Raw genomic sequence first — 60948 nt, forward strand, 5'->3', positions numbered from 1 at the left:
TCCCAGCCTCTCAACACCCACCTCCCTGTCCATTCACTGCCCAAGACACCCAGGATAAAGCGACAGGGACTGCTGGCCACACGTGATCACATTCACACAAAAACTCCCCTCCAGGAAGATGGTGACATTCTCACAAGTGGGGTCCAAAGTGGGGTGAGGGTCTGAGACAGGCTCCTGAGGGCCAGGGTTGGGAGGAGGGAGATGGAGGGGCAGGGTGGGTGGGCAGAATATCTGCAGAAACGGAAAAATCGAGGCCAGGTTTCTCCATTACAGCAGCTGGAACTATTGGAAACGTGGTTCCACGTGTCCACGAAAGTCACCTGAGCGATCGATGTGGAGTCTTAGCGTATTGATTGATGAGAACATTTCTGCTGCCCCCGGGAGGACTGCACAGACCCAACTGTCCCTTCTCCCTTGTTCCTCACCACCCCCAGTGCTCATCACACAGCTATGCTAGGACGTGGCCTGCCTGTGCCCTCAGAGCCTGCAATGCCCGTGAGCCCAGTGGGATCCTCCTGCTCCTGTCTAGGCTCTGTGTGCCCCCAGCATACCCACTCTGATGGGAAGGCAAGCCTGAGGTCAGTCCAGCTTGGGCAGGGACTACCCCCCACCACCCCGCCAATCCACCGTAGCCTGAAATCGCATTACAGGTGATCAGGGTTAAAGTTCTTTGGTGCTGGCCTCTTTCAAGAAGGGGTTGCAACTCCAAGAGGGGATCCACCCCCTCACAATGCAGCCCCTGTCCTGGAGGGCAGGGCTGGGACTGAGAGGGGGGCAGCACATACAGGGGTAGTGGAAACAGTCCCACTGTGGTCACTTGGTGTCCAGGCCAGAGCTGGGCAAAGGGTGGCTACAGGACCCAGGGGTCCTGGAGGTGCTGGGGCAAAGCCTGGGATGGGCAGGCGGGGGCCTGTCTCTGAGCCAGAAGGAGAAGCTTCCAGACATGACTGCATCTAACCTTCTTCTCCTGTCTCCTCTCTGGCATGGGGCCCAAGGTGAGCTCAGCTCCTTCATACTCCTGGATGTCAGCGTGGGGAACTTCGTATGGTTTCCAATCCACTGAAAATTGCCAACTTCTGGAGGCCTCAGGAAGACCCACATCCTCCACACGGAGCCCTTCTCCTTCCTGAGGACCAACCATCCAGGCTCCTCCAGGGTGAGGTGGGGAGACCCGGGCGGGGAGGGGGAACTGCTCTGAATGAGGAGGGTACTCCTAAGCTTCTCAATCAGTTTCCCAAGAGACCCCTTCCCATCCCCCATGCCCACTGGAGTACTGGAGTACTCCCTGGAGTACTGAGGTCTTCAGAACCTTCCTGAACATCCTCAGTTGAGCAATCCCAGCCCAGGGCAAATCCCCAGGGAACCTGGAAAAGGAGAATGCTCCCCTGGCTGAGGATCCTTGCATCCTTAAGTTTAAACGGCCAAAGGGAAAAGAAGGTTTCTGAGCTTTTTAAGAGGAAGTCTCTCAACAAAACTCTTCCTGATGCTTGTCTGACACTAAAAACCTATTAAAGTCATAAACTTCTCCTACGGAACACTTCTCAAAAATGTATTTATCTAAAGGGCATCTGTGTTTGGTCTCAAACTCAAACGCTCCAAATGTCAGGCCCCAAATGATTTATTTGGGGCGCCTTGTTCTCTCCCTGCAAGTTGTTTTGCAGCTCAAGTCCATGGTCATGTAGCTCCTACAGCCCGATTTTTACAGATTGGCTTCTATTCACACCAAGGAAGGCAGCCCAGAAGAAGGGGCACAAGGGACATGGGGGTGCACAGCAGGAATGATGTGGTCTCAGCCTACAGCCTCAGCTCCCCCACCTACCTGCCTAAGCGTATCTCCTTGCCTTTGCTCAGGCTGTCCCTGCCACCTGGAGGATTGTTTCTCACAGCGGGACCTTTAACCAGCACTTTGAATCATCACTGGGTCCCCAGCCAAGGGTCCAGAGATAAACCCAGCACAGTTAGACCAGGAGGCACACTGGGTCTCCTTCAGAGTATCTCTGTGGCTTGGGAAGAACGATGCCTTGGAGCTAAGACTTCTGAGTGACAAATAGGAGTTGAACAACAGAAGGGGCCGGGAGGAGGCAGGAAGAGTGTTCCAGGCAGAAGGAACAGCCAGTGGAGGCCGGTGACCTGGGAACATGCAGGGAATCAGAGACTGTCGTGGGGCTGGGGGCTGCTCACCAGCAGAGGGATGAGGGCCAAGGAGAGGGGCCAGGTGCTGAGCTCCCAGTGGCAGCGAGCAGGCCCTCGGGTCTCTGGCTGCCGCACAGAGTCCCATGACAGCCCTTCATCACTGCATCTTAATATGCACGAGCTCATCAGCCCCTCTCGGAAGAGGCCCCTGAGAGCTGGGCATTGCTGCAGTGGGGCTGTGCTCGCTCTGGGCTTCACGAGGCAAGGTCAGTCCTGGGGCTGGGCCTGATGGGGAACAGAAGTTCCCCAAGGCAAGAGGTGCCCAGGGTGTGCCCCAGCAATGCTGCCCCTCTCCTTGGGACTGTGGCCTCTTCAAACCACTAGGAAATCAGAAAACAGAAAGCCACTGGCTCAAAGAGCCCACTGGGACCACACTGGGCACCCACATGGCCTCAGGCTGAGCGGCTCAGCCTGCTCTGGTTTCTCTGCCCTCACTCCTGTAGAAGTGGTTAGTGCCAGGAGGTCTAGGGAGGGGCTGGGGGCTGTTTCTTAAAACTTCACTGCCTGGTAAGTATACCGATCACATGTGCCTATTTCATTTCTCAGTATTATGAATTCAATAAAATTAAAAATTCAGTCCTCAGTCCCACTAGCCAAGTTTCAAGTGCCCAATAGCCTTACCAGGACAGCAGAGAGGAGAATGTTTCTACCATCACGGAATGTTCCATCGGACAGCACTGTTCTAGGGGAAGAAGGCCAGACTGGCCAACTTCTCAGCAAGCAGAGAGGGGACCCCATCTGGTCTGTGTGAGGGGTCCACAGCAAGGGTGGGAGCTCCGGGCAGGCCTAGGCTCGGGAAGCAACCTCGGGAGGTGTGGGAGTGGAAGCAGTGATCTACCAGAGACAAGCCTGGGGTTTCCGAAATAGCCGGGTGAGTTCTTGTGGCTTCAGGCTGGGGGCTAGTTGGTGCCATGCTCCTGGGCCCGCCTGCTACACTCCCCAAGCTCTGCACACACCACAGGTAGGTTGCCAACCTCCCCCTCCAGCCCTTCCAGCTCACAGCATACGGCCTCAGCACCCACACCCAGGCCTGAGATGGCCCTAGAAGCTGCACACCATCCCTCGAATGGCAACCCACGCCATCCTGGGCACGGATGCCTGTAATGCCCCGAATGGTGGAGGCCATTACAGCGCATTAAGTCAATGGACTTCCTGTTTGTCAGCATTCCAACCACACGGCAGGGTTTTCTCAGCTCCAAGAGACTGCCTGGGCCAGAGTATGTGCTCTGCAAATTCTGCACGCTTTAACCGTCTCAGAGGAGAGCTGCAGCTTCCAGAAGGCAAGGGTGAGGCGGCTGAGGAGGCGCTCTTCTAAGAAGACCCAACGAAGGCATCTCATTTCTGCAGGGACGGTGTGGGCTCCCTCCAAGGCCCCTTCCCACCTCCAGCACCATCTCCAGGGAGAGCAGTGCTGTCCCCGATAGCTTGCCCCACATGGGCTCCCTGGAGCAGATGTCCCACCCCACATCCTTCCCCGTGGGGGGTCACTTTAAGACGCACTGCCTGTGTTGGTCATTGTTTGCAAGAAGCACCGGGAAGGTCTTTGTTTTGTTCACTGTAGGGTCTCCAGGGCTTAAAATAGCACCTAGAATAGAGTATGTGCCCAGGAAATGTTGGTTAAATAAACGAACTCTTCGAGAAGGAGGGTAAAGGGGAACTATGCAGACCGGGTCTAGAGTCGCATAGGAGTTTTTAAGCAAAAACACATCTCAGTGTTACACTCAGTTGATCATTTTAGGTTCTGTGTCTGGGGAGAGAAAACAATAACCCTGGGGACGTGAGGGGCTCAGGCAGCACCTCTCCCTGCAGACCCTGGGACCCTTGGACCCTTGAAGGCTTCCTGGTTTGCTTCTTCCCTCTGCCTCAGCATCCTTCCCATGGAGCAGGCTTCCCTGCTGGGCCCTGGGGTTCCGAGGACCTCCTCCTCCTCCTCCTCCTTGGCTTTGTGATTCTGCCCTCCTGCCACCTTGCCACCAGTTCTGTTTTGTTTATTTTCCATTTTTTTTCATCTGATTCATAGAGGCATCACCCATCCTACCTGAAGGTTTTGCTATTTTAGTCTTGAAACCAAAAGGGAAGTCATAAATAAGTTTTGTTATGGTAAAGATAAGCTTAATTTTTCATTCGCCTCCAGCTAATAACTGATGGGGAGCCTCCCTCGCTTTCAAAGCAAGAGGGAAAAGAAAAGGCTTCCTAGTGACAGGATAATTTGTCAGAAAGTTATGAGTGAGTACAAGCAGGCCTGTATAGGAAGTGTGTATTGAATAATATGACACACTGCCTTCTAATTGCTGCTGCCTTTCTGATCAATAATACATGTTTTCAAAAAGCCTTCTGTTTGCATTTACACAATGGACTGTAACTACTGCAAAGGATCCATTAAGACCTATTTTAAAAAGTGCATTCGTAAAAACTTGTCTAAATCTGCATTACAAGGCAGATTATGAAACTGCCTTGGGAGATGTTTTTTTTCTAAAAAGCATTCAGGCCACATTTGCTGGACTTGCCAATTTGAGGCCCCTCGCATCTCTATGGCTCGCCTGTGAGCCAGGATGGCCCTTCTCCTTGGCGTCCACGTGACTGACGCGAGAGGCGGGCACTGCCGAGGTCCCATCAGGCTCTAGCCGCCTGCGGTGCCCTGGAGCTGCGGACTCGGTTGAGGTGGAGAAGGCATTAATCAACACAGCACTCCAGAATGTGTAATTACATAGCCAGATAAGTGCGCCTGCAGCAAGAGGGCTCTGGGGTTCTAGGGCTTTCTCTCCTGGCGCTGAGAAGGTGGTGTGTCCTGAGGGTGGGTGAGTGACAGGGCCCACACTCCCGTTTGACTACCGTCCCCATGTGGGCATGATCCGTTCCTTATGCAAGTGGGGAGTCAGGGCACAGAGAGGCAGACGGCTCGGGTTTAGGGAGCACCCTTGCCTTTCTGTGCTACCTAAGCCATGTCCGCTGACCTCTTTGGCCTCTCAAGCCCCAGTTTCTAGAGCAGATCAGAACCCATCGTACAATGACAGCTCATACTGATCGTGTGGGGACTCACTTGTCCTCAGACACCTCGGGGAGAAGGAACTCTGCTCTCCCACTTGGGCCCAGAGATGCTGGCTACATGCTGCTGGGAACATGCCAAGGTCGTACAGACAAGGACACAACTCAGAGCCCACCTGCAACCTTCACATCACGCCAGCGCCCCTGGCCAACCACCTGGACGGCTTCCCAGGCTTCGGAGGAGCCCTGGAAGAATAGCGGGGGGTGGGGGGGGGACTGTCCATTTCCTGCTAAGCCAGGAGCTGGGCTGACACTGTCAATGCTTAGTGTGGGTTTAACTTCGCCGCACTGCAAGAAGTTACCATGTTATTATTATCTTCCTTACACAGGTGAAGAACCTCGGGCCCCACTGATGCAGCCAGCCTGGTTCAGTGGTGCCAGGTGAAAGGAATTTCCAGAGGATTTGCTTTGGGAGGATGGGGTGGGGAGGGGCGGCGAAGGGGAAGGGGAAGAGAGAAGGGAAGAGAATGGGAGAGGAAATTCAGAGGAAAAAAATAAAGCTGTGGAGGGGGCCCATGATAGGGTGAGCTGGGGTCAGGGCCTCTGGGTGGGGATGAGCTACAAAGGGTCTGCGTCTGTACACGGCTCCTGCCCCAGAGCCCTGGGGTCAGGCCTCAGGCACCTGCTCCTTGTCGGTCCAAGGGAGGGTCCTCTCACCAGCCAGGCTGAGGCCCTTCTGCAACACCAGCTCTGGGGATAAGGCAGGCGAGTGGGCCTGCACAGAATAAGGTGAGGAGTGTCCCTGTACCGTGTCCTACGAGTCAAGTCGTGGTGTGTTGTGAGTGCGATGTGGCAATAGCATGTTTGATATCCGGGTGGGTGAGTGGGGAGCCCTGCTGTGGGGCCCCTCAGAGCCCACTGCTGGGCACTGGCTCTTCTTGCAGCTGTGCCAAGAGAAGGGCAAACCATGGCACGATAGCAGACCTGCCTCCATCTTGACACTCCACTGGGGTTGCAGAATGTGGTGGTAGGTACTATTATGACCCCAATTTACAGACGGGAAACTGAGGCTCCGAGAAGTTAGCTAAAAATACACACAGTCAGGCCTGGTCTACACTTCCAGCCACTGCAACACGTGCCTGCAGGAGGGGCTGAGACCCCCTCCCATGCTCATTCTGACCACATCTGGCCCCCAGGCAGAACCTGAGAGGCCTCTGTCAGTAGTTGCAGGAACTGCTGCCTGGTCTTTCAGTGACCCCAGGACTGAGCAGTACTCCCGTCTTTGTTTCCCCTTCTAGACAAGGCCCCCGGGGGGCAGGGTTTCCTGTCCCTATACTCAGCCTCCACTCCTAAGACCTGGCCTTCTCAGCTTCCCTGGACATCCCTGAGTCTCCACAGTCACCTGGGTCATGATCACAGAGCCTCCTGCCCTCCTTTGGTAGCAGTTCCTCCTTAATTTGGGCTGGGATCTGTCTCTTTGCTGGGCTTGACCTCCACCCTCCCTTCCCTGTGCTGTGTTTCAGAGCAGATCCAAGGGGCTCCAGGTAGGTCTCACCTGCTCAGAAGCCAAGCATGCAGCTGGGATAACAGGCGAGCAGCCTGCGCACCAAGCACCTTATCCCGTGCTGGGGGTAGGGCCTTGCAGACACTACTCATGCCTCACAGACATGGGCATGCAGGGGACACTACTACAGCCCCCATTTTACACATGACAAAACTGAGGTTCAGAGGGGTAGGGTGATTTGTGCAGTATGACATGGCTGTAAGTGGCAAAATACAAACTCAGGTCTGACTCACTTCAAAGCAGAATCTCATGTCTGAATCTCTTGGGGCACTTGGGGAGCTATGTTTTTCGTTTGTTTGTTTGTTTTTAAAGATTTTATTTATTTATTTATTTGACAGAGAGAAATACAGAGAGAGAGGGAACACAAGCAGGGGGAGGAGGAGAGGGAGAAGCAGGCTTCCCGCTGAGCAGGGAGCCCGAGCAGGCTCCATCCCAGGACCCCGGGATCATGACCCGAGCCAAAGGCAGCCCCTAACAACTGAGCCACCCAGGTGCCCAGATCTGTGTATTGATGGAAGGTGCTCTGGTGATACTCCAAGGGGGTCTGTGGGCAGCAGTGGGGAGCACTGATGACACTGTAATGCACCTGCTCCCCACATCCCAGAGAGCCTCTCAGTGCCTGTGGGAGCGCACATCCATCAACACTGTGGTCTGTCAGGGCAAGGATACTAAGAACAACTCCTAAACCTGGGCAAGATGATGGCCATGATTTATTGAGCACCTACTGTGTGTGTGGAACTGAGTTTCTATCCTCATATGTACTCCTCATATGTACTCACTCTTCCTTCTGAGAGGGGGATGCTTACAGTTAGGAAAACTGAGGCTGACAGAGAGATGACTAGGAGAAGCCAAGACAGGGAGCAGGAACCTCCAGCAGACTCTTCCAGGCAAATGTCCCAGGGCTGCCCTGGGACAGAGAAGTGAGAAGAACTTCCTGAGGATAGCAACCTGACATATTTGAATTCTACCCTAGCTTGGCCTCTGACCTCCTCTTGTGGGAACTCAGGGAGGCCATATCTATTTCCTCTCTGCGGAGTGAGGAAGATCCTTCCTGCTGCTCTGATGTTAGCGAGCGTGAGCCAATGCCCAAGCCCCCACAGGACTGAGTCACTCCCCTCCCTGCAGTTCTCAGGCATGCAAGGCCAAGTCTTCACCTCTGCCCTCTACTGGATGCCACTTTGGTCAGGTCCCTGGGCATGCAGTGGAAGAGGTAGGAATGTCCATGTCTGTGAACGTAGGCACATACCCACATGTACATGTGTGCATGTGCACATGTGTCAGAGGTATACATGTGAAGCATCCCAGAACTTTTCTTCTAAGAAGAGGGCAACGCCCCTACCATGATGTCAGGTGTCCACTCAAAACCCTCAAAGGTGGTGCTGGAAAGAGGGTGTAAGGGCCTGAGGGGGTCTAGGCAGGACCACAGCCTCAGTTCTCGAGATGGCCACACAGAGCACATCCAGCCTGTCCAGTGTCAGCCACAGCCTGGCCAGGGTGGTCCCTGAGAGGTGTGGGGATGAGGCTGGTCGGAAGAATGGGCCAGGCCACCCCTCTTCCTTTTGTCCTGCCATGGGAGATTTGCAGTGAAGAAGTCCCCCTCAGCCCCTTCCTTCCCACTCAAGTCTGTTCCCTGGGCAGAGGCCCGAGGATACAGCCTTATTAGCACCAGAAAGTAGAGCTTGTCTGCACCCAAGGAAGCCCTCCAATGGCAAACTCCAGCCTCATAAATCCAAGGGCCGGGGCCCTGGTGGTGTCTGGCAAGCAGCACGAGGTCTGGTGGCCGCAGGGTGGCTCTCCTGAGCTGGCAGCGCTGTGCCCTGGCCTCCTGCCAGCAGGCCTACTCTGGACATCTCCGCTGGCAGAACCCCCAGCCAGCTTCTGTCTTGGCAGCTTCTCCTGCCTACCAGGGTGACTTCACTTTGACTTCATATCTGCAGAGGGATGTGCTCATCTCTTATTCAGCCCTGAAGAGGGCGGGGCTCTGCACGGCCGGAAAAAGAGACGCTGAAGGAGGGGCACCCCAGGCCTCCTATGCTGGACCCTCCCACCCCAGGGCTCCATGGGCTTCTATTCCTCCTCACCTAAGTGGAAGCCAGACCTCAAAAGACAGCTAGGGATGGGAGAGAACGTTTGCCTCTTCTCACAGAGACCTAGACTCCAACTCCAACTCCAACCTCACCCCAGGTTCCCCTATGTTAGGGGCCCGGAGTCTCAGTTTCCCCCTTTATTGGGTTGGATGTGTTTATTGGCATCACTTATTTGGGCAAAAAATTACATTATTTGGAGTTCCAGCTAGTTGCTCTCCTACTCAGTCCACCTACTAAGAGATTTCCTTTTGGGAATGGAGGACGCTCACCATCCAAGCACCCCATTAGGTTGCCAGTGCCAGGCCGACTTGAAGGCCTGAGCCAGTGTCCTGCTCCCCATCGGCTGGGCGGGTCCTAAAGTGAGGGGGATCACAAACTGGCCTCAGGAGATGTCACTCTGTCTCTCAGCGCGGCCGCGGACATTGCCAGCCACACGCCAGGCTCGCTCCTGGAGTGCGCAGGAAGCGCTCAGACTCCCCTTCCCTTGCCCAGGCTCTTCCCTCCTCCCGCCTTGGGCCCCAGGAGAGGCCACGCTCCCACCGCGTCTCCCCTCCTCTGAGAAATGGCGGAAGATGCAACCCGCGCCGAGAGCCTGGAGGCGGGGCGCCCGCCTAGCCTCCCAGTCCGCTGGGGCGCACCCCTCCCCTGTCGGCCCAGACCCCGCAGCCCTGCGTGGTTTCCCAGCCCTCACGGGGCAGACGGAAAGGGCGACGCGCCGGGACCGAGAGCGGACGCACAGGCTGAGGAAGAGTGGCTGGGCGAGCCAGGGGTGAGCGAACTGGGGCTGCGGGTGGCAGCCCCGCACCCCGCGTCCTGCACCTCGCTGCTACTCGCACGCGGCCCCACCGGCGTCCCGCGTCCAGCACCAGTCTCCTCTCTGAGCGAGGCGGGATCCGCACCAGCACCCCCAAACCAAGGCGGGTACCCCGAGCCCCGCCCGCACCCCCGCACCCCGCCCGCACCCTGGCCCCGCCCGGCACGCCCCCGGCACGCCCCCCTTACCGCCCCGCCCCGCCCCTGCCCGCTCCGGCGGCGCAGCCCGCGCGCGCCCCGCCTCAGTCCCGCGACCAGAGCCAGGCGCGCAGCAGTGGAGAGCAGCCGGAGTCGGCGCCCCGACGCTCTGCGCCCCCAGTGTCCCCCGCGTCCCCCGCGTCCTGGGCGGGCATGGGGCGGCCAGGCTAAGCACCGCATCCCGCCGCCGAGACCCGGGCCCCAGCCAGCAGCCCTCTTGCCGCGGCCCCGGCGCGCACGGGCCATGGCGACGGCGACGGCCGGCGCTGCGGGGCTGCGGTTGCTGCTGCTGCTGCCGCTGTTCGGCGAAGGTGAGTCCTGCTGGGGGCCGGTGCCCGTAGAGACCGGGGCGAAGTTGGCGCCTGGCGCCGGGCGGCGGAGCGGACGCGCTCGGAAACGCCTTTCTCTTGGCTGCGGACAGCCGGCTGCGCAGTTGCCCGCTGCCCGGGCTGAGCCGGGAGCGAGGTGGGGCGGCAGACCCGGCGCTTCGAGGCCCGGACTGGGCGGGTCTCTCGCCGGAACGGGTCGTGGGCCGAGCGGCCGGGGTCGGTGCCCAGGGCCTGAGTCGCAGCGGTGCGTCCCAGCCTGGTCGCGCCTCGCGCCCGCGTCCTGGAGCGAACCGGACGGACCTTGCTGCCGTTTCGGCGCAGGTCGGGGAGGCCGGGTGGTGTAGCCCGAGAAAGCCCGCGACTTGAGCGGGCAGCTCTGTCTCTGCAGATTGTTCCAACTTGGTTTCCTTTCCTCTTTCCACGTCGGTGTATTCCTCCTCCAGCTCGGATTCCCTGGCCCGCCCAGGGGTGCGAAGGGCACCTGCTGTTTTATAAAAGGTTGCTTTTCCCTCGTGCGCTTTTACCACCCTAGGCTTTAAAAAGGCGAAAAGCCCGTGGTTTCTGGGAGGCTGCCCTCGAGGGCCCGTTCAGACTGGTCCAGCGCAGCCGGGGGAGGGCCCGCCGCGGCCAGAGTTCCAACAGGGAGCTTTCGAGTCGTGCGCCAGTCTACCCGAGGCCTTTGCGACCAGGAAACCGCTCTTGGCCAAGCGCTTTTGACTGTCCCTCGGTGGGGCAGGGCTATGTGCCGCCTTTCAGCCAGCGTCGGTGCTGGGAAGATTGGCTGTGGCCTTGCAAAGGCTGGTCACCACCCCCGCCCCAAACTCGGACAGAATGAAGCCTAAGGCCACAGAATCTTTGACCTGTTGGCCATGCCTTTTAGTTTTCCTTGAACCCGCCCTGACTTGATCTCCTACTTCAGCATGCACCAAGTTTCTCTCCGACAGGGAAAGCTGCCCTCTCCCACTGCTTACAAAGGGCCTTCTCTCCCTGTGGCCTTTGGGAACAGGAGAAGCAGTGGTCCCCTGCCTCTAGCCTCTGGTCTTGCAGATTCTGGGTTCACAGACTGGCCCCAAAGGCTTCATTTGTGTGGCTGAATCCTGGGTTTCCCTGGAAAGATACTGAAGCCAGAATGGGTTTTCAGCGCATCATGGGGAAGGCAGGGGAGAAGTCCTTCCCTTGCCCTGAGGAGGAATGAGGGGGAGGGAGTCTGTTTCCGGTAGGAGAACTCTGGGGTCACTGGACTGCATGGGGGAAGACCCCAAGGAGGCTGCAGTCAGGACAGAGGTAAACACAAGTGGAATGTTCTGAAGATCTCTTATAACTCTGAGTTGTAACTTTGTAGTTGTGGGTGTGTAGTTAGGTGTGAGCCGGAAGCTAGTGCTGCCTGGGCAGCGTGTGCCAGCCCCGCTACCTGCAGAGGCTTTCCCCATACTCTCCCACAGCCACTAGCCAAGTTGGGGTGCCTGCGAGGCTTTAAAGGCTAGACTTTGGAGCACAGGCTGCAAGGGTCAGCCTGTGGCACTTGGCCTGAATGCAGGTGGCTTTTTCACAGCCCGGGCCCACAGAATTTGGTGGCCAAAGACAGGCTCTCGGAGCAGGGAAGGTGGGCATCCCACCCCGCCCACCCTTCCCTTGGGATAACCAAGAAACCATGATTGGTGGGTGCTGAGAGTGGGGAAATGGCCCTGCAGCCCCCAGGAGGACACAGCTGGGGCCCTGGGAGAGGCACAGGGGCATCCTTCGCTTGGAGCAGCAGCGGAGGAGCGGCTGAGCCTGGCTCTCCTTGAGCCGAACCAGGCCATCACTGGTGAGCCCGGCAGCGGCTCCAGGACCCACCCAGGCCGAGAGCAGCTCAGCCTCTGGGCGCCCTCTTGTGGATGCAGCGCTCCGGTGGCCAGGCCTGTTGCCCTGAGGATGCTCTGAGTCTCTAGAGGATGAGACTGTCCCCTGATTGGCCAGACAATTCCCCCAAGGCAGGACAGGAGGCTCTCTTCTGTGCTGGGGGACTGACAGGAGGGGAGTAGAGAGGCGACCCAGACGAAGAGGCAGGGGCCTAGACCAGCGCGCAGAGGAAGGAGCCCTGCTACCTCAGAGCTGGCCAGGAAGGGGGGACAGGGATGTCTAGAGCAAGGCCATGGGACATAAACAGATGCCTGCAGCTTGGTCCCCCTCCGTGTGTGCACACTGTCGTAGTGTGTGACCACATACACCTTCAGAAAAAGGTACTGACACAGACTCTTCTCCCACATCATGGCATCCATGTGTGGTTGCAAGCTTGCACATGAGCGCGTGCTCGCACACACACACACACACAGGGTCTCTCTCTCTCTCTCTGTCTCACACACACACACGCACACAGAATCTCTCACACACAGTATCGCTCCCTCTCCCTCTCTCTCCCACACACACAGGGTCTTCCCCCGCCTTTCTCTCTCACACACACACACAGGGTCTCTCTCCCTCTCCACATACTGGATCTACTCTCTCTCTCTCTCTCTCTCTCACACACACACAAACACACATAGTATCTCTATCTCATACACAAGGTCTCTCTCTCTCACACACACACACACAGGGTCTCTGTCTCACTCCACACACACACACACACACACACACACACACAGGATCTCTTTCTCTCTCATACACACACATGCACACACACACACACTCACTCATACTCATAGCTGGTCTTCACAAGACACACTCCTGCCCCTGCACAAGGATATATAATCATGACCCCCCCATGGCCACACACACACACCCTAGTGAATGAGGCTCGACCCGACTGCCCCCCCATACTCCACCCTCCCCCAGGGAACCCAGCCCCTTTCCCTGCCACTCACACATATCCACCCCCTCATACACTCATGGACATGGCCCAATGGTCCCAGGGAATCCTAGAACCTGGGAAACGTCCATCTAAGACTTATTCTTAGCAGAGTTTCTAGCACTTTGTTGCTCAACACAGATATAGCCCCTCAGCAATTTGAGTCCCAGCTCTTGGGCCCTGCCAGGCTGACACCTCACCCAGCACCATCTCCCTGACTCCCACAGTCCCTCAGCAGGCCTCGAGTCTCTTGTCTTCCTGGTCTGGCTTCTTGGGTCCCATTTTGCTCAGCACCTGTGGCTTCAAGGAAGGACCTGCCCTCTCTCCCTGCAGACCTCTGGGACTTTCACTCCCCAGCACCAAAGAAGGGAAGACTTGCCATGACTTGGCAGGCTCCCTCTCCGGGATGCCTGGCCCAGGCCTCTGCAGTGTGGCCTGGGCAGGCCACTTATGCCTGGACCAGATGTCAGAGCCGCCTCTGCTGGGAAGGCTGCCTCACCTACTTCTTATTTTCTTTGGGCCCCTCCCTCTCTTTTGCCACGGACTGGTAGAAAACAAGTCCTGCTTCACCAGCTTACCTGGGCCTTGCCCTCTTTCTCTTCTACCCTAGCCTGCATCCCTGCTAAGCCCCTCCGACCTCTGGGGGCCCCAACAGAGTCTAGCCCAACCAAGGCTACAGGGGATGGGCTGGCTGGTGGGCTCCTAAGGGTGGAGCCTGCAAACAGAGAACAAATGGGAAAGTCTATTGAGCCCATTGCTAAATTGCCTTTATTCTGCAGAATTGCTTTAAGGATAGCTAAGTAAATCACTGTTTCCTTGGTGGTGTGAACAAAATGGGATGCATTCACCTAATGGGGAGCTAATGGCCTTTTAGCCAGGGGAAGAGAAAACTAATTAAAAATCATGGTATCTGTTAAAATGGGGCCCAAGGTGCCAAGGGATATGGAGGGCCCGGAAGCTACCACCTCCCCTGAGGCCTTACCCCTCTGTGACCTGAGAGAGGACTCCTCTGTCCTCTGGTCTTAGCTGGACAAAGCTGATGTCAGCAGCAGCTACCCCAGGGAACTCATAGCCTGCTCATCCCTTGCTGAGCACCGCCTGTCAACTAGCTTCCTGTAACCTCCCGGAACCCTAAGGGACATGACCTTGGTTTCCCATTTCATAGGTGAGGAAACCGTGCCCCACGTAGCCTGTGGACTACAGCCTGCGGAGAAGACTCCCCACCCCCAGGCCTCTGGCTTTCCTCAAGTGCCTTCTCCAGGCCAGAGGTGGTGGGGACCAGGGATGGGGCTGAGGAGGGATCCTGGAAAGGGAAGGTAGCCCTGAGCCCTCTCCCCCACCTGCTCAGGGCTCCAGCCCGGCCCAGCTACAGGAGTGAAGTGTGCGCTGTGCTTGAAACAGCAGCTCTCCTGGGTCATGGCTGATTTCTCAGGTCAGGCCATTGCTTTAGCCGATGTTTGGGAGTCTTACTGTTTTGGAGACAGCCCCCTGGCATGGCCCTGGCATAGCTGGGCCTAGGACAGGGGTGTGTGTGCTCTTGTGAGGCAGGAGGAGATCTGTTTGAGGGTGTAGGCTCTGCGTGGGGACCCAGCACCTGGTAGAAGCTACTGTGCTGGGGTGGGGGGGGGGGGCTGGGCTTCAGGGGCCGTGAGTGCAAATGTGTCTCCTTCTCCAGGACAGGGCCCTCCTTCCCAGGGCACTGGGGAAGCCTGAGAGAAGAAAGCGCCCCACCAGGGACCCAGGAAGAAAGGCAGAGTTGGGGAGGCACTGCCCTACCCTCCCAAGCAGTGCTTCCGTCCACCCTGTGGAAGCAGCTACTTTTCTACTGTGGAACCTCCTCCCCATCCTGTGGGTGTGGAGGAGGCCACTCCCTGCTGGGCGGGTAGTTCAGGGGCTCCTGACCTAAGCTTGCGTCCCCGCGCCCTCTTCCTTCTCCCCGTGTCCTCCCTTCCCTATGTCCTTCTCCTCCCCGTGTCCTCTTCCTCTCGGTAACCTCCTCCTCCTTGTGTCCTCCTCTACCCACTGGCCTCCTCCCCATGTCCTCCCCTTCTTAGGTCCTTCTCCTCCCCATGTCTTCCTCTTCCCACGTTCTCTTCCTTCTCTCCCTGTCTTCCTCTTTCTCCCATGTTCTCCCCCTCCACCCCATGTCTTCACCTTCCATCTCTCCTCTCTTCCTCCCAGTGCCCTCCTCCTCATGTCTTCCGCTTCTTCCCAGCACTGTTGTCCTCCTCCCTATGTCCTCCTCCTCCCCATGTCCTTCTCTCCATGTCCTCCTCCTCCAGGGTCCTCCTCTTCCCCATGCCCTCCTCCCCATATCCTTCCCCCACTGTGTCCTCCTCCTCCTACCTGTGTTTTCCTGTTCCCCCACGTGCTTCTCCCCTCTCTGTCCTCCTCCTCATTTATGCAATTGTTTCTCTGACTGAGTGATTTAATAGTAACCATAACAGTAATAAGGATCCACAAGTACTCCCCAGGGGACCATCTGCTACCTAGGGAGCTTCTCCAGGGCAGGAGATGCCCTCGGGAGACAACACAAGGGCCCTCTGACCTCAGAACTGTCACTGTGCATTTAGGGTCAGGCAGTAAAAGAAGCACTAAGCCATCACTTCTCCCAAATGCACGGGTGTGATTTCCGAGGAGGTGCTCAGCAAGAGGCAGGCTAAGGGGTGGGGTAGGAGAGGGCCTTGGGCAGCCAGGCAGGCAAGTGACCCTCCTGGCTGTGGGCTTCAATGTGGTGATGGCAGCCGGGGGTCTCCCAGTCCCTCTGCCCATCTCCCTCCTGTTCCCTTGCTCCCTCTCCTCAGCCTCCTGTAGGTCTCGGAGGGCTCTCTTCCGTGCTCTATGGGGTGATGCTCCTGGAAAACTGGGGCATCAGTACAACTCAGAGATGCCAACCCAGGAAGGCCCTCTGGCCTGGGGAGGGTGCTCCCGGGATGCTTGTAGGGCTAGGAATGCCCAGGCCTCTCAGAGCCCACCTGGCGTTCCATTCACCACCCCAGAGTGGCAATCCAGGCCTGGTGTTTGGGGTTTTAAGGGAGGCTGTGACTTCAGAGGCAGGACCCCACCTCATGTCAGAAAACCTTAGCAGGTGACGCTGTCTTTGGGCCAACGCTCCAGGACACTTGGGAAACTACAGGACACCTGTAGACTGGGCCTTCCTGCCCTCCCTCCCCGTTCTAGTCTTCCTGCTGCCCACCTTTCCTCAGCTCTGGGACCAGACGAGGCCTGGGCTCCCCGCAGGCTCAGGCTTCTAGCTCTGTGGTTGTCCCCAAGGCTGGAGCCCTGAAGCCAGCGGGCCCTGCACTGTTCTGTCTGAGACTCTGGGCAAGGAGGTGGTAGACAAGAGGAGGCAGCGGTATGCCTCCCCCCTTGGAGCCAACACCCCTAGAAAATGAGGTTGTGGGGTGGGCGATGCCAACAGGACCTTGTTCAGGCACCACCTGGTTCCCCAAGGAGAGCAGGTGTCCAGCCCCAAACAAACACCTCTGTTTGCTTTTGCCCTGTGAGTGGCTCCACAAAGTACAGCAGCCCAGGCACCCCCGCAGGAAAGTCACCTGTGCACCTGTGGGCTGGCCCGCTCAACTTGTCCATGACAGTCTCACAGTGGGGGGTGGCGGGCAAGCCTGGGGTACTGTGACAGGCAGGGCCCCGTTCCAGGCCCAGCTTGGGGGAGATGTCTGTGTCCCTGTAGCCCAGGTCCTGGGGCCCCAGGCCCCCTCTCAAGTTCAGGCGCTGGCAGCTGCCCCTCATTGCCATCTTGGGCCATTGTCACATAGGGGCGCTGATGTCTAGGTTCTGCAGGGCCCAGGCCTCCAAAAAGTGCTTAGAAGGCAGCACAGCCCAGTGCCGGGGGCACAGGGGAGTCAAAGCTCTGGCCCAGCCCCAAGCACCAGCCCGACCTGCTCTCTGATGGGAGACAGGTCTCTGCTGCCAAAATAAATCAGAAAGCCCCCAGCAGGATAATGACCCTCAAAGCTTGCGCCTCCTAGGTGTCTATATGATCACCAGCAGATTCCAGTGATTCTCACTCTTTTTGAAAGGGGAAAAGAAAAAATGCAATTTCCTAAAATTTAATTAGTAGCCTAGCAAATGCTGGGGAAAGTGTGGTCTCTCTGTGCCAGGACCTGAGGGTAGGGTGTGTTGCGGGGGTTGACTTGGAGGTGTGCAGAGTGACGGCTCTCCTTTCTGGGGAGGAGAAAGGGTGGAGTCGGGGCCCAGGGCACTGTTCCAGCAGCCACTTAGCCCTGGAGTCGCCGCCCTCCACCTTCTCCCCGATGGAAGCAGGGTTAACATGCACTTAGCACTGCGGGGACCGGCTTTGCCCCCCGAGGGTCGCGCCTGGTCAGGTAGGCAGCCCCGAGGGTGGTCTTCAAAGGCTACTCATCCAGAGGGACCACAGACATGACTCCACAGAGCCTTGAAGGGTCTTGAGTGAGAGCCCATTCGATAGTCTTTGCTTCCCTGCCTCCCACCCACTCCTATCTTTGAGGGCAGGTGAGGATGTACTTGGTAACGGAAGCTCCCGTAGTCTCAGTGACTCAACACGGTCCTTGTGTCTCCTCCTGACAGTGCCCCTGCCAGGCACTCCATGCCCAGCCACGTGCTCAGGGAGGGGCACGGAGCCAGGCCTGGAGAGGCCCCCGGCACTCTGCCCAAGTTCTGCGGGCTGGAATACCGTTGCGTGGCCCTTCCCTCCTCAGAAGAAGCCCCGAGTACAAAGGAGAGTGTGATGGGTCGGAGGGCACATGCCGGGGCACCCGGGGACATCCTTGGGGACCCCCTCTCCGGATTCACACCCCTGAGCCCCACCTCTTTGATGTCTGCTCTCCTGGTCAGCACAGCCAGGGCCTGCGTTGGGCTCAGGCACTGGGGAAGGAGGAATGGTGGATAATTACAGTTTGCTTTTTTGTGGGGAGGTAAAATTCACACAACGTGAAATCAGCCATGGTAACTGAACGATTCAGTAGCGTTTAGTGCTTTCACAGTGTTGCCTCAGTATTTCTGCTGTGTTGAACATTTTCACCACCACAAAAGGGAGCTCTTAGCCCCTAGACGTTGCCCCCCTAGCGCCCCCACCCCCAGCCCCTGGTAACCACTGCTCTGCATCCCGTCTCTACAGGTTCGTCCTCTCAGGATGTTTCATATAAATGGACCTTTTTATCTGGCGTCTTTCTCTTAGCGTCGTGTTTTCAAAGTGCGTGCACGTTGTGGCACACATCCATATTTTATTTCCTTGCGAGGGTGATACTCCATTGGATGTAAATATCAGATTTCTTTATCCATTCATCTACTGATGGACATTTAGATTGTTTCCACCTTTTAGCTGTTGTGACTAAAGCTGTTATGAACATTCATGGGCAAATATCTGAGTCCCTGGTTTCAGTCTTCTTAGATACATACCTAGGAGTGGAATTGCTGGGTCATCTGATAATTCTGTTTTATTTTTTGAGGAATTGCCAAATTGTTTTGCACAGCAGCTGCACTATTTTACATTCCCGCCAGCAGTGTGTGAGAGCTCTGATTTTGCCACATCCTTGACAGCACTTGTTATTTTCTGGGTTTTTATTTTGCTTTCTTTTAATTATAGCCAAAGTATGTGGTACAATGTGGTATCTCATTGTACTTTTGATTTGTGTTCTCCTAATGATTAGTGAGGTTGAACATCTTTCATGTGCTCATTGGCCATTTGCATCTTCTTTGAAGAAATCATCTCTTCAGGTCCTTCGCCCATGTTTTAATTGGGTGGGGTGTCTTTTTGTTGTTGGGCTTACCTTGCTTTATCAAACCTCCACCAGGTATTGCTGAGAAGCTGTTTTGTGTCATTAACATTTCACCGTGTCTGTGACATTTCTGACAGTGTTTGAGCCCCTAGGTCCTCTTTTGAGGAGATATTCAGTGGGGGAAGCTGAGTCACCATAACCCCACTAGGACCCTGAGGACCTTCTCCAAAGACCTGGACCCTGAGGCCATGTGAAGCATGAATGCCCCAGAAGCAATGGTGTCACAACTCGTGTGTGAGATGCCCGTGCCCGGGGGTCACCTTGTGAAGGACCAGGGAAAGGAGGGGTGCCAGGAACCAGCAACCCACCCAGCCCACCTGACAAGGCAGGACTCAGCAACAGGAGGACCCAGGGCCGCCCTGTCTTGCTAAACCTCAGTCCTGACTCTAAAAATAGCCAGGCAGATCTGGTGTAAGTTGATTATCGTAATTGTGGCTGTGTGATGTCATGCTGCTAGTCCCTTGAAGCTATTTTCCTGGGACAGCAGTGTGCACTGAGGCATTGTTCACCCTTGTATCCAGAAGCTACAGGAGTGCTGGGTAGAGGCATAGGGGTGAGCAGGCCGTGACTGAGGAGTAGCTAGAAGGCTTTGTGGGCCCCAGACTGCTCTGGTTCCATAAGAAGGGGGAGGGAGAATGGAGGAGGGAGAACAGAGAACTGGCTTCCGTCAGTGGGTGCTCTGTACCTGGCTTGTCCCAGCCATGATTCCAAGGAGGCACTTCTGTCCTGGTTCCCAGCCAGTCACACAGAGAGGCAGTGAAGGAGTGTGAGCTTGGGCCCAGCTCTGCCCTTGTCTTTCTGTTTCCTTGTGTTGCCCTAAGACTCTCCTTTGGACCTAGGTCATGTCTTTTTGCCTTATCATTGGTGGTCTGGGAAGGCACCTGTGATTGTAATCTCGTTGCATCCCATGGCCCACGCCCCACTCCCTGAGACCACCCTGGTTTCCATCATGCCCACCATCCTGCCACTTGTCCCTGCTCAGAAAGTTCATTCTGTGACTGCTTCTGCACAGACATCACATAGACTTGTAGGGGAATCAGAATGAAAGGGAGCCTTAGCCTCAGGTAGAACCTTGTCATTTTATACATGGGGAAACCATATAGATGGGGAAAGCCCTCGGTGTGCAGTGGGCCCTCAGGACCTGTCAGCTTGTCTGGCCACAGGCCCATGCTGTGCTGAAACCACCTCTGTCAGAGGCTTCCCCAGCTCTCTTCCTTCCACCCTCCCAGCAGAGCAGACCCTTAGGCCTTCTTTGAGGCACCCCCCCCTCCATCTCCAGAGAGAACCCAGGCTCTGCCCAGGGGTTGTGGTGGCCCTGCAGGGGGTCCCCTCTGCTGTTCACCTGATCGCACCTACCCTTGCTTTTAGTGGAGAGTAGGGAGGGGAGGGGGCAACAGGTCCCAAGCTGCAGGGAGGGAGCGAGGGGGGGCTCCCAGCAGCAGCACTGTGACATCCCAAACCTGCCCCACATAGAAAGGAGTGTGTACTGGAGGCATGAGGCAGGCCTCTTCCCAGAGCCCCTGGGAAAAGGGCCTTCCTTTGACAGGGCCCCTTCTGGTCTTCTCAGACTTGACAAGGAAGCACATCCAGACCACAGGACAGCCTTCCAGCCCCCCCATCAAGCTAGAGCAGTCCTAGTAGGCCCTTGTCTGACTGACAGGCTGCTGCTGGCTCATGGGGGTGCCTCTGTCCCAGTCACCCCATGTAGACGTTACCTTCCTGACTCCTCCCCTACAAGTCATGGATCACTATCCCCATGCAGAGCTGGAGCCTGCTGGTTCCACCTTTTTGAGTATTCAGTTATAATAGGATCCAGTGGGATGGAGGGAAGGATCCCTCGAGGCTCACTTATGTGTCCAGCTGAGATAGACATGTCAGGCCCCTAGCATTGGTGAGCACCTGCCAGGTACTTCGTCTGCACGCAGAAACCATTACTGTGTCTGTCCCTGTCAGACAGATACTGGCTGAGGAGACTGCCTGCCAGTCACACATACCTGGGCTTCACCCCATTTCACTGAAATGTTAACAGTGTTTATACCAGGAGACTTCTAGGGGCACCTGCTTTTTTAGAAGAGGCCAAGGGAGGTATGGATGGATATCTATGATGGCATTTTCAGCCTGGTCTGCAAGCAGGTGGGTGGGTGGCCCAGAGTCCCAGGGCCCAGGGCGCTGGCTTATCTGCACTTGTGTGCACAGCCGGCACTGAGCAGGAGAACTTGGTGGCCACACATACAACCCCAGACAGGACCCTCAGCTTAAGTCCTGGCTCACTGTCTGAGTGGCCTTGGGCAAGGTGCTTAGCTTCTTTCTGCTTCAGTTTCCCCCTCTGCAAGATAGGCATCATAACCAGCCCTACTTCTGGCAGTTGTGTTAATAAGTGAACAATGCATGTGAAGTGCTTTAGAACAGAGCCTCTCACAGAAAATGCACTGTAGACACTTGGCCTGTTAATGTTGCACAAAGAGGGGCTCCTGGTTGGCTCAGTCAGTTAAGTGCCTGCCTTCGGCTCAGGTCATGATCCCAGGGTCCTGGGATCAAACCCTGCATCAGGCTATCTGCTCAGCAGGGAGCCTGCTTCCTCCTCTGTCTCTCTGCCTGCCTCTCTGCCTACTTATGATCTCTGTCAAATAAATAAAATCTTTTTTTAAAAATGTTGCATAAAAAGTGCTGGGGCAGGGCAGGGGTGGTAGTGGACAAAAATGGGCAGGACCATCTGTGTTCAGGGAGCTCAAGTTTGGTGGGGTGACATATTTGTTTAAGTCTGAGTCATATTTGTTAAGTCTGGGTGCATGAGGGACAGTTCTCCCAGCAGAGGCACACAGGGTCCAAGCCGGTAATGTCCTGGCCGGTCACCCCCAGGCCGAGGCCAGCGCGACCAAAGTCAGCTGGGGCCTTGGGGCATGAGAGTGCTGGAGACACAGGGGCCTGGTGACCCGCAAACAGTCATTGGCAGGCCACTTGGGTGGCCGGTTTTTTTCTAGCCAGGCCTTGCCCTGGGTAAGAAATTAATTGTAACCTAATTGGCAGTTTCCTTTGCATAGAAGCCGGAAGGAACTGCCCGTGAGGCTGGTGATTAGCTTAGCGGCAGCTGGGAAATCACATTTGAGCAGGAGCGTCCATCATCTCAGGCCACTGCTGCAGCTGGCCTGGACGGGTGTGGACATGTGGGCGGTGGTTCGGGTGCAAGCAGGGTGCAGCCCGGGGCCCGGACCCCTCAGAGCAGAAGGCTGGGGCCTGTGAGCAGAGGGCGAGCGCAGGCTCCTGGCTCCTCGCTGCCTGGGCTGTAGAGCTCAGTCATGACCTCACTCCCCCAAACCCCAACCATGCCCAGACCCCTTTTCCACGCTCTCAGGGGGCTCCCTGAGTGATGTGGCCCAGTGACAGGAGACCTGGGGGCTGACTGCTTTTCGACCATGCATGTGAGAGGTGAACCTCTGCATCTGTTCCCCATTGGGGTGTGCCTGTGTGTGCAGAGTGGCATCTCTGGGGCAGGGGCTAGCCCCCAGTTCTCTCTTTCTCCATCTGGCTGCTCTCCCAAGGTGCCAGCCACATTTCCCAGCCAAGGCCCAAGAGGACAGCTGTCTTGGGGGATGCTGCACCCACATTGGGTCCCTTGCCCTTCCCCACCGTGAACCACACAGTGAGGACTGAGGCGGGAGGGATGGTGGTGGGCCCTGAGAGCTGAGCTGTGTGTGAAGCCCTTGGCCAGACAGGCAGGCGGGAGCCCTGGGTTCTGTGCTGGACACAACCTTCCAGAACATGGAGAGCCCCGGATCTCGTTATGGGAAGCTGAGGGCCCCAGTGTGGGCCAGGGTGCCCACTTGCTCCTCCCTGTGTGTGGGCCTATTCAGCTGGCCCTTCCCGTGTGCCCAGCCCATACCAGGAAGGCCACTCTGCCTCGTGGGCATTAGTGGCACAGGCCACCCACCGTGGGCTGCTGGCAGCACTTAGGGAAGAAGCAATGGAGGACTGGAACTGAGGGGGCACTGCTGAGATCACAGTGACTGACGTCCTTGTTGGGACATTAAAATAATTAAGATGGTGAATTGTATGTGTGTTTTACCACACTTAATTTTGAAAACTGGGCTTCCCTTTTATGCCTCCCCCCTAAATCTGTTAAGAAGTTTGATTTACCAATTTGAGCTCCACTTTCTTCCTAAAAGCAGATGCATTATAATCCCTTATAAAAGCAGAGCCTCCCACTGAGACAGAGAGTAGCGATGGCAGGGAGACCCTGCACGCACGCACACGTGTATGTGTGTAAGTGAGCACACACATTCTGGCCACATCTCCATCTTTGTCACCAGTAGGTCACTTCCTGAGCAGGGATCCAAGGTTTTGTTCTCAGCCTGGGGCTGTTTGTTCAGCACCCACCCCCGGCCTCACTGAGATGCCTCGTGCCCTAGAGGGAGCCCACATGTCCCTCACGAGGCTTGTGAGCACAGGAGGGGCATCCGTGTGGCTCTTCTGGCTCATTCTACTGCTGGTTCTCCACCTGCGGCTCTCAGTGCCCATCATACCAAACCATAGAATCTTAGCTCCACACCCCCATCCCAAATTTGGACCATTTCCCAAAGTCTCCAGTGCCCCCCCCCCGCCCCACTCCATGAAACCATGTGTTTATTGGTTTGTTCCTTCACTGTTGCCTTCATTGGACCACTCACTATGATGTCTGTTCTTTTAGCTCAAAGTGGTGAGTTGGGTGATGTGGGTGCCCAAGAGAGTGGGAAGGAGGTGAGCTGGGGGGAGGACAGTTGGGCCCTCACCCCTAGTGAGGAGCTGTGTTTTATTCTGCAAGCAGTGGGCAGTTAATGCAGGGCTTCAGGCAGAGGGTGAAGTGGTCCGAGTGACCCTGGTGGTTCTGTACATGTGGCCTGTGGGGTTAAGAGTGAGCTCAGGAAGGCCCCTTGAGCAGTGTGGTTTTATGCAGGTGAGGGAGGTGTGGGAGCGTGGCGGCTTGGACGGGGGATGGCAGAGGGCATCCTGTGTTTGCTCTGCTGGAAGGGGTGGAAGATGGAAGAGCTCAGGACGAGTCTGAGGCGTGTGGCCTCCGCAGTGATGTGGCTGGTACCCTGACTGGGGCGGGCAGGTGGGAGGGGCAGGCGGGGCTGGGTGGTCCGGGTCCTCCTCTAAGTGGACTGAGACATGGGAGAGGCTAGAGCACGACGATGGAGATTCGCGCCTGGCACTGAGGATGAGGTCAGGGCCGGCGAACGCGGCAGACGTGAGTACAGAGGCTCACGAACACGGGGCACGAGTGCCGTGGGACCGGCTGCTGTTTGCTTGGAGGGAACAGGGAGAGCCAATGAGGAGCTTTCGCCATTCAGAGGGCTCCCAAGGGGGAGGAAACCCGCACAGACTGACAGGCTGGCTAATCGTAGTGCAGCCGGAGAGAGCACCAAAGACAGGAGGTCCAGGCAGCAGCCAGAGAGAAGAGGATACCAAAGAGTGAGCAGTAGAACGGGTACAGAGTTCTCTGAAGCAGCAGCAACAAAAGAGTCCTCTGAAGGACCAAGAGAAAATAACTTTGCCACAGAATTCTCCATACAGCAAAAGTACCTTCCAGGAGTGAGGTAGAAGGGTTATGTAAAAAAACAATTTAAGAAAAGGCAAGAGAAACCCAAGCCCCAGGTTTCTGTTCAAAGTGAGTGGGGTGAGGTGGAAGGTGGGGACCCGGGAGGGGCAGCAGCAGGGCCAAGCGTCTGGCAGGGTCGGCCGTGCGCGCCCACGGGCGTTTGTTGCGGGGTTCACTCTCCGTGTAAGTGGCCTGCACGGCGCGTTTGCGTCCATCAGATACGCTGCTGGAGCAAAGAGAACGTGACTGTGCCAGAGGGGCGGGGCCGTGCTGCGGATGTCCTGTGAGGTCGTGCCCAGCGCTGCTGTTGGGGGTGGAGGGACCCCCCACGGGGACAGCTGGCCTGCAGGGGGAGGGGCCTTCCCTGGGGAGAAGTCAGTGGGATCTGTTTCCCATTCCCAGAAAAGATGATGGCATTAGGAAATCGTCTGTTGAGGAGGTTCTGCTGGCTTATAATAAAACTGTCATCGACGCAGTCTGGCGCTCGTCAGAGGCGGGAGCCGGGGCTGTCCGGTGCGCGGGTTCTGCAGGAGCGGACAGCCCTTCGCACACGTGCAGGCAAGCCCTGGCCCCACCCCATTCTTGCATCGTACCGTTGCCCTTTTATTTTTTTCTTCCTTAGGAGCCCTGAATTCCAGCTTCCGTATTGCAGTCCTAGGACATTTTTACTTGCTGGAGGCTCTTGGCCTTTCCCCAGCAGGGCGACTGTGTGCTGTGTTGAGTGCGACTCACCACCGGGCACTTGTAGCAGCGGGGAGGACAGGCCCTGAGCTGGGGTGACAGGCTGAGGGCGCCTGGCCGGGAAGCACCTGCCCAGATCTGGACTGGCAGGGTCACAGAGCAGCACAGCCACTGCAGAGGGGGGACAGGGAAGGCAGAAGCAGCTCAGGTGATCCTCGAGTGGCCCCGATGGCCAGGGCTGGCCAGGACCCCAGAGAGCTGATGCAGGTGAGCCCACAGTGGGGACCAGGCTACGCCACGCTGCTGTACACTGAGGAAGCCCGAGGGCGTGAGTGGCTGTGTAACCGTGTGCATGTGGGAGAGTGAGAATGTGGAGGAGAGACGTGTGAATCATTGCGGGCTCACTGAGGGTTCTGCGGTCACCCAGCCCTTGAAACAGGAGAGGGTCACATAACTTCCAAAGCTACATGTTGGGAGAACAATGGTGGGCACCGCGGAGTTCCATGGGCCAGCTCAGGCTGAGATCCCCCAGGGAAGGACCCCCTCTCCCCCCGCCACGCCAGGCTGGGATCAGATCCTGCTGGCAGAGCTGGGCAGCGGCCCATAGCTCATGGAGAAGATGGGGTTGCTTGGGCCAGGGCTGGCTTACAGCCTAGGATGGGCTGGAGACAACCCTTCAGGGCACAAGGGAGCCAAGGCTGTGGATGGGTCTGCGGGAAGGTGATCACTAGGCTCACGTGTGGGCTGTGCAGGCACCAAGGGACTGTGAGTTCCAGGCAGTTGGATGGGGTGGAGCGTGCGAATTGTCCCCACGCCTCTGCTGCTCGCTGCCCCAGGGCAGCAGGAGCCTGAAAAAGCCAAGGCAAGCTGCTAGAAGCAGGAGCAGGGCCCTTGACCACCAGCAGCATTCCCCCCACCTGACGAGGCTCCCCTTCCTGCTTATGGCAGGGAAGCAGCTCAGGGTCCAATGTGGGCATGAGGGTGTGTGCACGCGGGACAGAGCGTGTGCAAGAACACACGTGTGAGTGTGTGTGAGCACATGTGCCCTTGTGAAACGCCGAATAAAAGAGAGGGAGTTGGGAGGTAAGGGCCTGGTTCCATCTGCACCCAAATCCGAATAAATATGCCAACCAAATGTGGAGCATTGGAAACAACCTTTGCAGGCTATAGAATGGTCCCAGGTAAAGGCAAAACCGCGGTCTCGTGATGGCGTGCACTGAACGCAGCCAGTAGGGCTCCCACCTGGCAGGCACCCATGTGGATCTGCTCATAAACGAGATATCAGGGGAAGCCCAGCTCAGAACAGGACAGCACTTCACCCTGTCAAAATTCATTCTACACCTTTTCCCTGTTGGGGTCTGGAAGGGTGGGAGCAGGTGGGGTCTCTCTGAACGTGAGCAGTGACTTGAGCCTTGGACAGTGATGCCATGACCTGCACGGGACCCACTGTGCTGTGAGGAAAGGCCAGCTCCTCACCCCTTGGCATGGTTCCTGAGGGGAGACCTGAGCCACAAGGACCACGGGTTGTCTCTGGGGGGGGTGACACGGGCCAACCCTCTCCAGGCAGAAACCGTGGACTGGGCATGGGGAAGGATGCTGGCACCCCAAGGCATTCAGAAGTGAAAGGTATGGAGGGGGAAGGCTTTGCCAGTCCTGCTCTGTTACCTACCCAAGTGGCAGCTTGCAGCAGAGGCAGGATGGAGCCCAAAGGCCACACGGCCCTTCCTGGCAGACAGGTGCCAGCAGTAAGCATCCTTGTAGGCTTAACATCTGCCCTCATCCTGACTCCCCATGCCACTTTGTTTGCTAGTGTTCCAAACCCTGAGACTCAGAACCATCAGCAGATTCACCCAGGTAAGGCTTCGTACCTCCCAGCGTCATTGTTCTGAACTAGGAAATGGGGTAGCAAAGGGATCTACACATAGCAGCTGTGACTCTCTGAAGCACGAGCTTCGTATAATTCCTGTGCAAAGGCGAGGCATGTCTGCGACGTGCTCTGGCCACTCCTCTCCCCAGCATGCCCTCCTTTGATTGGCAGCTGGAGAAACTGAGACGCAGCAGAGGTCAGCAGACTGTAGGGGCCTCGGAAATGGGCCCATCCCAGGCTCTCCTCATCCACCTGCCAGGATTGGCTGTATCATTTGTGGGGCCCAGTGTAGGAGGATGAAATGGACATTTTGTTCTAGGTTTTGAAGAATTTCGAAACAGTGACATGAGAACATTAAACCAAGTGCGGGGCCCTTTGGGACTGCCCAGGCTATCCCCACCTGAGGCCAGCCCCACACTCACCTCCTTGATTCCCTGCCTTGGACCATGTGTTTTTCCATCTAAAAGGGTCTGTGACATTGAGGAGCATTAAGGGAGCCATGCCTGGCTACAGGGACCACCTGGAAGGTATTTAAGTGCCTTTAAGTCTGTTTCTTTTCACAATCATTGCCCGACCCACAAATCCCTTTTGGCAGCAATCAACTGGGCCCCACACAGATCCCGTAGGGCTGGCCTCTGTGAGATGAGAGTAGGCAGGACCCATTCTCTCCTGCACATATGATCTGCGTGGTGGGAACTGCACCAGCTTGGGGGTGGGGAGCTCTGGGAGCTCAGGCCGTCCTACCTCCCAGCCCCTGTACCACCGAAAGTGTGTGCAGTCAAGGAGGCCCTCTCAGAGGGGAACCCAATTCTGGAGCCGCTCTTGCCTACTCCGCAGGTGGGGTGTTGTGGGTAGAGCTTTTCCCCCACGATAAGGCCCGTTTTCTGCAGCCTTCAGAGTCACCCCAGAAGTCCCTCTCCACAGTGGCTCCAAGAACAGCTAAGTTCTTGGTTCTGCTCTGCTGACCAGGGCCAGTGATGTGTGTCCTGAGAGAAAGCGCCAGCGGTTGCCCCTCAAGATGTGAGCTCTGTTGAAATGCGATGTCCCCTCGCTGGTCTGCTGGGGGCAAGAACACAGACCTCACCTCTCTGTGGAGGGGTCAGGCACACCAAGGAAAGCTGGTGGCCTGGTCACATGGGCTCTGGAAGACAAGGACTGCCCTGGTCTGCATCCAGTCTGGTGGACCCGGCAGCACTGCCTGCAGCTCTGGGAGTTGAGGCCCAATGGCAGCCTCTCAAGATCATAGTGGTTGGCGTGTGCCCCTCTGCCAGGGTGCGGAGGAGGTTGGTGGCTCCCGTCGTGGCCAAGCCCCCTCCTTAGCTGGTGTCACTGTCACAAGCCCAGGTTGCCCCTCGCCACCACCCTGTGAGGCCCCTGGGAGTTAGTCTCTCCTCCTTTTTTGTGCCTGGAAATGCCAACCTGCCCAAAGAGATGGTGAATCATCAGGACCACCTCTCCCCTCGAGCTGTTTTGCTGACTTGCAGGGAGCTTCAGTCACTGCTTAGGGCTTTGTGGGGGAACAAAGTGTGTCCCAGCGGAGCTACCTCAGTAGGGCCACAGGTGTGGTCCGCTGGGGATCAAGAGCCCGGCAACTGTAGGGACCCTGGGAGATGAGTGGGCTGGTGGAAGGGGTGCCTTTCGAGAAAGCCTGCCTTGCAAATTCCAGTTCTCTTGCCGTCTGTGCATATGCCCTTGAGCAAACAAATGGCTTTCTTTCTGCCTCAGTGTCTGTTTGCAGAATAGTCGTCCTGACAATGCCTCTGTCTGGGGCTGTGGAGAGGATGGAAGGTCCGTGGCGGGGTGGGGGGGTGGGGGATTGGTCTTGTGCTGTGCTGCCTCCCAGAGCCACCTGGCCGGGCTGTGCTCACCCCACACTCCACCTTTGAGAGGTGACAGTAGGCCGCAGGAGGCCAGCCCCTTCCAAAGGTTGTGGGGGCAGGACATGGTCAGGGGAAAAGAGAGTCATTCTTCCTGCCCATGGGGCAGCGGGTGTCACCTTCCCTAGCAAACCCCCAGCTCAGCCCCTCCCCTAGAGCTCTTACTGGATGCTCTGACTTGTGGAACCTTCATGGAATGTTGGAGGACAAGCTCAGCTGCTGCTCATGATTTGGGCCCTTGGTGGAGCGGCAGTGCTGGGCCTGGCTCCAATCCCCCTTCTGAGCCTGCCTTCCGGAACTTGGCCATGCTGGGATGCTGCCACAGGCTGGAAGCCCCTGTAGTATCAGATTTCTGTGGGGAAGACTGGAGGGTCCCACTGAGGAGAGCGAGGCAGGAGTTACCCTGACGGGCAACCCAGAGCAGGCCCTGGCACAGTCCTGGTGGGAGGTGGCTGCCAAGTCCCATCGGGGACTCCCCGACCGCTATTCCCTCCCTGTGGGTGTCTCCTCACCCACAGACGGGGAGCATTCCTGTCTTTGAGTCATGACTTGATGAGTTGGTAGGGTCCTCTTTGGGGCTCCACACTGTGGGGAGCGTGAGCGCCTCTGCTGGGACATGCGAGCCTGTGGAATGGATCCCCGGTGTGCAGGGACCCTCAGGGGACCCGTCAGCCATGGCCCATCACTCCGCTCAGCCCTGCGCTGGTGCCATCGGCTGCCCTTAAACAGGAGCAGCAAGAGGCCAGCCTTGGGAGCTGCTTCCTGTCCCTGAGAGCATCAGCTGCTAAATCCCATGGAGGTCAGCCCTGAGTGCATCTGAGAACCTCCATCCTCCTGGGCCAGGGGGGAGGGTGTGGGGAGAGAAGGGTGGCATTCAGGCAGCTCCTGCCCATGTCTGCCACGGAGACCCCAGGGTGGGGGAGGCATGGTCTTGGCACTCCCTCCCCAGAATTCCCCAGTGCGACTTCGACTTCACGGAGCTCCTTTCGCTGCCTTTCCCTTGAATAGCAGCCAGTGTGACACTTCGGAGCGGATCCTTCCCCCAGGAAACTTCAGCTCAGAGCACAAGGCAGACTCCTTAGAAGTCCTGGCCTGCCCCTCCCTGAACTGTAACCACAGGGGTTAGGTAATTCTAGGTCCCACTCCAGGGGCACCTCTCTTGGCAGGGCTTTCCAGTGTGGTCTTTGCCCCACTCCCACCCCTGCTTCCTTCCATCTCTGTGTTGAGTGTGAGGTGCACAGGGCCAGGCCTTTGGCTCTGACCAGAGCATCTCCCTCCCTTCTCTCTCTCTCTTCCCCGCTTCCTTCTTTCCCTCTTTGTCCCTCTCCCCCTTGTTGCTTCCCAGCCCGAGCCTGTCTGGCAGGGAGCAGACCAGGCCAGGTGCATGCTTCCGCCCAGGTTGGCCCTCGCAGTCTGGCTGCCTTTTGAAGTCATCCTGAAAAACATCCCCCAGGGTGCAGCCGTTCTGTTCACGGACGGTTTCACTGCTTTGGCATCTGGAAAGGACTCCCCTGTGGTCTTACCTGACTCCGGTTGGCAATGGATTGTTTCCCATACCCAGATGTGTCCTTGAGGACCGAGGTGGTACCAGGGGTATCCTCTGCTGGTGCAGACTGCCCTGGCTGCTCATCCCGACAGCTGTGAGCAGAGTGGGGTGTAGGTGGAAACAAGCTGATCGAAAAGAGAAATTGGCTCAATGTGAGTGAATACGTGGGCATTTCTAATGTTTGTGTTGTGTGTTGGTTACTGCTATAGGGTATTTGCAGGGTTTTAGTGCTTTTTCCAGCGCCGTTTGCCTAATTATCCACCTTCTTGAAAATTCTTACTGTTTTTTAAAACTTTTTATCATGAAAAAAAATTTTTTTTAAGATTTTATTTATTTACTTGAAAGAGAGACAGTGAGAGAGAACATGAGTGAGGAGAAGGTCAGAGGGAGAAGCAGACTTCCCATGGAGCTGGGAGCCTGATGTGGGACTCGATCCTGGGACTCCAGGATCATGACCTGAGCCGAAGGCAGTCGTCCAACCAACTGAGCCACCCAGGCGCCCTATCATGAAAAATTTTGAACTTACACAAAGTCAGCAGAGTAATGAATGGGTTTTCCCAGCGAGGCCATGGTCCACATCCTCTTCTTGGTGGCAACCAGAGCTCTATTCACAGTCCCTTGGTGATCAGGTTTTCAGGGGAAATTTACAGAAGTTGAAATATACAGCTCTTATCTGTACATTGGCAGCAAATGTATGTGCACATGTGACCCACACTGCTATCCGGATGTGGAATCTTTACATCCCCCAGAACATTCCTTCCTGCCCTTCCTAGTCTTTTGCCTCTTCCCACCCCTCACAGGTCTCCAGGCTGCTCTCTGTTAACCTAAAATTAGTCTGGAATCATGCCATGTGTGTTCTTTTTTGCCTGGCTTCTTCTGCTTGGCATGATGTCTGTGAGATCCTTCCAGGTTGTTGTGTGAATCAACGGTTCATCCCTTTTTATTGCTGCATAGGATTTCGTGGTGTGAAAACCACCCTTTGCCTGTCCACTCACCCACTGAAGGGCACCTGGGCTGTTTCCAGTCCTCGGCTGTGTGAATAAACTTGCCGTTTGTGAATGACTCATTTGATGGACATATGTATTCCTCTCTCGGATAAATTCAGTAGGATTTCTGGATCAAGTGGTAGGAGTATGTTTAACTTTAAAGGTGTGTTTCTCTTATAAAGAGCCCTGGTTTGGGGTGCCTGGGTGGCTCAGTTGGTTAAGTGTCCGACTCTTGGTTTTGGCTCAGGTCATTTTCTCGTGGGTCAAGAGATCAAGCCCTAGTACAGGCTCCTCCCTCAGCGGGGAATCTGCCAGAAGATTTCTCCCCCTGCCTCTCCCTACAACATGCATGCCTCACGATCTCTCTCTCATACACTCTCTCTCAAATAAATACATAAATCTCTGGAATGAATAAATGCGTAACGTGACCTGGTTCATTTTCGGTGACTCTTACCTGCCCTGCTTATCTGGCATCATCGTGCGCACTTAAAAGCTGGGGATCCAGGCGATTTTCTGAGAAACCTGAGTCACTCCCAGCTCTGTGCGGCTCACATACTTGTCAAACTCGGGTGATTGGGAACGATTTTGCAGGTGTTTTGTAGTATGTCCTCCTCTCTTTTCTTTTTCTGTTTTAAGGCAGTCCATTTGCAGCTAGTGTTTCGCCCCACAGATAGGTGTGTGTGTTGACGTTACTGGGACTACTGGTGAGAAAGTCCGAGTAAGATCAGAATCTTATTCTTTCTTTATTTGGGTGTGAAAGTCTTGAATGCCGTGAATCATGCAAGGGTGAGCTCTCTCTCTTGTAATTTCAGAACAAGGAACTTGCCTATAGTTTTGCACTATTAATTATGCTAGGTTGGAATCTTAAGTTAGCAAATGTGGGAGGATCCAAAGTGTGAACTAAAGCAGCTGGAGAGTGCTGGTCTGCCTGGAGACCTGCTCCAGAGGGGTCAGCATTCCTCCCTCCCTCACACACCTCCCTGCTTCCTGCAGCTCCACTGGGACTCTACTTCTCCAGGGACGCTTACTGGGAGAAACTGTATGTGGACCAGCCAGCTGGCATGCCCCTGCTCTATGTCCACGCCCTGCGGGACGCCCCCGAGGAGGTGCCCAGCTTCCGCCTGGGCCAGCACCTCTACGGCATCGCCTACCGTGCGAGGCTGCAGGAGAACGACTGGATCCGCATTGAGGAGGACACTGGCCTTCTCTACCTTAACCGGAGCCTGGACCACAGCGCCTGGGAGAGGCTCAGCATCCGCAGTAAGGGAGCCGCCTGACCCCCTCCCCCACCCTGTCTCTCCTCCCACAGCCCACGTCACACCCACACCAAGGCTCAAGAGGGCACTTCCTGTGCGATCCCTGTGGTGTAAGGATGAAGGGTGAGGTGAGACTGGCCTGCCTTTGTGGCCAGCCCGGCCAGGACACCAGGATGAGTTTGGGGGCTGCTGATGACCATTGGACCTTCTGAGTCTGTTGGGATTTGGGAGAACCCTTGGAAAGGATTGGGTGCCCTCTCCGGGCTGGGCTTAGAAGCCTTTTCCATTTGGGTGAACAGGATTTAGGGTTACAAGAGAGGAGTTAAGTGAGGGGACTAGAAAAATTGAAGTTTTGATTGAGGGAATGATCTGGAGCTTCCTGGAGAAGGAGCAGTTCCATGGAAAGCTGGTCTTCCCATCAGCATCAAGCTGCCCTTGGTACCCAGTGGGGACTCAGGCCTGGTGCCAGGGAGGAAAGTGGTATGGAAGGAAGACCTAGCCAGCCTCCTCAGAGCAGGGGTCAGAGCAGGGAGAAAACCACATGTGACCCTGATACTGGGAAGAGGAGCTGCTTTCTGCCTTATGGCACAAAACGGTGATCACACACCCAATAGCTCCCCACCTCCAATCATCTCATTCAAATACATGACCTCACTGCACCCTCACACCAGCCCTGAACCCCCTCATGCGGGCAAGAGGCCCATGGCATGCCTATGAATGCAGAATGGGCAGCACTGCCCAGGAGGACAGAATGACTGTGCCCCTGTCGGCCAAGGAAAGCCAAGGTCACATGACAGAGCCTGCCACTAGGGCACCCCCAGTTCTGGAGGTGGCATCTCAGATGGGTCTTGGTTCTGCTTGTACTTAGTTGCTGCTGTCTCCATCCCAATCCCCCATGGGGACCTTGAACTATGTTTCCGGGGGTAAAAGCTGAGTGGATTTTGTCGAGGGTCCATATTTCCTACGGGGCTTGTTCTGTTCATGATGCACCTGTTAAGTCCAGTCAGGAGAAAAACCACGTAGTAACTGGAACAGGGCAGTTTCATATAGAAAATGATTGGCTACAACCGGGGACTTGAAGCACCAAGCGAGGACTAGGAAGAAGCAGAATTCTGATGAATTCTGGGAGGAGCAAATGCAGGGTAGCAGCCACTACACTAGGGCTGAGGGAGAGGGCCCAGGAAGAGTACCCATCACTCTTGAAGAGAACCAGACCTTGTTGGAGAAATTCTCTGTGATGGAGTTTGCTGGAAATCCCCCCTCCAGGCACTCCGGAAGTCTGGCTGTGGGTGTGTCTCCATAGAGGCATTCCATGAGAACAGCCCCTGGAGGCTGGGGAGCCCCCACATGCATAAGAGCCAGCCAGGAAAGTGCTCTACCTGGTTAGACTTGGGACTCAGGGCACCCCTCTGATGGGGGCAATGATGTGCTAGAGGCTGGTGGGGAGATATGGGGGAACAATAGGGCGCAGCGCTCAGAGCACCTGAGGGAGTGGTATTTGAACTGAGACCTGAATGACAAGAGAGGCGGGCCTGTGAGGCACCCCAGGCAGAGGGAGCAGAACCATGGGACCCTGAAGCAGAGACAGACCCCGGGTCTAGGGCAGTTCGGGGCAGGTGGAAGGTGACCAGCCAGGGTTGAGAGCCTAGTGGAGCCCTGTAGACAACGGAAGGGACTGGGCTTTACACCAGCCCTGGATCTCCTGCTCCTTCCCCATTTCACTCCCTGCCACCCATGGGTGTGGCTGGTGCCCCACCAAGCCTGACTTCTCTCTCTGCAGATGGTGGCTTCCCGGTGCTCACCATCTACCTCCAGGTCTTCCTGTCGTCTGCGTTCCTGCGTGAGGGCGAGTGCCAGTGGCCAGGCTGTGCCCGGGTGTACTTCTCCTTCATCAACACCTCCTTCCCGGCTTGCAGTTCCCTCAAACCCCGGGAGCTCTGCTTTCCCGAGACAGGCGTCTCCTTCCGCATCAGAGAGAACAGGCCTCCTGGCACCTTCCACCAATTCCGGCTGCTGCCTGTGCAATTCCTCTGCCCCAACATCAGCGTGTCCTACAGGCTCCTAGAAGGTGAGTGCTGGCTTCAGAGGCTCCCCCTTGGCATCTGCTATGTGCAAGGCACAGCCCCTCCAGCCCTTGACATGAGCCATCTGGTTTACTCACCAACCACACCACTCATTCATTCATTTAATATTCCAGAAATATTTCTAGTGTGTCTGTCATGAACCAAGTACTGTTCTAGGGGCTAAGGATGTGACCATGAACTAAACAAGTCAAAATCCTGCCTGCCTGGAGCCTCCATTCCCCTGGGATGGCCTCTGGAATGTTCTATTTGGGAAGTAAAGCTCCCAGGATGTGGAGTGGTGGAGACCGCAGTCTTCTGTCTCATGGCCGAGGAAGGGAGTGCTGGAGCAAAGGTGGGAGGGCACCAGGCCAGCTGGGCTAGCCCCGTAAAGATCACTGCGGTGGGACCCCTGGTAGCTGGGGTAGGGAGAGCGGAGGCCCATGAAGACAGAGAAGTTCCTGAGGGTTTCCCCTTCAGGGACTGGGGGGTCATGGAAGGCTTGTAGGGGGCGGCATGAACAAGCCCTCACTTACCTTTAAAGGATTATTCTGGCTGCCATGCTAGGAATGATTTGGTACAGGGCAGCGTAGCATAGCAGCAAGGAAACAGGAGGCTGGGAAAATCCCTGAGCATCAGGCTGGAAACTGGAAGAAGAGTGAAAGCCACAGGGCAGCAAGGAGCAGGTGCCTTCCGGGCATATACTGAAAGAAGATCCAGCAGGATTTCTCGATGTGTTGGCTGTGGGTGTTGAGGGAAAGAGGGGAGCCCGCGTGGTTCCAGGATTCTGCCTCAGCAGCTGCAAGAGCAGCCAACCTGGCCCCACGATGGCCGTGGGGAGGCCGGCCAAGGGTGGGCCAGGGGGTGAAGCCCAGTGGAGGTGAGAGAAGGCACCTGAGCAGCCCCATGACAGGAGGCGCCACTGAAATACTCAGAAACAAAGAACTAGAACAGAGAAGGTAGGCTGCAGTGGAACCTGGATTCACACCAAGTTTATCGTACACACATGTGGTAATGACATTGAAGAAAATCTCCATGAAGTAAGAAAAGGGGCCATGCACTCCCCCAGCATCCTCACCTTTGCCCTGCAGCAGGGATACATGTCTTTGGGCAAGATTGTCAGCCAAACGTCAGGTTCAGCAGGCTGCCCTTCCTCAAGAAGATTACCTCATTAAATTTGGTTAAGCATGGTTTTGTAACCATAAACAACAGAGAGAAACATTATATGATAAGCATTTCACATATGTAATCCACACGTAATATGTGGCTTTGCGGGAGGGACATTTGCCTGCTCCCCTGGTTGGCTGTGGGGGCGGTCAGTGTGGACCTTCAAGCCGTCAGCATTCCCCTTTTCTGAATTATTCCTGGAGGATGAATTTCAGGGCAGGCTTGGGTTGAAAAGTGTGCTATTGTGACTGGTCTTCCCCTCAGCAGGTTGTGGGAAGGTACACCAGTCACTGCCCAAACCACAGGGCCTGGTGAGGAGCAGGCCTGTTAGCCTTCGTCTAGCCCGTCTTCTGGTGAGGAAACAGGCACAGAGAGGTGGGACAACCAGTCTGGGATAGCACAGCCAGGAGATGTAAAGCGGGCATGCAAAGTTGGCCGTTGGAAATATCTGTGTGTTAACTTCAGATTACCCACTAAATGCCCACCGTGTTTGTTTTCAAATGGTGGAATAGTGGCCTTATTTCCCACATGCTCTAAAATGAGCACATATTATTTCCATAATTTTAAAATTGCCTATTTTTTTCAAAAGCCAGCCAATGCGGGGGGCTGGATCTCTGGGCCTGCGGCGTGGCTGAGCTGGTGTTCAGCCCTTCCACCCCACCCACCCCCAGCAAGAGAGGCAAGGTTAGGGAAGAGATGAGAGCAGCCCTCCCTAGGTCATCAGAGTGAGGACGTGAGGCAGGCTTTCTGGTTCCCTGAGCTTCCCCCATCAGCACTAGTGAAACTGGGAGGCCCAGGTCAGTTCATTAGTGCACAGCCATCACTGCAAACCAATGCTTGGAGCTCTGTGCCCCATCCCCTTCCAATCTGGAGCCGAGGAAGAGCTCAGCAGGGCCATCCTGCTCCCCATCTCTGACCTGCCAGAGGCCATCCTCCCCTGCAGCCACTCCTGGTGGGCCCCTTGTAAAAGCTCACCCCGCTCCCTGACCTGGGAGTCACACGGGGGTTCCTGGTCTGCTTGGTGTCTAGGTGAGAATCTGCCCTTCCGCTGCGCCCCAGACAGCCTGGAGGTGAGCACACGCTGGGCCCTGGACCGCGAGCTGCGGGAGAAGTACGAGCTGGTGGCCGCGTGCACGGTGCACGTCGGCGCACACAAGGAGCAGGTGGTGATGGTGCCCTTCCCCGTGACCGTGTACGATGAGGACGACTCGGCACCCACCTTCCTCGGGGGCCTGGACACCGCCAGCGCTGTGGTGGAGTTCAAGAGGAAGGAGGTGCCTGTTTACCACCTTGTCTGTTGTCTGTTGTCCGTCTGTTGTGTGTCTGCCACTCCGGCCACCATTTATTCCTTGGTCTACCCAGCTGTCCGTCTGGCCATCCGGCCATACAGTTAAACATCCCTCCAGCCATTTGTCTTTCATTTGTCTGCCCAGCTATGTGTTGGGGTTTTCTGCCCGTCTCGAGGGTAGCTGAGGAGGAGACGGGAGGTCAGTCCAGCTGGCCCCTGACAAGTGTCCGGGGACCCTGGATGCCTAGCACGAGTCTGAACAGGCTGGCAAGGCCAAGGACGTGCATCAGGTTCCAGGGCACACCTGCCGCAGCGTGTGGGTACAGCGGTGCTGCCCCCAGGAGGGGACAGCTTCCAGGAGAGAGCCCTCTCTCCCTCTGCGGTCAGCGTTCGCAGGAGAGTCTAGAGACTCAGGGAGGGTGGAGCCCGGCCACCGCGCAGAAAGACCAAGGAGTGGCTTCAGCTGGGATCGCCCAGAAGAGCCCCGCCCACCTCGGCGCATCCCCGGCTCTGGTCCGCGTAGCTGGAGCGTGACTGCCACCTGCTGGCCGTTCTGCAGCCCTTCGGCCAGGCGTGCAATGGCAGATAACGTGGTTTTACCTGGGTCTCTGGACACCCCAGGTGCTAGTTTGGTGGATGGGCAGGCGGGAGGAAAGCACATCTCATTGGTAAAGATCGCATAAGCTAGGAAGGGCTACCTTGGGGTGACAACAAGGAGTCTGGTCCCTGACAAAAGCAGAGATGCCATGTGACTGCTCAGAACTTTCCTCGTGATCTCCTCCAGCCCGGTATACAGGCGTTTGGAGAATGTTCTGGTGGACACCAGGGCTTGGATCTGGCTTTGCCATCTATCACTATGTGACAGTCACTATCACTATCTGACTCGACCCTGTGGGGCGCAGCTTGCTGTTCTCTGTGGGACCTGGTGAAGCACTTCAGCAGAGCCCCTGGGCATCTGCTTTAATCCATCCTTACAGGAAGCGTGTAGGTGCCTATCATACCTGAGGCACAGGGGTGGCCCAGGGAGGGCGACTGGGCCAGACTGGCATGGGATCCCACAGGAACTCTAACATAGGCCAGTCTGTCCCTGGAGCCGGCTCTGACTGCACACCCTCGATCCACCTGTGGGGCGGGTGTCCTGAGGTCCCAGCCTGCAGGGTCTCTGCGGAGTCCCTCTCATCAATTCTGACTGGCACCCACTGTTTTCCTCAGGGCACCGTGGTGGCCACAATACGTGTCTTCGACGCAGACGTGGTGCCAGCCTCTGGGGAGCTGTTGAGGCGGTACACAAGCACACTACTGCCAGGGGACACCTGGGCCCTGCAGACTTTCCGTGTAGAGCACTCACCGAACGAGACCTTGGCCCAGGCTAATGGCAGCTTCGTGCGAGCAACTGTGCATGACTACAGTAAGAGGGGCTGGGCCTGGCCTGGCTGGGCCCCCTAGGGAGCCAGCAGCCCACTCTTCTCACAGCACCCTATACCCACAGACACTTGTCCCGGCGTTCCAAGCCCCAGGCTGCAGAGGCTTCCACTCCACCCAACCCTTCCTTGTCTCTAATGCGCTCACCTTGGCCAACTTGGTGGGCTTTTATAGGGTTTCTTCTCTCCCTGAACTGCCTCCTAGCAGACTTTGGTAGGGCCGTACCACACTTCCCATGCTGACTATGCCAGGGCTCAGTGCCTACTACAAACACATTGCCTAAGGCCTTCTTCTGGCCTCTGCTTTGCAATCCCCCAGGGACCCAAGTGCCTGGGGATTATTTCTCCCTTGACCCCACAGCCTTCTACTAACAGGGGTTAGTATACAACAGCAGCTCTGTGTGTTATAGCCACAGGATTCTGCACAGATAGTCCTGTCTGGCTTCTGGAATGTACCGCAAGACTGAGCTCCAAGGGCCCACTATGCTCACCTATGGCATGGGGCACCTTCATCAGCTGCCTTGTCTCCCCTACCCTCCTGCCCATGTTTTCTGGGATCACCTTCCAAATACCTGACTGGCACTTGAATCCTTGATTTGGGATCTGCTTCTGAGGGATTCCAGAATCACTGGTACTGTTACCCCTTACTGCCTGGACCGATCCTGTTTGTTTCTCATCCTCCCCACCCCCACTGAGGCTTTGAGGGTCTCCTGCCCTGTATAAGGGAAAATGTCATCTCTGCCAGGCGCTCTCATTCCATACACCACGTGTACCCAAACCTCCTCATGCTTGTCCTTCCATCTTTGCAAAACTATAACCATAGCACAACACACAGCAGGTACAGAGGTGGGCAGGCTCTGGGCTCTGGGCACTGGGGGTCTGTGCAGTCCAGGGCTCCACTGGAGGCTGTGACTGTTGGGATAGTTCTCTTGGGGAGTGGAGGCCAGCATAGTCTTCCCAGGGCCTCAGTGATGATAGATCTTTATCTCATGTATACGCACATACATACCACACACACACCATACACATAGGTGATCTCCCAGTTGAGAAGGCTTCTCTCAGCATCCAGCTCAGCACAGCAGCCAACATTTAAACAATGGTTCCAACTTAGCCCCACCCGCCAAGTCTGTGGTCCACATGGCCCAAGTGTGAAGTCTGTGTTTGCACACGTGTGTGTTTGTGCCAGATGTGTGGCTGGGAGGAGACACACAGCGGCTTGGGACGGTGGTCCCAGGCCCCTAAGCGACGAAGCAGTCATCACCGTGCCCCCCCCACCACAGGGCTGGTTCTCAACCGGAGCCTCCCCATCTCGGAGAGCCGCTCCCTGCAGCTGGCTGTGCTGGTCAATGACTCGGACTTCCAGGGCCCCGGTGAGGGCGTCCTCCGCCTCCATTTCAACGTGACCGTGCTGCCTGTCAGCCTGCACTTACCCAGCGCCTACTCCTTCACTATGAGCAGGCGGGCCCGCCGCTTTGCCCAGGTGAGCCCACAACCCGATGCCTGCCAGGCAGGGGGCACAGAGGGGTGGAGGATCCCCAGGGTGGGGCACTCCATTTAACAGATTGCAAACAGGGCTGGGGATGAGAGACACTCCTTCTAGCCTAACCAGTACGCGGAGTGGCCCAGGGGAGCCACGGGTACAGGGCCAGGGAAGCTGGGGCCATGGCGAAGTTGGCAGAGTCATGGGCAGGGTTGGTGGGCTCCATGGGCCTCTCGTTTGCCCTTTGCTTTCTTGGTATCTTTAAAGCGTGTTTCATCCTAACGTAAGAGCAGTGCCAGTTAAGTGTACATATGGGGACCTAGAAAGATGTTCCTGATGGATTATTAAGTGAAAAGTTGTTTGTAAAAAGACTGGCCTCACGCGACTCGCTGTGTTCGAAAACAAGTTTTCAGTGACGGAATATACAAGTATGTAAATGCGGGCATCAGTCAGCAGTGGCGCCCTCTGCGGGGAAAGGTGGGGAACACTTCCTCTGCCTCCTGCAAATGCGTTTACTAGAGCTTATCTTGGCGTTTGTTGTTGGTAAATGAGAATTAGAAGTGGAAAATAAGAATTAGAAGTGGAAGAAACGTGAAGTAGCAAGTATCCATTATCAGAGAGGGCTGATTCTTCTTGCCATTATCAACTAGTGCTTAGCATTTTGGTAGTTTTTTCTAGAACACTTCTCTTAAGGACTTTTGTGATTTTATTTGGAATTGCGGCATGCATTGGGCTTCACATACTGCTTGTTCCAATAGGGCAGCTTCAGGTACTTCCTCTTCAGAAGGTCACACTTAGGGCCACCTCCATTTGTTCCAGTTCCTGTGTTTGGTTCCCATGCCCCCTCCACTCCTGACAGCCACCCAGGTCCCGCACACAAAGGACCCCACCCTTGGACACATCGAAGCTCCCTGACCTGCCACAAAAGGTCTTTCATGGAGGTAGAGGCCATGGATGGTGGGAGGTGACTAGGCAGAGGGGCCCTAAGGGTGTCCAAGGGGGTATTGAATGGGAGCAAACACTGCAGGAGGTGTGTCACCTGTACCCCAAAACACTCAAAAGATCACAGGGACCTGAGTCCCCATCCAGCCTCAGACTTGCTGTGACCTTTCACCCCCTCTCCCCAGTCTTCATAACTGCAAATTGAGGTTAGTGACCTTGGGCAGTTTGGAGGCGCCTATGGGAGAGTGGAAACAAGCAGGCTTTATATGGGGATGTGCTGGGACATCTGGGAGGTGGTTTGGTTGTGGTATCAGGCCTGGGTGTGGAGGAGCCTGGCTCTGCCCTCGGTCTGAGCAAGGCTGAGCAAGGACCTGCTACACGGCTGCAGGCAGGGCCTCACCTGCCCCACGCCTACCCTCTGCCCGCCCACAACTTGACTAGTCAGATTTTCTGGCTTTAAGCCACCGACACTCTCATTCTAACTCAAGTAACCGAAGGATAAAAAGGAGAGTTCCAGCTGCCCAGTTCCGGGCCCCAGCAGTGGCACGGCCAGCCTGGCACCCCCTGGAGAAGCAGCCTGTCTTTCCCAGGGCTCCCAGCAAGACTCCCAGGCAGGCCCCTTGGGGCTCAGGTGAGACAGGCAGCGATGCTGCATGAAATCACTTGGCCCCAGTGCAAAGCCCTGCCTGCCCAGGCAGGGATTCTAGGCAGGGGGTGGGGTACCCCAACCCCATGCACTGAGGATGGCAACTGGTGGTTCCCAGAATAATACTGGCCTGGCCAGAGGCAGGGAGGGAAATGAGCAGGAGGGACCAAATGGATCTTCCTGCCTAAATGAGTGAGTGAAGAATGAGCTGGTGGTGTAGGCTCCTCTCAAGGTGGTCACTAGACCCAACCTTGGTGCCCTGTGTTGTTTTGCCTCTGGCTCCCAGGAGCCGGGGTGGGTGGTAGTGTGATGGGCAGGCCAGGGCCCGGCAGGGGGAAGGATCTGCAGGTTCCAGGGATGTGGAAGACCAGGACTTGGTGGTGGCTGGGGGAGGTCTATCATCCCTGGACCCAGTAGGGAGCTTCTCCAGGACTCGGACTACCCAGAAACCCTGCCAGCCCCCATCACAGGCGGGAGCAGCACCCGGCTGAGACGTTCCTTGTGCCCCATGCCTAGATTGGGAAAGTCTGCGTGGATAACTGCCAGGAGTTCAGCGGCATCCACGTGCAGTACAAGCTGCAGCTCTCCAGCGCCAACTGCAGCGTCCTGGGGGTGGTCACCTCCGCCGAGGACACCTCAGGAACCCTGTTCGTGAATGACACAGAAGCCCTGCAGCGGCCTGACTGTTCTCAACTGCAGTACACAGTGGTGGCCGCCGACCGGCCAAGCCGCAGGCAGACCCAGGCCCCGCTGGTTGTCACCGTGGAGGGGACGTGTAAGTGCCAGGGCCCCGTGGAGGGTCGGGACAGGCAGGGTGTGGCTGAGCCACAGGCTTCCCCCACACAGAAGGGGCCCCACCCTGCTCCCTTCCCCTCTTGGCAGCGTCCCTGTGCCTGAGTCTCCTTCCCTATCAAGTGAGAATCGCAGTGCACCCTGCATAGCCGGGCTGGGAGGGTGACGAGGAGAAAGTTTAAAGCAGCATAGCCCAAAGGGACTGGATAGTCAATGGTTGCTACTCCCCACCACTACTGTTGATCCATTCTGTACACGCACCTGCTTTAGAGCTGCCAGAGAAAATACGAGATCTTGGCTAAATTTAAATGTCAGGTAAGCAACAAGGAGCTTTGTGCTATAAGTATGTCCCAAGTAGCCTTTGCAGTCTCTTAGAAGACAATCTTCCACGGGTGTCCATGCAGTGTTAGGGACACAGTCACATAAAGCAACTATTCACTGTTTACCTGAAATCCAGGCTTAACTGGGCCTGTGTGTTTTTGGCTGAGTCTAGGCACTAGCCTGCTCACATCCTCCCTCCACACTTACCCCAACCGAGTAGTGCCCCCCTTGCTGTGACTGCGGTGACAGCCCTCTTCCTTAGTGGGTCCCATCACTGCCCCATGCCCTGGTGCTCAGGCACCCCCACCCCTCTGGGCTCACCCAGGAGAGGAGCTTGACCAGTGCTACCCTCTGCCCCCGGATACTGGTGGGACACGAGGTCCAGGCCAGCCCCTGTAACCAGCTTTCTGCCATCCACAGATGTGGCCGAGGAACCAGGCTGCCCCCTGTCCTGTGCAGTCAGCAAGAGGCGGCCTGAGTGTGAGGAGTGTGGCGGCCTGGGGTCTCTGACGGGCAGGTGCGAGTGGAGACAGGGAGATGGCAAAGGTAGGCCCCACGCAGAGCCAGGGGCCAGCGGCCAGGCGGTCGAGAGGGGTAATGGTGGCTGAGTGGAAGCGGGGTCCTTGTGGGCCCTGCCGGCCACAGTGCTGGTCCTCCGCTCTCCACATCTGTTGTCCAGAGCCTGGTCCTCCTCTGTGGTACCTGATGTTGAGAGAGGCTGCGCGAGTAGGGGAAGCACGAGGACGCTCAGGCTCTTCATCACTGTGGGACCACAGGTCCCTTCGGGTTTGGGAAGCCCTGGGCCAAAGTTGGAGTGTGCAAGGAAAAGAGAGGCTCTGCCTGGGAGGTCCCAGGCCAGGACTTGTGGCCCCAGACAGCAGGGCTGGGGCATAGATAGTAGCAAGTCCAAGCTGTGCCTACAAGGATCCCACTCATGGGTTCTCGGCTCGGGCCTCAGTTTGCTCCTCCGAAGGGGGACAGGATTGGCCGGGAGGCCCTGGAGTGCCGCCCTTCTGGCTCTGGCCATCTAGCCAGGGTGGTGTTCCTACGTGGCAGTGACTGGCCTGCTGTGTGTTCCAGGAATTACCAGGAACTTCTCCACCTGCTCCCCCAGCATCAAGACCTGCCCCGATGGCCACTGTGATGCTGTGGAGAGCAGAAACGTCAACATCTGCCCCCAGGACTGCCTCCGTAAGCAACCACTGGGCCTGCAGGTTCAAGAGCCGGCCGGCCGTGGGTAGGGGTAGCCAGTGGGGGAGGCTTGGACTCCCACCTACACTTCAGCCAGACCAGCATCATTCCCGAGTTTATTGTGCAGAAGCTTTTTTCTAACATTTTGTTTGAACAAAGTGTTCTGCCGCATCCAAACTCTGGAAACTGGTGCCCTGACCTACTGTCCCTTGTCTTCCTGGCCAACTGACACAGCACATCTCCCAACCCCTGATTCTCCTGGCTCCCTGCTGCCCATTCCCTGCTCTGTGAAGTAACCATGTGTGGACCTTGGCAAGGGCCCTGCACAGCTTGTGGGTTCCTCCTCCTACCTGCTGAGGCCAGGGACCTGAATCAGGGCAGACTGTGCTGATTCCTGCTCAAGAGACCCAGATTCCAGAGCTCACTGCCCTCCCTAGGCCTGAGCATGCTGACATCCTGTGGGGAGGGACCTCTCGTGCTTCTGCCTGGGTGGTCCTCGTTTGTGTGGTCACACCAGGAGGTTTAGTGGGCTGCCTCTGTCCCCAGGGGGTGGCAGCATCATTGGTGGGCACGAGCCTGGGGAACGCTGGGGGATAAAAGCTGGCTTCGGTATCTGCAACTGTTTCCCCGAAGAGAAGAAATGCTTCTGTGAACCTGAAGACAGCCAGGGTGAGTCGGTGGGGGGCACTGCTGGGGTCACAGGCAGAGAAGGCCTCCCCACACCTCTCTGAGCCCCAGTGAGGCAGGCAGAGTGGAAGGAAGGCAGGTAAAACCCAGGAGACCCTCTTCCTTCCCTCTGGGCCTCGGTTCCTCAATCTGTGCAGACAGGTCTAGGTCAGAGCCTCCACAGAGCAACCTCCTGCCCAAAGTTCTATGAGAAAGATTGGGCTGGAAAGTTCTTCCACCAAATAACTCAGCATCAACTCAGATGGTTCCGGTACAGGGCCTTCTCTGGGCCCATGGCAGTGCCTGGCCAGAACCCCGCCCTCCCAGCCAGAGCCTGCGGGGGTGCCTTCTGGGCCAGCAGGTGCCAAGGGTGGCCAGGGCCTGTGCACCTGGGGAGATTTCCTGCCTGAGCCCAAGGACGGTTCTCTCGTATTTGAACTATGGCTGCATGACACTAGGTCCAGAGTCACTTTCCTTGCCTCTCCGTTTTATGAAGAAAATACAAAACACATGGAGCACATCGGGGGACCCTGCCTCCCTGCCAGTGCTCTAGGGCCAGCTGGCTTCCGTGCAGCGTTCCACAGCTGGCGTTTCCCAGACGCACACTGCCTCTGCTCTGTGACCTCAGGCCAGCTGCTTAAACTCTCTGGGTCTCTTGGCCCTTGTGGAGGAGTCTGACCACAGTCTCTGTAGCAAAAACCTATGGTACAGTCCCTGCCAAACGGTGGGTGCCATGTGAGTGTGTGCACTGCTCTCACATTCCACCGCCCGCTGCACTTGCCGGCGGCTCAGTCTGCCACGGCAGACCCCAGCTGTGGGCACCGGGGCACCCTCCCAGGAGCGCCGTCCCTCACGGCCACCCCTGCCCGCAGACCCGCTGTGTGACGAGCTGTGCCGCACGGTGATCGCGGCAGCTGTGCTCTTCTCCTTCATCGTCTCCATGCTGCTCTCCACCTTCTGCATCCACCGCTACCACAAGAATGCCCACAAGCCACCCATCGCCTCTGCTGAGATGACCTTCCGCCGGCCGGCCCAGGCCTTCCCGGTCAGCTACTCCTCGTCGGGCGCCCGCCGGCCCTCCCTGGACTCCATGGAGAACCAGGTCTCTGTGGACGCCTTTAAGATCCCGGTGAGGCTCCAGGCAGGGCCTGGGCCTGGGAGGCAGCTCTCCTGGAGGCCCTGCAGGAGGTGCCGGCCTCTGGCCTGAGGAAGCAGGGAAGTGTGGGGAGGGGTACCCAGGGCTCGGGGTGCTGAGTGTCGTGTAGCCCACAAGCAGCTTGTGCACCCTCGCCCACCAGGAAGACTCTCTGGGCAGCCCTTCCAGGGAAGGTAGGCAGGCATAGGGCTGTTCAGGGCCCCGGGCAGTTCAGCAGAGTGGAGTGCCAGGGGCTGATTCACCTGGACTGAGATTTGGGAGGTGGGCCACGCCATACCTGATAGGGAACCGTCCTGTGGAAGCCCCAAGGATGGGAGGAGGCCCTGAGGAAGACTGGATTTTATTCTCCGAGGAGGAGGCCCCGGGTCTTGGGTGTTCAGCAGAGGAGACCCCTATTCGGCTTTCGTTCCTGCAGGCTGCTCTGTTGGGAAGTCTCTGGCGTGTGTACAAGAGTGGGAGCCCCGTGAGAAAGCACCACTCTCCTCATCCAGGCAGAAGGCAGCGGCAGGCAGGGGCTAGGCCAGGGTGGCAGTGGTGGGGAGGGGAGTTCGTTTACGGGGGAGAAAGGGCTATCATGGGGGCCCCTGGGCCAGCTACCGCAGAGGCTGGCCCCAGGACATGTAACCAGCCTGCTGACAGAGAGGCCGGCCAGCGCCAGCAGGCCCCCATTCCCCCTTCTCTGTGGGAGGGCCTGGGCCCGCAGTTACCCTGTGCTCCTTGGGGCCTCCTGGCTAAGGCTTCCCTCCCTGTGCCCTGCTTCTTCTGTGTCCCTGCGGGCAGCTGCTAGGGAGCAGGACGCCAGGTTCTAAGAGGGACTGAGAGGAGGGGTTTGTGTAAGCAGAAGCTCCACCTCCAGGGCCTGGCAGGAGCACAGTCCCTTGGCAGGAGCCTCCAACCAGAAAGCTCAGGAGTCACTGGGCCTTTGGCAGTAACCAACCAGAGCTGGGAGGCGACCACAGTTTGTAGGAGGAGCCACCCAAGGGTGCTCATCCCTTAGGATCGGTCTGGGCCATGGGAGCAATTCCCTCCCGTGGTAGACCCCACGGCCTCTCTCCGAGCTTTCCTAGTTCCAGTCACTCAGCAGACGGGGTCTGTGACCCCTGTCCTGGGAACCATCTCAGTCTCCGAAGCAGGCCTCTGGGCTGAGCCATTTGATTGCTTTACAAACCCAGGCAGTTTGTGGCAGGGTTCCAGGAAGGGCAGTGCTGGTGGGTGTTCACGCAGGGGACACACACTGCCATCGGCCGATGTCACCTTGGACCCTCTGCACAGAGAAGCCAGAACCCAGCCTGAGGCCTAAGGGCTTCGCCGACTGGTTCTGAGGACATGCTGCTCAACTGCTTGACCTTAGTTGTCTCTTATATGAAGTGAGGAGAACTTTTCACATCTTTTAAGAAGATCAAATCAGTGCAGTCTGCACAGGCTCAGTGCCGTTTCCATGTGCAGTGAATTCTTTCCCAGGGCAGGGTGGAGGTGAGGACTCCAGGGTAACCACGATGATGCTCGAGCCCAAGACACGGTGCTAAGAGGAGGCTGCCTCTGCCCACGAGGAGCGCACACACCCGTACTTGGGTGTTCGGAAGCACAGCTGGGCTCGTCAGGGGCCATCTGTGTGGGTCAGAGCAGTGCACCCAGGCCACCCACATCCAGCTGCAGGGAGAGTTGGGGCAATGGATGCCTGGTGTTGGCATAGGAGGGGAGGTCCCAGGACTTCCCAGGATCCCCAGGACTTCCCAGGATGGGGCCAGGCTGGGGCCTGGGAAGCTATCCCAGAGTCATCTCAAGTGGGATTCCGGTGGGAAGACAGGGTGGGTAGAAGGTAGCATGATGGCAAGTGGGTGCGGGTTTGGGGAAACGGCCAGTCCCATGACAGGACCAGCTCCTTCCACGGGTCAGGAGGGAGGTTCCCAACTACCACTGTGGTACATTTTCTGGGGCAGCACATGGGAAAGTCTCCCTGGACACTTGCATCCATACCTGGGGATCCTGGACAGCTTGGGCCTCTGGTGCCAATGGAGTCCTCTTGGGGCTCCTTTGGATCTCTGGGGAGGACAGACTAGGACCTGGTCTGTAGGACATCAGTGGCTTGTGGGCCTGGTGTCCGAAGCGGAGGCAGCACCAGGAAGCTTGGTCTCAGCTCCCAGGGAAGAGGCCACACTCCCATGTGAAACACACACACACACACACCACCACCACCACCACCATCCCCAGAGACTAAGTAAGCCCTGAATTCCTTGTTTGAGAGACGAGGACATGGGCCTGGGATGGCTGAGGGCATGTTCAGTAAACTGGGGACAAGCAAGGGTCCAGGTATCCAGTGTCAAGGCCATTCTGTGGCAACAGCCGTCTTTCCATAAGGTGCAGGGTCCTGCCCTCAGTGCAGGGTCCTGCCCTTGGTGCAGGGGCATGCCCGTTGCCCACTAGGTCAGGTGGCAATGGTTTGCACACTGGAGCTTGTCCACTGGGGGCTCATTGATGGGTCTTGTCAATCTTCTTTTCCTCTTACCCTCACCAACTTTCTCCCTTCTCCTCTTCTTTCCCTTCCTTCAACCCCACATAGGAGGATCCAAAGTGGGAATTCCCTCGGAAGAACTTGGTTCTTGGAAAAACTCTGGGAGAAGGCGAATTTGGAAAAGTGGTTAAGGCAACAGCCTTCCGGCTTAAAGGCAAAGCAGGGTACACGACTGTGGCTGTGAAGATGCTGAAAGGTACCTGTCCAGACAGTGTGCACACGTGGCTCTCTAGGAGCCCTGAGGGCTGGCTGGAGCCACCCTGAAAACCAGAGTGCTGGCAGCCAGCCCGGGGCTTTCTAAAGAGCCCCCTCACCCACCATTCCTATTCTTGAGCGCCTGCATTCGGGAGACCCCTGCCATGGATGACATGGGCATCCTGGAGAAAAAGGGCAAAAGGACTTTCCTCAGTTGGAAGGTTCTAGAGTGGTGCTGCTTCTGCACCAACGTTGGGTAAAGATCGGAGTTTTTAAAAAATTAAAAGCCCTTTTGGTCTTGAACTGACAGCTCTCCCACCCTAGTCTGCCCCACTCATTCCTCTCAGCCAAGTGCTTCTGGGGTCCTGGTGAAGAAGCCACCGTAAAGACTGGCCCCTGTCCCTTGGGGCCCTGCCTGGCCCAATCCCTGGCGGCCCCCAGTGGGTCTGCCCCACCTCTGTGACGAGTCGTGCCACAATTCTGGCCCTAAATGAGCACATAATCACTCTGGGTTACACTGTGCAGGGTGCTTCTGATGCTTACCTAGGCTGTCAGAACAGGGTCTCTCCATCCCCCCTGAAGCCCCAGGCACTAAGGGGGCCCACTGAGACCATCTTCCAGGCCACCATATGTGGGTCCCTACAACCTCTCCCCCAGCTGTCCTCTCTCTTCCAAAGAAGCATGTGGCCAGAGGAGGCGATGAGGTACCGCTCGGCAGCGGGCTGTGCTGCAGCTGCCCCGGGAGGCCTGTGCAGCCCTCGCTTCTGGCTGCATACCCCTCCTGTCAGGCTTCAGCTCCTGGTGGAAGCCCAAGCACAGCTCTGTCTCCACCCACCCAGGATGCATGTGTTCAGTATGGCAGGAGGCCACCTCTGTGAAGTCCTATCATTCCCAGCTTTCTCCAGAGCCTCACCCTCCTGTTGAGTGCTTGGTCAGCAAGGGTTTTAGGACATGAGACAGTCCTCTTACCTTCCAGAAGGTAAGAGATGGTGATTGCAGAGAAATACTACCACATACATACACAGCCTGGTCCCAGGAGGGTTTTTGTGGAAAGACCCTACTGCTGTGGAAGTTGGCTGCTGGGGGTTGTTATTCCCTGGGAGCAGATGAGGCCGCTTTTGACTATCCTACAGGCTAAGAGAAGCCCCAAGCAGCAGGGTCCTTGGGGACCTTGTCTAAACCTGGGTAGGCTATCTAGGAAGGAGATAACCAGGGTCTGTGCAGACCTACCTTGTGGGTCCAGTGACCCAGACTGTTCACAGAAGGGGCTTCTAGAAGGGATTGCTGTTCAACTCACTGTGTTTATGTGCATTTCAGAGAACGCCTCCCCAAGTGAGCTGCGGGACCTGCTGTCAGAGTTCAACCTCCTGAAGCAGGTCAACCACCCGCATGTCATCAAGCTGCATGGGGCCTGCAGCCAGGATGGTAAGGCCGGCCAAGGGACAGGCAGCTACCCGGTGCAGGCCGGGGGTTCTGGGCTCCTTTACTCCTCCTCCTTCCCCTTCCTTGTCCTCTGTGGCTCTGGCCCCCACCTGGAGCATGTCCCCTCCCATGTTGGTGAGAGGACCAGGAAGGCCTGCTGCTGGAGTGCTAGTGTGAGGCCTCCACTCTGAGTGTGCTCCCTGGGCGGGCTGCAGCTGCTCCGAGGTCTCTGGTGGCATCCTGGTTTGTCAGGACCCTATTCCAGGTGGATCCCAGGGCAGGGAGCTCTAGAAACAGGTGGTGCGTCCTGGGCACCTCCTGGGGACTAGACGTGCCATGACCTCCAAGTGACCACTGCCCTAGCCCTGCAGGGTGAAGGCACTGTCACCCTTTCTCACATAAGGACACAGGAGATTGGCCTGGTCTGTGCAACATAAGGTCCTCTCGCCATTATGTGTGCATGTGTGCATAGATGTGCGTGCCGTGGGTATGAGAGGACAGGTGCACCAGGGAGAGGGCAGCAAGGACGCTGGTCGGCACCCGCAGGACTCCAGGCTGGGCCTGGGACAAGACAGCAGCTTCGGAAATGCTGAGGGCTGGGAGCAGGGAGGAAGCGTTATGTGAGGCTTCCCATCCTCTGCCTGCATCAGCCGTCGCCAGCCTGAGCTGCAGCGGGGCCGAGGATGTAGAAAGACACGACGTCCGAGCAGCAAGGGCATGCCTCCCAGGGGAGCGCTGTGTACAGTGGCCGACTGCCCTAGTGGATTGTGCTCAACCACCCAGGGAGCCTGCTTTAACACGCGCAGTGCAAGGAGAGCAAGCCATGCACGAGTGAGCTGGGACTGGAACACATAACTCCTGCTACTTGGCGCCCAGGCCACTGGCCAGAGTGGGGCTGTATCCTTCTGCCCACTTCTGGCAGGGTCGAGAGCCCGCCTGGGGACCCTGCAGCCTCCTTCCCTGCTCCCAGAGCTGGCCCAACTTCTGACGGCCCAGGACCCTGCAGACAGCCAGCTCACAGCCCCCTCTCGCCCCCCAGGGCCACTCTTCCTCATTGTGGAGTACGCCAAGTACGGCTCCCTGCGGGGCTTCCTCCGGGAGAGCCGCAAGGCTGGCCCGGGCGACGTGGGCAGCGGGGGCAGCCGCAGCTCCAGCTACCTGGACAGCCCCGGGGAGCGAGCCCTGACCATGGGCGACCTCATCTCCTTCGCCTGGCAGATCTCTCGGGGGATGCGGTACCTGGCGGAGATGAAGGTGTGTGCCGCGCCCTCCCGGGCCCCCACTGCCTGTGATGGGGGCCCAGGTTACAGGGGTCCCTGCTGTTGTCTTCCTCACAGCTTGTCCATCGGGACTTGGCAGCCAGAAATGTTCTGGTAGCCGAGGGGCGGAAGATGAAGATTTCGGATTTCGGCCTGTCCCGAGATGTTTATGAAGAGGATTCCTATGTGAAGAGGAGCAAGGTACCAGGTCCCCTGGGTTGGGTGACCCAGGGCTCCCTGGCAGGGTGGAGGGCAGGGGGCAGGGTTCCCACAATGGGTGGGGCAGAGCCCTTAGGACGCCGGGGGAGTGGAGAGCAGAGTCTTAGCATATGAACTTCTAGCCCTCAACTTCAAATTCTTCCCTGATTCCTGGGTCCCCAGACACCCAGCTCAGGGCTCACCCTGGGTCTGTTTCTTCTCTTCCTAAGGGCCACACCCGACCTTTCAGGGCACCCACTGGGGAGCTGGGGCCCCGCAGCCTCCCTTGGTTTTAATCACGACCGCTTTTGAAGGTCACCTAGTGCTATGGAAGTGATAGTTGTCTCTGCAGTGAGACAGGGTCTTGCTTCTACAGGGTGAAATGTCCCCTGTTCCCTCTGTGTAGCTTTAGCTCTTTACTCAAAGGAGACTGAAGTCAATACAGCTGAGCGTGACAATCATTCTGAGGCAGAAAGGAATGAACCACTTTACGGGTGAGGGTTCCTCTGGGCCAGGGGCCTGGGAACTCCCAACTGGGTGAGTTTGGAAGGCTCACAGGGAGGCCCTGGAGATGGAGTCCAGAAACACGGCATGGGGTTCTCAGATGCTTTCTCCAAACCTCTGAAATAGGTGGACTGGGGCCCTTCTGGGGAAGTCTGCTTCGCTGTGTCATCCAGTTCCCTGTGGCCCTTGTTCTAACCCTCCTAGTTCCACTGCTCTGTCGGTCACTCCCCTGCAGCCTCCTTGTGACAGACCAGATAGGACCACTCACAGGGCCATTCAAGAGCCACGGCTGACTGGCCTTCAGAACAGACACTGCTCAAAACAGCATACAAAAACCACTTGTGTAGCCCTCAGATCTGCTGTAAGGGGCCCGGAGAAGCCCCACGTCACCACAGGCTGTGAGGTTGAGGTTTCGTTTCTTCTGGGGTTTCTGTTGCAACGGCATCTCTCAGAACTGCCGAAGGGGAAGTGGAGAGGGGCTGCTTTCTGCCCCATGCAGGGGTGTGGACAAAGTCTTCCTACTTCCTGCTCTCGGTCCCCTGAGAAGAGCCCATGTCATGGAGCAAGGAAGTGTAGGTGTCTACACACGAGGCCCCCTGGAGAGCCCGGGTGGTAGGTAGTGTTGTTACAAACATGTGCCCCAGAAAGTCACACTTCATTAAGGATGTAAACGCTAAAGAATGCTTTAAAGAAAAAGAAATTACAGGACATGTTGCATTAAAATGCAACACACGCATTTTTGGTTGATTTTTGTCCTAAGACTTACCTATTCAAAAACCCTTCCTCAGGTTTCATTGGAAAGCGTCCATTAGGTGTGGCCCCAGCACCTCTACAGTGGGGACACTGTCTCAGAGGATGCTAGCAGGGCTCAGGAACAAAGTGATAGGTTAAAAAAAAAAAAAAAAAAAAAAAAAAGAAGCAGCCTCAAGGCATGGGAAACAGATTTCTTCCCTCAGGCCTTCTCAGAAGAGCTTTTAGTGTTTTTGTGTCAGAAGTCCACAGGATGGAAACACTGGAAGTTGGTTTCCCAAACTCATTCACCCTCAGAAAGGGGGAGATCTTCTGGATGTTGATCTTGGCCCACATGTTGGACATCACCACCCAGGGCAACCTAGAGCCCTCTGGACATGGCCATAGGGAGGCCTGACATGGGCATGGTGGTGATTCCTTCGGTTTCTTCTCACTAGAGATGTGGTGCGTGACAAGGATGCCCTGTGTAGCTATGGGCAGGCCAGCTGACTCCCTCCAGTATCTCAGCCATGCCTGAGAGACCCAGATTAGAATCCCAGCCCCTCTGAGGCCGTGCTGCCAATTCTGCATCTGGACGCACTCTGGATGGCATTACTCAGCATCCCTCCAAAGCTGGAAATGCCTGGGACACGGCCTCACCCTCCTCCACACCTCCCATCCCTGGTTCCCAGGGTGTCAGAGCGTTGTTAATGCCTTTCCTTCATTCCCTTTTTAGGGTCGGATTCCAGTCAAATGGATGGCAATCGAGTCTCTTTTCGATCACATCTACACCACCCAAAGTGACGTGTAAGTGTGGGTGTTGCCTTCCTGGGGTCGAGGTTACATACACAGTGCACCATGAGGCCTCTCTGGGCAGCTTGGCGGGGGGACAAGCGCCTATTGGCTCACACCAGCCATCTGCGATGACCCCCCCCCCCACGCAAGCTGAGGGGCCTTTGTGTATTTGTTCAGCAAATGGCAGGGGCCTATAGGATGGTTCTGAGAGTCACGGTGGAATGCATGAGAGCTGAGAGCAGGGAACTACAAATTCCGCTGATTGCTCCCCTTCCCAGCCCCTCCCTCTCTACTCTGGGCACCTTAGTGCCACCCAGGCCCAGCCAAACAGTTCGCCTCTGGGGACCTGAGCGTGGACTGGGCTCAGGCAAGTTCCGCTGGGAGTGGAATGGTCCCCACCCACAGGTAGGCTGGCCTTGAGTGAGTTGATAGGATGGTGTGTCCCTTACTGCTCAAAGATGGGAACCAAAACTTAGCCTTCCAGGTCAAACACAAGACTTGATAGTTTTCAAAAATACAACAGACTCATTTCTGAATGTTGTGCCATCCATAGAAATGCATGTCTTGAATACTGTGGGCTGGGGAAAGGCAGTGCCTGAGCAGTTCTAAACATCTGTGTTCAGATGACGTAAAGCCAACTGTAGACTGTTGGAAAATGCAGAGAAAAGGGTAATGAAGCCACTGAAAGTCAACTTGGATCCCACTGCCCCTAAGTAACTCCTGCCAGTCCTGGCATACATGGACCTTCTAGTGTTTTCTGTGGTGTGCCGGTATATGCTTCCTATTGCTCTAAGTGGGCTCATGTGATAATGCTGTTTTGTGATACGATTTTGTTCCCACTTCACAGTAAATTTTCCCTCACAATTAGATATTTCTCATAGCAGTGCCTTTTCTCTTCTAAGATTTTATGAAAGTTTCCAAGCCCACAGGAAAGGTGAAGGAATTGTGCGGGCAATGCTGTGTCCCATGGCCTAGGTCTCCATCTCGAGTGTTGCTGTATATGTTCGGCTGCTCTGTGCTGTCTCGGATGGTTTGGCGCGTCGCCACAAGGCCAGCCAAGTACCTCTTGTCGGTGTGAGGCCCAAGCCCAGACAGTGGCTTCATGGGGCTTCAGCACTGCAGGCATGAAAGTTGGGTGGTCAGATGGCTTCTTCCCCGCCCCATTCCACACCTGTCCATGCAGTCAGGCCTTGGCTGGCTCTTTGCCCTGGGGGCTGATTGGGTCAACAGCTGCTGGGAGGAGGGACGTCTGGCCTGCTGAGCCTAGTATGGCCTCTCACGGGTCATCTCGCTTCTCTTAGGTGGTCCTTTGGTGTCCTGCTATGGGAGATTGTGACTCTAGGGGGCAACCCCTACCCCGGGATACCTCCAGAGCGGCTCTTCAACCTTCTAAAGACAGGCTACCGGATGGAGAGGCCTGACAACTGCAGTGAGGAGATGTGAGCAGGCTTTGCTTTGGCCCATACTCCCTCCCTCCCTGTGCCCGAGCAGCCCTGGGCACAGGGTGAACTGGGTGGTGGGTAACAATAGGTCAGAGCACGCCAAGGCAGAAGTCAGAGAATCACCGTTGGGCACGATGGCAGATGCTGGGGACCCTGATTCTGCTGGGGGCTGAGTACGCTTCCTGGGACCAGGGTTGGGGCCGTGGTGATACATGAGGATGGAGAGTAGGGCCAATGAGAAGTAGTAGGAAGGATCAAAGGGTTCTTCAGGCCCAGGAAGCAGATTAAGCCCAAGGCCTATCCCCACAGGACCGTTGGGGAGGGGCAGGTAATTCAGAATGACCTTAGGGGATGCGTGTTGGGGAGTGCCCGCGTGGAGGCACAGAGGTCAGCAGGGGTCAGGCAAGAAGACCTGGCACTGCCACCCAAGAGCACCTTCACATACAGTGATTCCAGCAGATGCTTCTCAGAGGACAGGCTGAGAACCCATGAGAACGGGGCCATCACAGGCAGAAATGTGCTAGTCCATTCATTCCACAAAATGTGTTGTGCACCTGCCACATGCCTGGCTCGGGGCTAGGTGTGGGAGTGCAAGGGTGAACAGGTGCCATCCCCCTGGGTGGCCTGAGCTGGCAGCGGCTGGCCCAGTGCACAGCCACATGGCAGCCCGGGGGCCCAGCAGCTGTGCCAGGGACCCAGGGAAATGGGGAAGTGAGGAAGGCAGCAGACAGAGGTATAATTGGCAGAAGTTTCGTTTGTCTGTTTCTACAACCAGTCATATTGCCTAAGAGTTTGAAAGACTGGCATTGCTCCCTCAGCCACCGTAGTGGGTTTGGCATCCTCTCAGCTGTTTATCTGAAAGGAAAGTGAAGACAAATCTCTCTCAAGGGAGAGGAGGAGACTCAGAAGATGCTGGACCACAGCACCACGCACCCTGAGCGCCTAGTGACCCCTCAGATCCTGGCCCAGCTCAGAGAACAATGTCAGCGAGCAGAGACAGCTTTGGGGTTTGAGAACAGAGCCGTCTGGGCCCAGGGCATGGTGCCAGGTGCAGCAGCTGTGGTTGGGCAGTCCTTGCTGGGTCGTAACTGCCTACCCGTGCTTCCCACCAGGTATGGCCTAATGCTACAGTGCTGGAAGCAGGAACCGGACAAGAGGCCGGTGTTTGCTGACATCAGCAAAGACCTGGAGAAGATGATGGTTAAGAACAGAGTGAGTACCTGGAGCCAATTGCTGGTGTCGGCCATCTGTCGGCTGAACATGGCAGTGGGGGGACTCCCACCTCACCCCAGTTCTATGGAGTTCCCAGTGCAGGGGCAGAGCAGGTCTGTACAAAGGGAGGTGGTCACGCTGTCTCCCGAGGGCAGCTAGCATCTGAACCCTTCTCTTTGAACCTGGCCCCTTCTCAAATCATAAAGAAACCCAGATTCTTCCCTTTGTACTTTCAAAGTATCCATCGATAGGTGTGAGAGGCAAATCTCAAGGTCAAAATAATTTTTAGTAACAGAACATGAGAGAGTAGAGTTGAAGTGGGTATCCTAAATTCAAATGCCACGAGGGGCCCAGTGGGTGGTTGGAAGTAGCTAGGGAGTGGTGGGGACTGTGGCAGCCAGGAGCACGCCAGCCCCTCTGAAGGACCCCTTACTGTAACCACACACAGTCTAGAGGCATAGGAGTGTCAGAGTGTCAGGTCTTCTGAATTTTAAAGGATATTTATGTTAAGTTTTCCACTCTCTAATGTTAGTAACTCATTTAAATTTCCAAAAGCTCAGTCTAGTCCAAATAAAGCATTTTTGGGAGCCTAGATTCAGCCCATGTGCCTCCAGCCTATAACTCTGTAGGTAAATGAGAAAGCCAACAAGTTTAAGCTAATATTTATTGAGCAACTGCTATGTGCCATATTCGGTCTCAGATGCTGGGAATACAAGTAAACAAGACAAGCGCAGATCTTGCTTTCAGGGTTTCATCTTTGCACTGACACATTTACTAAAAGTTGGCATTTCTTCATACACAAAAACAAAGGTGCATAGTGTAGAATGCTTGTAATAAAACCTAACATCAGTGTACCACTTGGGCCAAGCCTCCAGATCCTGGGAACACAGGGTTCCCTTAAATAAAAATAACAGGTGATGCCATGAGAACCAGCCTTCCTAGGACAGAACTGAGAAAATCCAGGAAAATGGTAAAACTGTTCTTGACACATTTAACCAGGGTGGCGGCAGGGGCAGGCACTGGGAAATCACCAGGCTTAGGAGCTGAAGCCCCATAGCAGCACCCTATGGCCAGCCCACCTCGACAACTTCAGATTTCTGGCCCTGATGTGCTGTTCTAGATGGTATGGGTCCTCAGAGGAAAGCTGAAAAGTGTCCAGCACTTTAAAAAAAGTGTCGGAGATGCTTCCTGGTCCTCCCACATGAGTAACGGGCTGCAATGAGCTCTCCCGGAGCCTCGGGTTTGGTAAACAGGCCAGTTCTCCCGTGCTGGGTGTGGTACCCCTTTATGCTGCAGAGGTAGCACTAAGGCAACAAAGGAGTCCATTTCTGCCCTTCAAGAAGGTGAATTTCTAGAGCGAGCAATGAGGGCTGTGGAGCAAGGCCAGCAAAGCAGAGGCTGGGAGAGGGGCTGTCTGGCCAGGGCTCAGATATCGCAGAGAAGCTAGTAAGCCAGCACGGGGTGGGACTCAACCAGGCCTTCTGCCTTTGGGCGGGGAGGGGCTGGGGGCAAGTCCACCTGTGAGTGGGGTGACTGGCCATCTGTCTCTTCCAGGACTACTTGGACTTGGCCGCGTCCACCCCATCTGACTCCCTGCTTTACGACGACGGCCTCTCGGAGGAGGAGACGCCCCTGGTGGACTGTAATAGCGCTCCCCTCCCTCGAGCCCTCCCCTCCACGTGGATTGAAAACAAACTCTATGGTAGAATTTCACATGCATTTACTAGATTCTAGCAACATCGTTCCTCTCTGCACTATCCTTAACTCTCTGTAATGCTTTTTAAGAGTGTTTCTGGTCTGAATGAAACCAAAGTTCCCTCTGAACCTTTTTATTTGTAAATGTCTGACTTTGCATCCGTTTACATTCAGGCATTTTTGAAACTATGTTTGTTTTGTTTTTTTTTTAAAGGATGTGAAAATAAGTATAATGACCACTACTGCCCAGCCACAGGATTATGAAGAAGAAAGAGAGCTGGGCAGAACTCTCAGGGGATATTGAGAAAATGATAAATAAGTCATTTCTGGGGTGGGGAGGTATCAAGTCATAATATTTCTTATTTAACTACTGGGATAAATTTACCCAATGTGGGGAGGCATTTAACTGGGACAGGAGGAACCAGCGCCACCCTGACTGCATTGAGGGCACAGCCGGTCCCTCCCAGACCCCACGTGGGCGGGTAGGTGGCTCTCAGAGGCCACTCAGTACTGGGAAGCAGTGGCCAGCCCGGTCCGAGCCCCGCCCACATGCCCGCAGCCAGGGAGGATACGTGCAGACTCCTGTTTTCACATCCTTTGCATCACACACTGTCCTGACAGTTGTCACTTACGAAGTCAGTGCTAAAAGCTGGAGCAAATGCTTTTGAAAGAACATAGTCTGTGGTGCTGTGGTCTTGCAATGGACAGTAAATACGGTTCTTGCCAAAACTCCTTCTTTTGTCTTTAATTAAATACTTGAAAATTTTTGTGTTTCCTAACTTAATCATTGACTGTTTTTAAATCTGGGAGTTTGAAACATTTTTCGGCCGAGATTGTTCCTTTTGCATGCCTCCTGAGTCACTGATTCCTTGCTGGCTTTGGGTCTAGCGCTACACGCCATTTGTCCTGCCGACGCTGTGGGGCTCGCCCGCGTGCACCCTTGATTTGGAAGATTCTGTCCTCCGTGGTGGGCTTGGATGGAAGACGAGTAGGCTTCTTACATTAGAGAACTTTTTATAGAAGCTTCCCCACTGCAGTAAGCCCTTTAACTCACCACTGTTTTATGCTGCCTTAGAAAAAAGACTGAAACAGGTCAACAGATATTTATATCAGATTTCAGAGTTCGAAGCTCATAAAAAGGCAAAATTGGCAGTTTCTGTTATGTTCCAGTTACCAAGAGAGCATGTGATCTTTCCCCCAAAAATGTAACCTTGTTTTTGGAAAGCTGGAGCATGAAAACATTCGTGTAATTGGCACAGAAACTAGAAAGTTTGGTTTGAACCTCAAAGGGAGTTTTGCCAAGGCCTTACTGTTTGCACATGAAGTGTTGGTTCTTCAGTGCAGAACAAATGATCTGTTTTCATTTTTAGGCATGTCAGACCCGAACTGGCCTGAAGAGAGTCCTGTACCACTCACGCGAGCTGATGGCACTAACACTGTGTGTCCAAGATATGCAAATGATAGTGTATATGCTAACTGGATGGTTTCACCCTCAGCGGCACAATTAACGGACGCATTTGATAGTTAACATTTCTTTGGGAAAGGTAACGGGCTCCCAAGGGGAAGAAACGTACCGAGAACGGAAAGTCTGCCGGCCCCTCCTTTGTACACTTAACACTGGCTGGTGATTTTCCCTCCTGGCAGACATAGCCACTGGACCCAAGTTGCGAGTCCAGCCTTTTTTTAGTCCTTCCTCTTTGGCCCTCAGCAGCAGCCTGTGTTGGCCCGTGTTGACCAGGGACAACCACACACTCTGTGCTCACACACGTGGGTCCCTCGCTCACTACCTGAGCTGTCTGATTTTTCTGGTTGCCGCCAAACAGGGCACCAAGGTTTAAACACGAAGCACACACACACACACCAGAAGGGCAACAGGAAAAATAAATAAATTTTAAAAACCTGACCCAAACGACATGTCCTTGTTCAGAACAAGAGTCCAGCAAGGCCTCAGAGTGAGGTCAAAGCCTCCCTCTACCCGCACCCGCCAGGGCTGGAGGGGACGAGGGGACCTCGGGATGGGCCTCCGCTCAACGTTTGAGATCTTAAGAATGGTTTTTTAGAATCATGGCACCATTTCTTAGGAAGACCTTTGATTTTTATCATGATTTAAATGATTCTTAAATGTAGCACAATGGAGAGGTTGGCTGCCATATTTGCGATGTAGAGGGGTGGTGTGAGGGGAGAGGGCTCACCAGACACTTCAGTCCCCATCACTGAGTAATCACTGCCCCCTGACGAGAACGGTATGAAGCAAAGGGGCATTTGAGTGGCCTTGGGTCGAAGGGATTGCTGACTTGGCCGCCATGAATTCCTCTGCTACCAGCCTGCCAGCTGTCAGCACACCACAACATCTGGTGCCCGAAAGCAGGGGCTCATCTCACACAGCGGGAGTGGGTGGGGCTAGGCTCAGTCTAAAAGGGACCGTCAAGCTAGCTGTGTTAGAAGTAAGGCTGACAATAGCCAAGGACTGCTACACCTCTGATTACAGTTCTGATGTGGAAAGACAATGTTTTGGCTCTCATAGAGCTTGTGTGAAAAGGTATGTGCATCCACTCTTTTCTGTGTTTGTAACGCAATGCTGCTCTAGCAGGACATTTCTGTTTACTAGATTCTGATCATGACTCATAAGCTTTTTGTCATTCTTCACGGCTTGTTTGTGGTCACGGACACTCAGCGCTCCTCCCATCTTGTGGGGGTGGCTTTTGGGAAGTCCCCGGCAGCTCTTCTGTCTGCAACTTCGGCAGAGAGACTCGGTGACCAACACCCTGCCTGGTTTTCCGACTTAAAGCCCGGTGAAGACAGTGTCTCATCCAAATACTGTAGCTTAGAGGCATTTCACAAAAGCAGTAAAATTAGGGCATTTTTGTAGGTTGGGTGAGTATGTATCAGAGCCTCACAGGTATGTGTGTGTGTGTGTGTGTGTGTGTGTGTGTGTGTGTATGAGTGTGCACACAAACCCAGAGAGAGAGAACTGGAAAAACACTTACAGGAGATGTGACCTGGCTTTAGTTGAGGTTGTTTTTCAGACACATTGTGGTAAGTTCTTTCACAAATATCTAGCTGTGGTCAACTTTTGGTTTTCAGATGTGATTAATGATAGTCTTCTTAAATGAAGAAAAAAGAATAAACCTTCTCAAATTGTTAAAGATACCTACTCAATAAGTGTGAGTTGCCACCGTAGGTTTGTCCTTGGCAGGGTGAGAACTCCAGGTCTAATTGGCTGACGCAGTGATGGGGAACTGACCCTTGACCAGTTATCTAATTGTCTATTCCTGAATTTTAAAAGCACTC

The 60948-nt window shown here is 56.0% G+C and overlaps 1 protein-coding gene across 1 annotated transcript; it reads left to right on the plus strand.

Annotated features, from left to right (window-relative positions):
* The first annotated feature begins 9858 nt into the window (after positions 1–9858).
* Positions 9859–60285, plus strand: RET (ret proto-oncogene). Its single transcript, XM_013054560.2, has 20 exons — positions 9859–10151; positions 32302–32568; positions 34345–34632; positions 36821–37065; positions 38292–38487; positions 39781–39980; positions 42085–42343; positions 43102–43227; positions 43762–43872; positions 44419–44541; positions 45411–45667; positions 48255–48402; positions 49719–49826; positions 50863–51077; positions 51161–51283; positions 53250–53320; positions 54610–54747; positions 55863–55962; positions 57517–57664; positions 59028–60285. The coding sequence occupies exons 1-20, from the start codon at positions 10085–10087 to the stop codon at positions 59183–59185; spliced, it is 3348 nt and encodes a 1115-aa protein (XP_012910014.2). The 5' UTR covers positions 9859–10084; the 3' UTR covers positions 59186–60285.
* Positions 60286–60948: the final 663 nt, after the last annotated feature.

The sequence above is a fragment of the Mustela putorius genome, unplaced genomic scaffold, assembly GCF_011764305.1.
Source record: "Mustela putorius furo isolate JIRA1106 unplaced genomic scaffold, ASM1176430v1.1 tig00003909_pilon_pilon_pilon, whole genome shotgun sequence".
Classification (NCBI taxonomy): Eukaryota; Metazoa; Chordata; class Mammalia; order Carnivora; family Mustelidae; genus Mustela; species Mustela putorius.

What these genes read in the sequence shown, in the direction of transcription:
- RET (XM_013054560.2), top strand. Translation starts at nt 10,085, where the DNA reads ATGGCGACGGCGACGGCCGGCGCTGCGGGGCTGCGGTTGCTGCTGCTG. An exon ending in TACACCACCCAAAGTGACGT is followed by an intron (nt 53,321 to 54,609) that starts GTAAGTGTGGGT and finishes CGCTTCTCTTAG; the next exon opens with GTGGTCCTTTGGTGTCCTGC. An exon ending in GACAACTGCAGTGAGGAGAT is followed by an intron (nt 54,748 to 55,862) that starts GTGAGCAGGCTT and finishes GCTTCCCACCAG; the next exon opens with GTATGGCCTAATGCTACAGT.